Genomic DNA, 71,488 nt, shown 5'->3' with positions numbered 1-71,488 from the left:
TGTACGTTTTACTGCTATAAATACGTATAAATTGTACGTTTCTATGTGCATGAAAACGTATGTAAATATACGTGTGATAGAACCACATTTAACGTAAAAATATACACGTATTCTCATGAGATCACATTGAACACTCGAGTCATGGATTTCACAAGTAATTTACAATAAAATTATCTGACACATACTGTACAGCCATATATTTCTGTGAGGAACTAGTGATATTCTACCAGACACATTGTAATCTGGAAGATGTTGTTTTGTGCTTAACACTATAAATGCAGTCAATGTTTTCATGAAGGATGCAAATATGTTTTGACAAGAGAACATCATTATTTATTGTCACTTCCTGAAGAGAAGCCCTCCCCAGCATGATATCACTAACGTTAAAGTTATTAGAGTTGGAGACATTGAACTTAGTGGAGCTCATTAAATATATCATATGGATAGGCTATATATATATATATATATATATATATATATATATATATATATATACACACACACACGTTTCCATAAAGAAGCTAATTGTTCACTTTATAGACGTAGCTGTTGTGATTAGTAATTAATTGGTTATTCTTCATTAGTTGGCCATAGTTCCAAAGTAGTTCTCAATGACAATATTTTTCTTTAGTAATTATCAAATAACTAATAAGGAACTACCTATGTCCTAAATGAGCTATTACTTACTGCTTAGTTAATCTTGCTTCTATATTAGTTAATAGTATTAAGTTAAGTGTTAATGTAGTACTACCTATTACTTCCTGCGTAGCTACTTATTAACAACGGACCATTATTTTAAAGCGTTACCAAATAAAGACTTCAATCATAATTTTTCTTCTATATTTGCATACATGATTCAGAATAATCTGGTATTTGTGAATTAATGTTTCCTAACCAACATAAAATAATTCCTATTATTGAAAATAAAATAATTAAATTTAATTCTTTAAGCAACTAGTTCCCTTCCTATTATAAATGCCTATGGCTTTTAAATCAAAATGTCTATTAACTTGGTCACCCAATCTTGCTTTCATTCCACATTGCACAAGTTATTTCTTTTATTTTTTACATTTACACAAGCCCAATCTCTGAAACTCTGTAATGGATTAACTTTCATACTGTGTCCCAGGGATAACAAGATACAAATTTTAGATGTCTTCACATATTAGATATAAAGTTTTAAGCACGTACATCTTTTAAATTAATCTATTCAAACAAGTTATTAAATAATAAATGCATATCTTATTTTAATTCATTTATTATTATTTCTATATTCCACCATATCTGCCATCTCTATATTAGTCCATTTCTTGGAACATTTGTATTTATTTTTCTCTAAAACAACCTTCATACAGTTGACTTTATTGTTTTAGGGCTCCTGCATTCCTTTCTCAACACCAGCCACCCCCGTCTCTGTAACCTAATCACTCCCGAGGGATGGTCCAGGAGGGGAGAGCACCTCTTGCTCCACCCATGTAATACAACTTTAATGTGGAAACTTCCTCTCTTGCTCTCACTCCCACTGCACTGAGCTCACCAAATTTTCTCCCCTTTCACCCAGACATCCTAAATGCAAAAATCTATTATAGATCTTGGTTCAAACTTTATTGATGCTATTTTCCTAACCTCATTCACACTTTCTGCACTCTTTATTGAGCCAGAGTGCTTATTCTTGCATACTTTTTCCCTTTATCTAAGGGATAATCAGTCATTAATTGTCCTTTTATTATCAAGGCTCATCATACATTCATCCCTCTCAAGTGGATACTAGTTGCGTCCAACTCCACCCAGCCACCCTGAAGTGACGGTCCAAGAATGGTGCGCAACTTTTACCCACCCAACACAGAATTTATTTGTTCACACATTCATTCGTCCGGACACAGATACATCCACACAACAAAACACAGCTCTACCTAGAGCTCCTTAAGGGCCCACCTATTTCTGTCCTTCGAGAATTTCACTTATACATTCTCAAAGCGGTATCCGTGGGACTTTTCCTTGCGATTCCTTAATCTGCTTATCCGTTTATCACTGTCCTACCTGGCACAGCTATCCAATAAACACAGACCCACAGCATGCCATGTCTTTCTGCCTACACCATATTTGTCTTAAATCGAGGTTGCCTTCCAAGGCCTTCCTATTAATAACCCAAATATGTGCATGCAGTTATTTCTTCTGGAGTAAAACCCCTTTTTCAATTTAGATATAATATTATTTTTCTAAATTTGGAAGAGCAGATTGTAAGTGTCCTTACCACTCAGAACTGACCAGTCAACAACACACACTAATTATATAAGCAAAAATGCTTACCTTATTCTATGGTGGCCACCACTGTGTGTGTGTTGCTCATCAGTCAGCTCAAAAGCAGTCGTCCACTCTGCTCCTTTCCAGTCCCATCTGGGGTGCCAAATCTGTGGTGTATTTTGCCGGTTCTCCAAAGACTCGAAGCTTTTACAGTGTGTGCATTTGTCACTAAAATTGCTGTGCATTAAAACATCTTCATGTGGAAAATACACAAAATAATGGATTGTTCACCAAGAAATTAATTTTAATCACCCTCATGTTGTTCTAAACCCATGTTCAAAACACAAATCAAGGTATTTTTAAATGAAAGTCCAGATAAACAGATCATAAAGGCATTGTGAAATGAATGCATATTGTTTTATGCGGTTCAATCCAAGTTTTGTAAAAACATACAGTATGTGAGATTCAGTGTGCATCACTGTGCAGCTCAATAAACATCATCCCTCACTCAAAAAAATGGAAATGAACTCAGGATTAATGCTGTATCTCATCCACTGAACAGGCCTCTAGGGTTCATCGCATGCTGAACAAAAAATCAGACATTTTTAATGCTCACATGAAATATTAAGATAGTTTGAGTATTCTAGCATGATGTTTGGTGTCTTTCTCTTCATGCATATGCTTATGCAAGCTTTTACAAATGAGGAATCGCTTCTGTTCTGCCGTCCTGATACATTCTGTTCTCATTCGGCTCTATTTGTACGTTTCCACATGTTTTTCAAGCACCGAGCAGGAATCACAAGCAGACACATGCACGTATGCTTGTTTTGTTTGGTTGGTGATTATCTAAATCTTTTCAGCCGTTAAAGACTCTGCATGGTTGCATTTAAACAAAAAGAAAATGCTGTCTCTGTATCACCTACAGATCATGAAGAACTGGCAGAACTGGAAGTGCATAACCAAGGCGTGTTGTGCAGCAATAAACAAAAGCCAGAAGACTTCGCTAGGCCACTTTCCACTCCGTTCTGTGTTTCCAGAAAACAACTGCAGCAGTTTATAACCACCATTTTGTGTCTCCCCAGACCCCAGAATGCACAAGGCACAATTGCAGTGAAATTTAATGTGGCCATAAGAGATAAATCATCTTTTACGCGTCCAAACGAGCAGGTAGCGATATTAAGAGCGTCTCTGCTGTTCTGCCGGTGATATAAATAATTTATGGTGCCCCCACTCGAAGCCGGGTGTTTATTTTGTCCCACGCAGAGTGTGTATTCCTCAGACGGCGTTTTAGAGGAGGCCCTGTCACTCGCTGTAATGAACCCCCCTGTGAGAGCGCAGGCGGCCGTGGTCATCGCTCTCTGACCGACACACACACACACACACAGTAAAGACGCTCCGCTACACAGACACATTTATAACAGGAAAAGAATGTTCATATTTCTCCTGGAAACCGGTGCTGAGGAAGCTCTTTGTTCAGATTCCTACATGCACATGGCATACGTAAACTCATGTACGTACATCCCTGCAAACCCACTGGGAAGTGTGGTCACTGCTCTCTGACCGGCAGGTGACCGGGCTGCCCTCGCTGCCTGCTCCTCTCTCCCGTTTCATCCATCACTGTTTCCAGCCAATTGTGGCGGTGATGGTGCGAGAAACTCTTTTTTGTGTTACTATCTTCACAGACCCATTTATTTCTATTTTAGCACCCCTTTGTTTTATTTTACAACATATTTTTGTGTTATCTATCACTCACGGCACCCCCATTGTCTTTTCAACCTTAACTGTGCTTTCATTCAAAAAAATACACCTTTTTGTGCTATGATACATCCCTCTTTCTAGCTCACTACTGTACATTTTTGTGTATCACATTTAAACCAACTATATACAAATTCTATTTACATGACTCTTAACCCATATGGATCTTTTTTGATTTTTTACAGATGGAGACATCCAGTATGGTTTTCCGTAAAGGGAGACCAGCGAGGCCCAGAGAGAGAGGCATGGGCTGAGTAAGGTAAGTAGAGACGTTTATTGCGACGTTTCAACAGCTTTCTGTGTCTTCTTCAGGCATGACTTGTGTAAAATAAATGTTTTCTTCTCTTAGCTCAATTTAATTTTTTTTGTTTTATTTCTAAACACCATGTATGTGGTGGAGCAAAAAATCAACTGTCATCCTCTTCTCACTCGGGAGCTGTGTGTGCAGCTTCTTATACCCCGAGCAGGGCCTAGGCTCCTCCCCTCTGTTTATTTTTGAATTTTAAAATTTTTCATAGCCTTTTCTTTGAATATATCAAGCACTTTTAAGTGCACTTTTTGAATTTAAGCACTCTTTCATCTTCCCTTACACTCTTATAAGTTTATTTTTTTTGTTTTAGTGTACACTTTTTTGTGACTTCAGCTTTTTGCTTCACATGACGTTAATTGATGGACTGGAGTCATGTGGATTACTTGTGGATTATTGTGATGGTCATGTGGATTAATATGTGTTGTTTGCCCCATAAAAGAAATTAATTAACAGTGATTACATAAAATACAGTGCAATCAGTTCGGACATTGCACAGTGCTCATTCAATAAATGCACAGCTAAACAGATGAGTTTTAAGTCTAGATTTAAATGTTACTAGTGTTTTAGCACATCTGATCTCTTCTGGAAGCTGATTCCAACTGCGGGCAGCATAGTAACTAAAGGAGGACTCCCCTTGTTTTGTGTGAACCCTTGGTATTTCTAACTGACTCGATCCTAACGATCTGAGTGCTCTGTTAGGCTTATATTCAGTGAGCATATCTGCAATATTTTTTTATATTAATAAATATTATATGGCCTAATGGTTAGAGAGGCGGACTTGCAATCGAAGGGTTGCGAGTTCGAATCATGGGCTGGCAGGAATTGTAGGTGGGGGGAGTGCATGTACAGTTCTCTCTCCACCTTCAATACCACGACTGAGGTGCCCTTGAGCAAGGCATCGAACCCCCAACTGCTCCCCGGCCGCTGCAGCATAAATGGCTGCCCACTCATGTTTTTTTAGATACGCCAATTTCCTCATAGACTCTTGTGTCACATGAGACAATGACATGGCATACAAATTTTCAAGTCGATCAGGCTAACGGTTGTTTAGTTATAGCCATTTCTATGTTTTTACCTCTTATAGCGCCACCAAGTGGCAGAGCTGTGCAATTCTTTTTTATTTGACCAAAGTTTTAGCTCATCAAAATGTGTACCAAGTTTGGTTAAGATATCTCATTTCGTTCACGAGTTCTGGCCTTTTGAATGAAATTGGTCCTCGACTTGTGAAGGTATTAGCGCCCCCTTGCAGCAGTGAGTAAAAATTTCAAATTGTTTTTGATAATTATTGATAATGACTGTCCATAGAACATTTCTGCACTGGTTTTGTTACGATTGGCTGGAAAACCTAGGACTAGTTTGCAAAAGTAGGTTTGGGCTATAGGTCGATTTTACGGGAAAACGGTGCGTCGTAGAGTAAAAAAAGGCGCAGAGCAATTTTGTTCCTATTAACCCAAGGATGCAAAATATATAAAGTTTTATCTTTGTCTACGTCAAGTGGTTTAGGAGCTATGGACAAAAATGTCTGAAAATTTTGTTTTTTGTGCTGTAGCGCCCCCATTAGGCCGATTGGGCCGGGTCTTTGCGCCTGAGTAGCGAGCCAGACTACTACAATCTGGCCAAGTTTCAGCTCTCTAGGCCTTACGGTTTGGGCTGCACGTTCAGTTCTAGGGAAGAATAATAATAATAATTAAAGCTGCAAGCAGCATTTACCGGGGTTCAAGCACATTAAAGCCTCTGAGGTGGTCTGAGCCAACCTAGATGCATGGATGACAGTTAAACACATCCAAAATGGAGAACATGCTAACAGACAGACACACACACTGAAACTAAATGATTAGACTAATATATGTATACTCTATAAGCATATGCACACACACACACACACACACAAAGACACACATATACATGCACAAACATTTTGTTGCAGATATAGGTATTTGAAATAAGTGATAGGTGACCATAAACTTATTGCAAGTCTTTTCTTTTTAAGAGTTTAGATGTCATTTTCAGGTTAAACTGTAATCATAATGTGGCAAAATTTTAAAAACTGATATATCTGTATGAACAAAATGGAAAACATTGACTCAATGAGATTTAAAATGTTATAACAGTTAATTTATTAATGTTTTGGCATGAATTCATGAATCCTTTCAACAGTACTGTTCAACTTTACTGAATGAGCCCATTAGTGGTCTTCCGCTGCCATCTACTGGTTATAAATTGCATTTACTCCAACAACACTGTGTTTTTAAACATAACTGTTATAGTGTTTTTTTTTTTTTTTGCCCAATCTCTCTTAAATTTTGCATGCTTGTTTAGAATGAAATTATGCATTATTTTACACAGTTTTGATAATTTGTGGGCTTTCTGATTGTATTAATAGGCCTTTGTGTGCACTATGAAAAGAACATATTATAAAATGACTGGTTTATAGTTGCCCAAATGCAATTGTTCAACATGTTTTTGATAATTATTGACCTTCAGAGTCTAGAGAATTGTACTTCAGTGGTTTTATTGATTTTCATCTTAAACTGTATCACAAGTATGCCAAAGTAACTTTTTTAAATAATCTTGAATATTTAATTAACAGCTTTATTGACAACATTGGTCCCAGAGGCAAAGTTGTTCAGAATGAGGAGATATATCATATGATATGAAGATTTGGTGTTTTTGAGTGAATATATGAGCATTTTCAAACAATTTGAGGCCATTTACCATAGAAATCTTGTGTTTTGATACCTTTTCTACTGTTATAGCGCCACCTATGGTCTGATCTCCATGAAACTTTGCATGCTTGTTAAGAGTATCCTGTTACATGATTTCACTGAGTTTCATAAAGTTTTGAGTTTTCGTTTAGGTTTTATAGGCTTTGGGGTATGTTTGGCCACACCCCTTTTTCTATATTACCACTTTACAGTTAACCAAAGGACAAAATTCAACATTTTTTTAATAATTATTGATCTACAGAGTCCACAGAATATTACTGCAGTGGTTTGGTTCCGATCGGACAAAAAACCTAGGACTAGTTCGCAAAAGTAGGTTTTTAACATATTTGTGAATAACAATTGAACGATTTGATTGACAGCAATGGTTCTTGAGGCAAAGTTGTGCATTATGAGGAGATCTATCAAATGATATGCATATTGTGTTGATATGTGAAACACCACGTGATTACAGAGCCATAAAACTCGTTAGCGCCAACTAGTGGCCGATTTCTTTCAAAATTCTTACAGACCTTAAGGTTCATGAGTCGAACGTACCCAGCGAGTTTCGTTCCGATCAACATCCGTTAACCCTTTCAAATAGGTGCTTAAAATTGTTTGGCCAATGGCGGCCATGTTTTTTGAGATATGCAAATGTCCTCATAGGTACTTGTGCCCCTTCAGACCAAGACACTGCATACCAATTTTCAAGTCGATCGAGCCAACGGTTGCCTAGTTATAGCCATTTATGTGTTTTTTTAAATCTTATTGCGCCCCCAAGTGGCAGAGATGCGCAATTTTTTTGATTTGACCAAAGATTGAGCTCATACATATGTGTACCAATTTTGGTGAAGATATCTCATTCCGTTCAAGAGTTATAGTCAAAATAGCATTTGGCTAACTTTAGCATAGACGCTTTTTGGTGTACTGTTTCGCGTAAGAATTGAAATTTAAACTTTTTTTTGATAATTATTGATATTGAGTGTCCAGGGAATATTTATGAAGTGGTTTGGTTCTGATTGGTTGAAAATCCTAGGACTAGTTCGCAAAAGTAGGTTTCGGATATAGCTCGATTTTGCGAGAAAACGGTGCGTCGTAGACCCCAAAAAGGCGCCATGCACTTTTGTTCGGGATAACCCAAGGATTGCAACAATGCCATATTTTTGAGTCTATGGCTAACGGTTTACACTTTACGGCCAAAAATGTCCCAAATTTTTGTTTTTTGTGCTGTAGCGCCCCCGTTAGGCCGATTGGGCCGGTTCTTTGTATCTGAGTAGCGAGCAAGACTACTACGATCTGACCAAGTTTCAGCTCTCTAGTCCTTACGGTTTGGGCTGCACGTTCAGTTTTAAGGCGGAAGAATAATAATAATAATTAAAGCTGCAAGCAGCATTTACCGGGGTTCAAGCATTTAAGGCATCTGAGGTGGTTAGAGCCAACCTGGACGTATGGATGACCGCTAAACACATCCAAAATGGAGAATAGGCTAACAGACAGACACACACACTGAAAGTAAATTATTAGACTAATATATTCATACTCTATAAGCATACGCATACACACAAAGACAAAGACACACATATACATGCACACACATTTTGTTGCAGATGTTGGGATTTGAAATAAGTGATAGGTGACAATAAATGTATTGCAAGTCTTCTCTTTTTAAGAGTTTAGATGTCATTTTCAGTTTAAACTGTAATCATAATGTGGCAAAATTGTAAAAACTGATATATCTGTATAAAGAAAATGGAAAACATCAATTCAATGAGATTTAAAATGTTATAACAGTTAATTTATTAATGTTTTGGCATGAATTCATGAAAACAGTACTGTTTAACTAGCTGAATGAGCCCATTAGTGGTCTTCCGCTGCCATCTAGTGGTTATAAATTGCATTTACTCAAACAACACTGTGTTTTAAAACATAACTGTTATAGTGTTGTAATTTTTTTTTGCCCAATCTCTCTTAAATTTTGCATGCTTGTTTAGAATTAAATCATGCATTATTTTACACAGTTTTAATAATTTGTGGGCTTTCTGTTTGTATAAATAGGCCTTTGTGTACACTATGCAAATAACATATTATAAAATTATTGGTTTATAGTTGCCCAAATGCAATTGTTCAACATGTTTTTGATAATTATTGACCTTCAGAGTCTAGAGAATTGTACTTCAGTGGTTTTATTGATTTTCAGCTTAAACCGTATCACAAGTGTGCCAAAGTAACTTTTTAAAATAATCTTGAATATTTAATTAACAGCTTTATTGACAACATTGGTCCCAGAGGCAAAGTTGTTCAGAATGAGGAGATTTATCATATGATATGAAGATTTAGTGTTTTTGAGTGAATATATGAACATTTTCAAACAATTTGAGGCCATTTACCATATAAATCTTGTGTTTCCATATAAATCTTGAGACCTTTTCTACTGTTATAGCGCCACCTATGGTCTGATCTCCATGAAACTTTGCATGCTTGTTAAGAGTCACCTGTTACATGATTTCACTGAGTTTCATAAAGTTTTGAGTTTTCCTTTAGGTTTTATAGGCTTTGGGGTATGTTTGGCCACACCCCTTTTTCTAAATTACCCCGTTACAGCTAACCAAAGGACAAAATTCTACATTTTTTTAATAATTATTGATCTACAGAGTCCACAGAATATTACTGCAGTGGTTTGGTTCCGATCGGACAAAAAACCTAGGACTAGTTCGCAAAAGTAGGTTTTTAACATATTTGTGAATAACGATTGAACGATTTGATTGACAGCAATGGTTCTTGAGGCAAAGTTGTGCATTATGAGGAGATCTATCAAATGATTTGCATATTGTGTTGATATGTGAAATACCATGTGATTACAGAGCCATAAAACTCGTTAGCGCCAACTAGTGGCCGATTTCTTTCAAAATTCTTACAGACCTTAAGGTTCATGAGTCGAACGTACCCAGCGAGTTTCGTTCCGATCAACATCCATTAACCCTTTCAAATAGGTGCTTAAAATTGTTTGGCCAATGGCGGCCATGTTTTTTGAGATATGCAAATGTCCTCATAGGTACTTGTGCCCCTTCAGACCAAGACACTGCATACCAATTTTCAAGTCGATCGAGCCAACGGTTGCCTAGTTATAGCCATTTATGTGTTTTTTAAATCTTATTGCGCCCCCAAGTGGCAGAGATACGCAATTTTTTTTATTTGACCAAAGATTGAGCTCATACATATGTATACCGAGTTTGGTGAAGATATCTCATTCCGTTCAAGAGTTATAGTTAAAATAGCATTTGGCTAACGTTAGCATAGACGTTTTTTGGTGTACTGTTTCGCGTAAGAATTGAAATTTCAACTTTTTTTTGATAATTATTGATATTGAGTGTCCAGGGAATATTTATGAAGTAATTTGGTTCTGATTGGTTGAAAATCCTAGGACTAGTTCGCAAAAGTAGGTTTTGGATATAGCTCGATTTTGCAAGAAAACGGTGCGTCGTAGACCCCAAAAAGGCGCCGTGCACTTTTGTTCGGGCTAACCCAAGGATTGCAACAATGCCATGTTTTTGAGTCTACGGCTAAGGGTTTACGATTTACGGCCAAAAAAGTCAAAAAATTTAGTTTTTTGCGCTGTAGCGCCCCCGTTAGGCCGATTGGGTCGAGACTCGGTATCTGACAAGAAGGCCAGACTACTACAATCTGACCAAATTTCAGCTTTCTAGGCCTTACGGTTTGGGCTGCACGAACAGTTTGAGTGGAGAATAATAATAATAATAATAATAATAATAATAATAATAATAATTAAAGCTGCAAGCAGCATTTTACCGGGGTTCAAGCATTTAAGGCATCTGAGGTGGTCAGAGCCAACCTGGATGTTTGGATGACATTTAAACACATCCAAAATGGAGAACAGGTTAACAGACAGACACACACACTGAAAGTAAATGATTAGACTAATATATGTATACTCTATAAGCATATGCACACACACACACACACAAAGACACACATATACATGCACAAACATTTTGTTGCAGATATAGGTATTTGAAATAAGTGATAGGTGACAAAATTATTGCAAGTCTTCTCTTTTTCAGAGTTTAGATGTCATTTTCAGGTTAAACTGTAATCATAATGTGGCAAAATTGTAAAAACTGATACATCTGTATAAACAAAATGGAAAACATCAATTCAGTGAGATTTAAAATGTTATAACAGTTAATTTATTAATGTTTTGGCATGAATTCATGAAAACAGTACTGTTTAACTAGCTGAATGAGCCCATTAGTGGTCTTCCGCTGCCATCTAGTGGTTATAAATTGCATTTACTCAAACAAAACTGTGTTTTAAAACATAACTGTTATAGTGTTGTAATTTTTTTTTTGCCCAATCTTTCTTAAATTTTGCATGCTTGTTTAGAATGAAATCATGCATTATTTTACACAGTTTTGATAATTTGTGGGCTTTCTGTTTGCATAAATAGGCCTTTGTGTACACTATGCAAATAACATATTATAAAATTATTGGTTTATAGTTGCCCAAATGCAATTGTTCAACATGTTTTTGATAATTATTGACCTTCAGAGTCTAGAGAATTGTACTTCAGTGGTTTTATTGATTTTCATCTTAAACCGTATCACAAGTATGCCAAAGTAACTTTTTAAAATAATCTTGAATATTTAATTAACAGCTTTATTGACAACATTGGTCCCAGAGGCAAAGTTGTTCAGAATGAGGAGATTTATCATATGATATGAAGATTTAGTGTTTTTGAATGAATATATGAACATTTTCAAACAATTTGAGGCCATTTACCATATAAATCTTGTGTTTTGAGACCTTTTCTACTGTTATAGCGCCACCTATGGTCTGATCTCCATGAAACTTTGCATGCTTGTTAAGAGTCACCTGATACATGATTTCACTGAGTTTCATAAAGTTTTGAGTTTTCCTTTAGGTTTTATAGGCTTTGGGGTATGTTTGGCCACACCCCTTTTTCTAAATTACCCCGTTGCAGCTAACCAAAGGACAAAATTCAACATGTTTTTAATAATTATTGATCTAGAGAGTCCACAGAATATTACTGCAGTGGTTTGGTTCCGATCGGACAAAAAACCTAGGACTAGTTCGCAAAAGTAGGTTTTTAACATATTTGTGAATAACAATTGAACGATTTGATTGACAGCAATGGTTCTTGAGGCAAAGTTGTGCATTATGAGGAGATCTATCAAATGATATGCATATTGTGTTGATATGTGAAACACCACGTGATTACAGAGCCATAAAACTCGTTAGCGCCAACTAATGGCCTTTTTCTTTCAAAATTCTTACAGACCTTAAGGTTCATGAGTCGAACGTACCCAGCGAGTTTCGTTCCGATCAACATCCGTTAACCCTTTCAAATAGGTGCTTAAAATTGTTTGGCCAATGGCGGCCATGTTTTTTTGAGATATGCAAATGTCCTCATAGGTACTTGTGCCCCTTCAGACCAAGACACTGCATACCAATTTTCAAGTCGATCGAGCCAACGGTTGCCTAGTTATAGCCATTTATGTGTTTTTTCGATCTTATAGCGCCCCCAAGTGGCAGAGATGCGCAATTTTTTTTGTTTGACCAAAGATTGAGCTCATACATATGTGTACCAAGTTTGGTGAAGATATCTCATTCCGTTCAAGAGTTATAGATAAAATAGCATTTGGCTAACGTTAGCATAGACGCTTTTTGGTGTACTGTTTCGCGTAAGAATTGAAATTTCAACTTTTTTTTGATAATTATTGATATTGAGTGTCCAGGGAATATTTCTGAAGTGGTTTGATTCCGATTGGTTAAAAATCCTAAGACTAGTTCGCAAAAGTAGGTTTCGGATATAGCTCGATTTTGCGAGAAAACGGTGCGTCGTAGAGCAAAAAATGCAGTTGTACACTTTTGTTCGGGCTAACCCAAGGATTGCAACGATGCCTTGTTTTTGAGTCTACGGCTAACGGTTTACGATCTGCGGCCAAAAATGTCCAAAATTTTAGTTTTTTGCGCTGTAGCGCCCCCGTTAGGCCGATTGGGCTAAGACTTTGATAAGTTCTCCCCAAAATGAGCTCTACGATCTGTCCAAATTTCAGCTCTCTAGGCCTTACGGTTTGGGCTGCACGTTCAGTTCTAGGGCGGAATAATAATAATAATAATAAAAATCCTAACAATTACAAGAGGGTTTCAGCACTGCGTGCTTGAACCCCTAATAATAATTAAAGCTGCAAGCAGCATTTACGGGGTTCAAGCACTTAAGGCATCTTAGGTGGTCAGAGCCAACCTGGATGTATATGGATGGCCGTTAAACACATCCAAAATGGAGAATAGGCTAACAGACAGACACACACACTGAAATTAAATGATTAAACTCGTTTTTAAGATTTTAGATGTCATTTTCAGGTTCCACTGTAATCATAATGTGGCAAAATTTTAAAAACTGATATGTCTGAATGAACAAAATGGAAAACTTTAACTCAATGAGATTTGAAATGTTGTAAGAGTGTTTTTTTTTTTTATTGTTTAGGCATTAATTCATACATCCTTTCAACTGTACTGTTTAAGTTAGCTGAATGAGCCCATTAGTGGTTTTCCGCTGCCATCTAGTGGTTATAAATGGCAATTTCTCATACATCAATGTGTTAATCCTTTATAACTCTTAGTGTTTTTTTGCCCAATATCTCTTAAATATGGCATGCTCGTTTAGAATGAAATTAGGCATTATTTTACACAGTTTTGATAATTTGTGGGCTTTCTGTTTGTATTAATAGGCCTTTGTGTACACTATGCAAATAACATATTATAAAATTACTGGTTTATAGTTGTCCAAATGCAATTGTTCAACATGTTTTTGATAATTATTGACCTTCAGAGTCTAGAGAATTGTAATTCAGTGGTTTTATTGATTTTCAGCTTATACCTTATCACTAGTTTGTCAAAGTAACTTTTTCAAATAATATTGAATATTTAATTAACAGCTTTATTGACAACATTGGTCCCAGAGGCAAAGTTGTTCAGAATGAGGAGCTCTATCATATGATTTGAAGATCTAGTGTTTTTGAGTGAATATATGAGCATTTTCAAACAATTTGTGGCCATTTACCATATAAATCTTATGTTTTGAGACCTTTTCTACTGTTATAGCGCCACCTATGGTCTGATCTCCATAAAACTTTGCATGCTTATTAAGAGTCACCTGTTACATGATTTCACGAAGTTTCATAAAGTTTTGAGTTTTCGTTTAGGTTTTATAGGCTTTGGGGTATGTTTGGCCACACCCCTTTTTCTAAATTACCCCTTTACAGCTAACCAAAGGACAAAATTCAACATTTTTTTGATAATTATTGATCTAGAGAGTCCACAGAATATTACTGCAGTGGTTTGGTTCCGATCGGGCAAAAAATCTAGGACTAGTTCGCAAAAGTAGGTTTTTAACATATTTGTGAATAACAATTGAACGATTTGATTGACAGCAATGGTTCTTGAGGCAAAGTTGTGCATTATGAGGAGATCTATCAAATGATTTGCATATTGTGTTGATACGTGAAACACCACGTGATTACAGAGCCATAAAACTCGTTAGCGCCAACTAGTGGCCGATTTCTTTCAAAATTCTTACAGACCTTAATGTTCATGAGTCGAACGTACCCAGCGAGTTTCGTTCCGATCAACATCCGTTAACCCTTTCAAATAGGTGCTTAAAATTGTTTGGCCAATGGCGGCCATGTTTTTTGAGATATGCAAATGTCCTCCTAGGTACTTGTGCCCCTTCAGACCAAGACACTGCATACCAATTTTCAAGTCGATCGAACCAACGGTTGCCTAGTTATAGCCATTTATGTGTTTTTTCTATCTTATAGCGCCCCCAAGTGGCAGAGATGCGCAATTTTTTTGATTTTACCCAAAATTGAGCTCGTACATATGTGTACCAAGTTTGGTGAAGTTATCTCATTCCGTTCAAGAGTTATAGTTAAAATAGCATTTGGCCAAAGTTACTATAGATGGTTTTTGGCGTACTGTTTCGCGTAAAAATTAAAATTTCAACTTTTTTTTGATAATTATTGATATTGAGTGTCCAGGGAATATTTATGAAGTGGTTTGGTTCTGATTGGTTGAAAATCCTAGGACTAGTTCGCAAAAGTAGGTTTCGGATATAGCTTGATTTTGCGAGAAAACGGTGCGTCGTAGACTCCAAAAAGGCGCCATGCACTTTTGTTCGGGCTAACCCAAGGATTGCTACGATGCCATGTTTTTGAGTTTATGGCTAACGGTTTACGATTCACGGCCAAAAATGTCCAAAATTTTTGTTTTTTGCGCTGTAGCGCCCCCGTTTGGCCGATTGGGCTGAGACTTTGATAAGTTCTCCCCAAAATGAGCTCTACGATCTGTCCAAATTTCAGCTCTCTAGGACTTACGGTTTGGGCTGCACGTTCAGTTCTAGGGCGGAAGAATAATAATAATAATTAAAGCTGCAAGCAGCATTTTACCGGGGTTCAAGCACATTAAGGCCTCTGAGGTGGTCAGAGCCAACCTGGATGTTTGGATGACAGTTAAACACATCCAAAATGGAGAACAGGCTAACAGACACACACACTGAAAGCAAATGATTAGACTAATATATGTATACTCTATAAGCATATGCACACACACACACACACACACACACACACACACACAAAGACACACAAAGATACACATATACATGCACAAACATTTTGTTGCATATATAGGTATTTGAAATTAGTGATAGGTGACAATAAACTTATTGCAAGTCTTCTCTTTTTTAGAGTTTAAATGTCATTTTCAGATTAAACTGTAATCATAATGTGGCAAAATTGTTAAAACTGATACATCTGTATGAACAAAATGGAAAACATCAATTCAATGAGATTTAAAATGTTATAACAGTTAATTTATTAATGTTTTGGCATGAATAAATAAAAACAGTACTAGCTGAATGAGCCCATTAGTGGTCTTCCAGTGCCATCTAGTGGTTATAAATTGCATTTACTCAAACAACACTGTGTTTTTAAACATAACTGTTAAAGTGTTGTTGTTGGTTTTTTTTGCCCTATCTCTCTTAAATTTTGCATGCTTGTTTAGAATGAAATTATGCATTACTTTACACAGTTTTGATAATTTGTGGGATTTCTGTTTGTATTAATAGGCCTTTGTGCCTCTGGGATGGTCTCTGCCAACCAGGATGTATGGATGACATTTAAACACATCCGAAAGACAGACACACACACACTGAAACTAGTTTAAATGATTAAACTAGTTTTTAAGAGTTTAGATGTCATTCAGGTTTCACTGTAATTACAATGTGGCAAAATTGTAAAAAATGATGTGTCTGTATGAACAAAATGGAAAACATTGATTCAATAAGATTTAACATGTTATAACAGTTAATTTATTAATGTTTTGGCATGAATTCATGAATCCTTTCTACAGTACTGTTCATTTTAACTGAATGAGCCCATTAGTGGTCTTCCGCTGCCATCTAGTGGTTATAAATTGCATTTACTAAAACAACACTATGTTTCTAAACATAACTGTTATAGTGTTGTTATTTTTTTTTTTTTTTGCCCAATCTCTCTTAAATTTTCCATGCTTGTTTAGAATGAAATCATGCATTATTTTACACAGTTTTGATCATTTCTGGGATTTCTGTTTGTATTAATAGGCCTTTGTGTACACTATGCAAATAACATATTATAAAATGACTGGTTTACAGTTGTCTAAATGCAATTGTTCAACATGTTTTTGATAATTATTGACCTTCAGAGTCTAGAGAATTGTACTTCAATGGTTTTATTGATTTTTATCTTATACCCTATCACTAGTTTGCCAAAGTATCTTTTTAAAATAATCTTGAATATTTAATTAACAACTTTATTGACAACATTGGTCCCAGAGGCAAAGTTGTTCAGAATGAGGAGATCTGTCATATGATATGAAGATCTAGTGTTTTTGAGTGAATATATGAGCATTTTCAAACAATTTGAGGCCATTTACCATATAAATCTTGTGTTTTGAGACCTTTTCTACTGTTATAGCGCCACCTATGGTCCGATCTCCATGAAACGTTGCATGCTTGTTAAGAGTCACCTGTTACATGTTCTCACCTAGTTTCATAAAGTTTTGAGTTTTCGTTTAGGTTTTATAGGCTTTGGGGTATGTTTGGCCACACCCCTTTTTCTAAATTATCCCTTTACAGCTAACCAAAGGACAAAATTCAACATTTTTTTAATAATTATTGATCTAGAGAGTCCACAGAATATTACTGCAGTGGTTTGGTTCCGATCGGGCAAAAAACCTAGGACTAGTTCGCAAAAGTAGGTTTTTAACATATTTGTGAATAACAATTGAACGATTTGATTGACAGCAATGGTTCTTGAGGCAAAGTTGTGCATTATGAGGATATCTATCAAATGATATGCATATTGCGTTGATATGTGAAACACCACGTGATTACAGAGCCATAAAACTCGTTAGCGCCAACTAGTGGCCGATTTCTTTCAAAATTCTTACAGACCTTAAGGTTCATGAGTCGAACGTACCCAGCGAGTTTCGTTCCGAACAACCTCCGTTAACCCTTTCAAATGGGTGCTTAAAATTGTTTGGCCAATGGCGGACATGTTTTTTTGAGATATGCAAATGTCCTCATAGGTACTTGTGCCCCTTCAGACCAAGACACTGCATACCAATTTTCAAGTCGATCGAGCCAACGGTTGCCTAGTTATAGCCATTTATGTGTTTTTTCTATCTTATTGCGCCCCCAAGTGGCAGAGATGCGCAATTTTTTTTGTTTGACCAAAGATTGAGCTCATACATATGTGTACCAAGTTTGGTGAAGATATCTCATTCCGTTCAAGAGTTATAGATAAAATAGCATTTGGCTAACGTTAGCATAGACGCTTTTTGGTGTACTGTTTCGCGTAAGAATTGAAATTTCAACTTTTTTTTGATAATTATTGATATTGAGTGTCCAGGGAATATTTCTGAAGTGGTTTGATTCCGATTGGTTAAAAATCCTAAGACTAGTTCGCAAAAGTAGGTTTCGGATATAGCTCGATTTTGCGAGAAAACGGTGCGTCGTAGAGCAAAAAATGTAGCTGTACACTTTTGTTCGGGCTAACCCAAGGATTGCAACGATGCCTTGTTTTTGAGTCTACGGCTAACGGTTTACGATTCACGGCCAAAAATGTCCAAAATTTTAGTTTTTTGCGCTGTAGCGCCCCCGTATGGCCGATTGGGCTGAGACTTTGATAAGTTCTCCCCAAAATGAGCTCTACGATCTGTCCAAATTTCAGCTCTCTAGGCCTTACGGTTTGGGCTGCACGTTCAGTTCTAGGGCGGAAGAATAATAATAATAATAAAAATCCTAACAATTACAATAGGGTTTCAGCACTGCGTGCTTGAACCCCTAATAATAATTAAAGCTGCAAGCAGCATTTACGGGGTTCAAGCACTTAAGGGATCTTAGGTGGTCAGAGCCAACCTGGACATATATGGATGGCCGTTAAACACATCCAAAATGGAGAATAGGCTAACAGACAGACACACACACTGAAATTAAATGATTAAACTCGTTTTTAAGATTTTAGATGTCATTTTCAGGTTTCACTGTAATCATAATGTGGTAAAATTTTAAAAACTGATATGTCTGAATGAACAAAATGGAAAACTTTAACTCAATGAGATTTGAAATGTTGTAAGAGTGTTTTTTGTATTGTTTAGGCATTACATCCTTTCAACTGTACAGTTTAAGTTAGCTGAATGAGCCCATTAGTGGTCTTCCGCTGCCATCTAGTGGTTATAAATGGCAATTTCTCATACATCAATGTGTTAATCCTTTTAACTCTTAGTGTTTTTTGCCCAATATCTCTTAAATATGGCATGCTCGTTTAGAATGAAATTATGCATTATTTTACACAGTTTTGATAATTTGTGGGCTTTCTGTTTGTATTAATAGGCCTTTGTGTACACTATGCAAATAACATATTATAAAATTACTGGTTTATAGTTGTCCAAATGCAATTGTTCAACATGTTTTTGATAATTATTGACCTTCTGAGTCTAGAGAATTGTACTTCAGTGGTTTTATTAATTTTCAGCTTAAAGCCTTGGAATACATTGCCAAAGTAACTTTTTCAAATAATCTTGAATATTTAATTAACAGATTTATTGACAAAATTGGTCCCAGAGGCAAAGTTTTTCAGAATGAGGAGATCTATCATATGATATGAAGATTTTGTGTTTTTGAGTGAATATATGTGCATTTTCAAACAGTTTGAGGCCATTTACCATCTAAATCTTGTGTTATGAGACCTTTTCTACTGTTATAGCGCCACCTATGGATCAATCTCCATGAAACTTTGCAGCCTTGTTGAAAGTCACCTGTTACATGATTTCACCTAGTTTCATAAAGTTTTGAGTTTTCGTTTAGGTTTTATAGGCTTTGGGGTATGTTTGGCCACACCCCTTTTTCTATATTACCCCTTTACAGCTAACCAAAGGACAAAATTCAAAATTTTTTTGATAATTATTGATCTAGAGAGTCCACAGAATATTACTGCAGTGGTTTGGTTCTGATCGGGCAAAAAATCTAGGACTAGTTCGCAAAAGTAAGTTTTTAACATATTTGTGAATAACAATTGAACGATTTGATTGACAGCAATGGTTCTTGAGGCAAAGTTGTGCATTATGAGGAGATCTATCAAATGATATGCATATTGTGTTGATATGTGAAACACCACGTGATTACAGAGCCATACAACTCGTTAGCGCCAACTAGTGGCCGATTTCTTTCAAAATTCTTACAGACCTTAAGGTTCATGAGTCGAACGTACCCAGCGAGTTTCGTTCCGATCAACATCCGTTAACCCTTTCAAATAGGTGCTTAAAATTGTTTGGCCAATGGCGGCCATGTTTTTTGAGATATGCAAATGTCCTCATAGGTACTTGTGCCCCTTCAGACCAAGACACTGCATACCAATTTTCAAGTCGATCGAGCCAACGGTTGCCTAGTTATAGCCATTTATGTGTTTTTTCTATCTTATTGCGCCCCCAAGTGGCAGAGATGCGCAATTTTTTTTATTTTACCCAAAATTGAGCTCGTACATATGTGTACCAAGTTTGGTGAAGTTATCTCATTCCGTTCAAGAGTTATAGTTAAAATAGCATTTGGCTAACGTTAGCATAGACGCTTTTTGGCATACTGTTTCGCGTAAAAATTGAAATTTCAACTTTTTTTTGATAATTATTGATATTGAGTGTCCAGGGAATATTTCTGAAGTGGTTTGGTTCCGATTGGTTGAAAATCCTAGGACTAGTTCGCAAAAGTAGGTTTCGGACATAGCTCGATTTTACGAGAAAACGGTGCGTCGTAGAGCAAAAAATGCAGTTGTGCACTTTTGTTCGGACTAACCCAAGGATTGCAACGATGCCTTGTTTTTGAGTCTACGGCTAACGGTTTACGATCTGCGGCCTAAAATGTCCAAAATTTTTGTTTTTTGCGCTGTAGCGCCCCCGTTAGGCCGATTGGGCTGAGACTTTGATAAGTTCTCCCCAAATTGAGCTCTACGATCTGTCCAAATTTCAGCTCTCTAGGCCTTACGGTTTGGGCTGCACGTTCAGTTCTAGGGCGGAAGAATAATAATAATAATAAAAATCCTAACAATTACAAGAGGGTTTCAGCACTGCGTGCTTGAACCCCTAATAATAATAAAAATCCTAACAATTACAATAGGGTTTCAGCACTGCGTGCTTGAACCCCTAATTAAAGCTGCAAGCAGCATTTACGGGGTTCAAGCACATTAAGGCCTCTGCGGTGGTCTGAGCCAACCTGGATGTACGGATGACAGTTAAACACATCCAAAACGGAGAATAGGCTGACAGACAGACACGCACTGAAATTAAATGATTAAACTAGTTTTTAAGAGTTTGGATGTCATTTTCAGGTTTCACTGTAATCATAATGTGGCAAAATTTTAAAAACTGATAAGTCTGTATAAACAAAATGGAAAACTTTAACTCAGTGAGATTTAAAATGTTGTAACAGTGTTTTTTTTATTTATTGTTTAGGCATGAATTCATAAATCTTCTCAAAAGTACTGTTTCAATTTGCTGAATGAGCCCATTAGTGGTCTTCCGCTGCCATCTAGTGGTTATAAATTGCATTTACTCAAACAACACTGTTTTTAAACATAACTGTTATAGTGTAATGTTTTTTGCCCAATCTCTCTTAAATTTTGAATGCTTGTTTAGAATGAAATTAGGCATTATTTTACACAGTTTGGATAATTTGTGGGCTTTCTGTTTGTATTAATAGGCCTTTGTGTACACTGTGAAAATAACATATTATAAAATTACTGGTTTATAGTTGTCCAAATGCAATTGTTCAACATGTTTTTTTATAATTATTGACCTTCAGAGTGTAGAGAATTGTACTTCAGTGGTTTTATTGATTTTCAGCTTAAAGCCTTGGACTACTTTGCCAAAGTAACTTTTTTAAATAATCTTGAATATTTAATTAACAGCTTTATTGACAACATTGGTCCCAGAGGCAAAGTTGTTCAGAATGAGGAGATCTATCATATGATGTGAAGATCTAGTGTTTTTGAGTGAATATATGAGCATTTTCAAACAATTTGAGGCCATTTACCATATAAATCTTGTGTTTTGAGACCTTTTCTACTGTTATAGCGCCACCTATGGTCCGATCTCCATGAAACTTTGCATGCTTGTTAAGAGTCACCTGTTACATGTTTTCCCCGAGTTTCATAAAGTTTAGAGTTTTTGTTTAGGTTTTATAGGCTTTGGGGTATGTTTGGCCAAACCCCTTTTCTTAATTACCCCTTTAACGCTAACCAAAGTACAAAATTTAACATTTTTTTTGATGATTATTGATCTAGAGAGTCCACAGATTATTACTGCAGTGGTTTGGTTCCGATTGGACAAAAAACCTAGGACTACTTCGCAAAAGTAAGTTTTTAACATATTTGTGAATAACAATTGAACGATTTCATTGACATCTTCGCTCCTTGAGGCAAAGTTGTTCACAAAGAGGAGATCTATCATATGATATGAAGATCTAGTGTTTGTGTGAATGTATGAACATGTCCTACAAATTGTGATCATTTTCTATTGAAAATGTGTGTTTTTGAGGCTTTTTCAACTGTTATAGCGCCACCTATAGTCTGATCTCCATGAAACTTTGCATGCTTGTTAAGAGTCACCTGATACATGATTCAACGAAGTTTCATAAAGTTTTGAGTTTTCGTTTAGGTTTTATAGGCTTTGGGGTATGTTTGGCCACACCCATTTTACTAAATTACCCCTTTACAGCTAACCAAAGGGCAAAATTCAACATTTTTTTAATAATTATTGATCTAGAGAGTCCACAGAATATTACTGCAGTGGTTTGGTTCCGATCGGACAAAAAACCTAGGACTAGTTCGTAAAAGTAGGTTTTTAACATATTTGTGAATAACATTTGAACGATTTGATTGACAGCAATGGTTCTTGAGGCAAAGTTGTGCATTATGAGGAGATCTATCAAATGATATGCATATTGTGTTGATAAGTGAAACACCACGTGATTACAGAGCCAATAAACTCGTTAGCGCCAACTAGTGGCCGATTTCTTTCAAAATTCTTACAGACCTTAAGGTTCATGAGTCGAACGCACCCAGCGAGTTTCGTTCCGATCAACATCCGTTAACCCTTTCAAATAGGTGCTTAAAATTGTTTGGCCAATGGCGGCCATGTTTTTTGAGATATGCAAATGTCCTCATAGGTACTTGTGCCCCTTCAGACAAAGACACTGCATACCAATTTTTAGGTCGATCGAGCCAACGGTAGCCTAGTTATAGCCATTTATGTGTTTTTTCTTTTTATAGCGCCCCCAAGTGGCAGAGGTGTGCAATTTTTTTTATTTGACCAAAGTTTTAGGTCTTACAAATGTGTAGCAAGTTTGGTTAAGATATCTTATTTCTTTCACGAGTTATAGCCTGTTGCGTAAAATTGGTCCTCGACTTTCGAACATTTTGGCATCCCATTACGACAGCGAGTCGAAATTTCAACTTTTTTTTGATAATTATTGATATTCCCTGGCCAGAGAACATTTCTGCAGTGGTTTGGTTCAGATTGGGCGAAAAACCTAGGACTAGTTCGCAAAAGTAGGTTTTGGACATAGGTCAAATTTGCGAAAAAACGAGGCCTCCTAGACCCCAAATCAGAGTGACCGTTTTTAATTTCGCATGACCCACGGATTCCAGAAATGTTAAATTTTTGGCTCTATGATAAGCGGTTTAGGAGTTATTAGCACTAACGCATTTTTGATCACTGTAGCGCCCCCTTTAGGCCGATTGGGGCGAGCCTTTGGATCTGACAAGAAGGCCGGACTTCTACCATCTGACCAAGTTTCAGCTCTCTAGGCCTTACGGTTTGGGCTGCACGATCAGTTTGAGTGGAGAATAATAATAATAATAATAATAATATTAAAGCTGCAAGCAGCATTTACGGGGTTCAAGCACATTAAGGCCTCTGAGGTGGTCAGAGCCAACCTGGATGTTTGGATGACATTTAAACACATCCAAAATGTAGAACAGGCTGGCAGACAGACACAAACACTGAAATTAAATGATTAGACTTATATATTAATTCTATATAAACATGTGCACACACACACACACACAAAGACAAAGACACACATTTACATGCACACACATTTTGTTGCAGATATAGGTATTTGACATAAGTGATAGGTGACAAACTTATTGCAAGTCTTCTCTTTTTTTAGAGTTTAGATGTCATTTTCAGGTTAAACTGTATTCATAATGTGGCAAAATTGTAAAAACTGATATGTCTGTATGAACAAAATGGAAAACATTGACTCAATGAGATTTAAAATGTTATAACAGTTCATTTTTTAATGTGTTGGCATGAATTCATGAATCCTTTCAACAGTACTGTTCAACTTTACTGAATGAGCCCATTAGTGGTCTTCCGCTGCCATCTAGTGGTTATAAATTGCATTTACTCAAACAACACTGTGTTTTAAACATAACTGTTATAAGTGTTGTAATTTTTTTTTGCCCAATCTCTCTTAAATTTTGCATGCTTGTTTAGATTGAAATCATGCATTATTTTACACAGTTTTGATAATTTGTGGGCTTTCTGTTTGCATTAATAGGCCTTTGTGTACACTATGCAAATAACATATAATAAAATTACTGGTTTATAGTTGTCTAAATGCAATTGTTCAACATGTTTTTGATAATTATTGACCTTCAGAGTCTAGAGAATTGTACTTCAGTGGTTTTATTGATTTTCATCTTAAACCCTTTCACTAGTATGCCAAAGTAACTTTTTAAAATAATCTTGAATATATAATTAACAGCTTTATTGACAACATTGGTCCCAAAGGCAAAGTTGTTTCAGAATGAGGAGATCTATCATATGATATGAATATCTAGTGTTTTTGAGTGAATATATGAGCATTTTCAAACAATTTGAGGCCATTTACCATCTAAATCTTGTGTTTTGAGACCTGTTGTACTGTTATAGCGCCACCTATGCTTCAATCTCCATGAAACTTTGCATGCTTGTTAAGAGTCACCTGTTACATGTTCTCACCGAGTTTCATAAAGTTTTGAGTTTTCGTTTAGGTTTTATAGGCTTTGGAGTATGTTTGGCCACACCCCTTTTTCTAAATCATCCCTTTACCGCTAACCAAAGGACAAAATTCAACATTTTTTTAATAATTATTGATCTAGAGAGTCCACAGAATATTACTGCAGTGGTTTGGTTCCGATCGGACAAAAAACCTAGGACTAGTTCGCAAAAGTAGGTTTTTAACATATTTGTGAATAACAATTGAACGATTTGATTGACAGCAATGGTTCTTGAGGCAAAGTTGTGCATTATGAGGAGATCTATCAAATGATATGCATATTGTGTTGATATGTGAAACACCACGTGATTACAGAGCCATAAAACTCGTTAGCGCCAACTAGTGGCCGATTTCTTTCAAAATTCTTACAGACCTTAACGTTCATGAGTCGAACGTACCCAGCGAGTTTCGTTCCGATCAACATCCGTTAACCCTTTCAAATAGGTGCTTAAAATTGTTTGGCCAATGGCGGCCATGTTTTTTGAGATATGCAAATGTCCTCATAGGTACTTGTGCCCCTTCAGACCAAGACATTGCATACCAATTTTCAAGTCGATCGAGCCAACGGTTGCCTAGTTATAGCCATTTATGTGTTTTTTCTATCTTATAGCGCCCCCAAGTGGCAGAGATGCGCAATTTTTTTAATTTGACCAAAGATTGAGCTCATACATATGTATACCGAGTTTGGTGAAGATATCTCATTCCGTTCAAGAGTTATAGTTAAAATAGCATTTGGCTAACGTTAGCATAGACGCTTTTTGTTGTACTGTTTCGCGTATGAATTGAAATTTCTACTTTTTTTTGATAATTATTGATATTGAGTGTCCAGGGAATATTTATGAAGTGATTTGGTTCTGATTGGTTGAAAATCCTAGGACTAGTTCGCAAAAGTAGGTTTCGGATATAGCTCGATTTTGCGAGAAAACGGTGCGTCGTAGAGCAAAAATAGGCGCCGTGCACTTTTGTTCGGGCTAACCCAAGGATTGCAACAATGCCATGTTTTTGAGTCTACGGCTAACGGTATACGATTTACAGCCAAAAATGTCCAAAATTTTAGTTTTTTGCGCTGTAGCGCCCCCGTTAGGCCGATTGGGTCGAGACTCAGTATCTGACAAGAAGGCCGGACTACTACAATCTGACCAAATTTCAGCTTTCTAGCCCTTACGGTTTAGGCTGCACGATCAGTTTGAGTGGAGAATAATAATAATAATAATAATAATAATAATAATAATAATAAAAATCCTAACAATTACAATAGGGTTTCAGCACTGCGTGCTTGAACCCCTAAAAAATCCTAACAGATACAATAGGGTTTCAGCACTGCGTGCTTGAACCCCTAATAATAATAATTAAAGCTGCAAGCAGCATTTTACCGGGGTTCAAGCACATTAAGGCGTATGAGGTGGTTTCGGCCAACCTGGATGTATGGATGACAGTTAAACACATCCAAAATGGAGAACAGGCTGGCAGACAGACACAAACACTGAAATTAAATGATTAGACTAATATATTAATTCTCTAAAAGCATGTGCACACACACACACACACACACACACACAAAGACAAAGACACACATTTACATGCACACACATTTTGTTGCAGATATAGGTATTTGAAATAAATGATAGGTGACAATAAACTTATTACAAGTCTTCTCTTTTTAAGAGTTTAGATGTCATTTTCAGGTTAAACTGTAATCATAATGTGGCAAAATTGGAAAAACTGATATATCTGTATGAACAAAATGGAAAACATTGACTCAGTGAGAATTAAAATGTTATAACAGTTAATTTATTAATGTTTTGGCAAGAATTCATGAAAACAGTGCTGTTCAAATTAGCTGAATGAGCCCATTAGTGGTCTTCCGCTGCCATCTAGTGGTTATAAATTGCATTTACTCAAACAACCCTGGTTTTAAACATAACTGTTATAGTGTTGTAATTTTTTTTTGCCCAATCTCTCTTAAATTTTGCATGCTTGTTTAGAATGAAATTATGCATTATTTTACACAGTTTTGATAATTTGTGGGCTTTCTGTTTGTATTAATAGGCCTTTGTGTACACTATGCAAATAACATATCATACAATTATTGGTTTATAGTTGCCCAAATGCAATTGTTCAACATGTTTTTGATAATTATTGACCTTCAGAGTCTAGAGAATTGTACTTCAGTGGTTTTATTGATTTTCATCTTAAACCCTATCACAAGTATGCCAAAGTAACTTTTTTAAATAGTCTTGAATATTTAATTAACAGCTTTATTGACAACATTGGTCCCAGAGGCAAAGTTGTTCAGAATGAGGAGATCTATCATATGATATGAAGATTTAGTGTTTTTGAGTGAATATATGAGCATTTTCAAACAATTTGAGGCCATTTACCATAGAAATCTTGTGTTTTGAGACCTTTTCTACTGTTATAGCGCCACCTATGGTCTGATCTCCATGAAACTTTGCATGCTTGTTAAGAGTCACCTGTTACATGATTTCACTGAGTTTCATAAAGTTTTGAGTTTTCGTTTAGGTTTTATAGGCTTTGGGGTATGTTTGGCCACACCCCTTTTTCTATATTACCCCTTTACAGCTAACCAAAGAACAAAATTCAACATTTTTTTAATAATTATTGATCTAGAGAGTCCACAGAATATTACTGCAGTGGTTTGGTTCCGATCGGACAAAAAACCTAGGACTAGTTCGCAAAAGTAGGTTTTTAACATATTTGTGAATAACAATTGAACGATTTGATTGACAGCAATGGTTCTTGAGGCAAAGTTGTGCATTATGAGGAGATCTATCAAATGATATGCATATTGTGTTGATATGTGAAACACCACGTGATTACAGAGCCATAAAACTCGTTAGCGCCAACTGGTGGCCGATTTCTTTCAAAATTCTTACAGACCTTAAGGTTCATGAGTCGAACGTACCCAGCGAGTTTTGTTCCGATCAACATCCGTTAACCCTTTCAAATAGGTGCTTAAAATTGTTTGGCCAATGGCAGCCATGTTTTTTGAGATATGCAAATGTCCTCATAGGTACTTGTGCCCCTTCAGACCAAGACACTGCATACCAATTTTCAAGTCGATCGAGTCAACGGTTGCCTAGTTATAGCCATTTATGTGTTTTTTCTTTTTATAGCGCCCCCAAGTGGCAGATGTGTGCAATTTTTTTTATTTGACCAAAGATTGAGCTTATACTTATGTATACCGAGTTTGGTTAAGATATCTCATTTCATTCATGAGTTATAGCCTGTTGCGTAAAATTGGTCCTCGACTTTCGAACATTTTGGCATCCCATTACGACAGCGAGTCGAAATTTCAACTTTTTTTTGATAATTATTGATATTCACTGGACAGAGAACATTTCTGCAGTGGTTTGGTTCCGATTGGGTGAAAAACCTAGGACTAGTTCGCAAAAGTAGGTTTTGGACATACTTCAAGTTTGCGAAAAAACGAGGCCTCCTAGACCCCAAATCAGAGTGACCGTTTTTAATTTCGATTGACCCAAGGATTCCAGAAATGTTAAATTTTTGAGTCTACGACAAGCGGTTTAGGAGCTATTAGCAAAAACGCATTTTTGATCGCTGTAGCGCCCCCCACTGGCCGAATGGGCCGGATCTTTGTATCTGAGTAGCGAGCAAGACTACTACCTTTTGACCAAGTTTCAGCTCTCTAGGCCTTACGGTTTGGGCTGCCCGTTCAGTTTTAAGGCGGAAGAATAATAATAATAATAATAATTAAAGCTGCAAGCAGCATTTACGGGGTTCAAGCACATTAAGGCCTCTGAGGTGGTCTGAGCCAACCTGGATGTACGGATGACAGTTAAACCAACCAAAACGGAGAATAGGCTGACAGACAGACACACGCACTGAAATTAAATGATTAAACTAGTTTTAAGAGTTTGGATGTCATTTTCAGGTTTCACTGTAATCATAATGTGGCAAAATTTTAAAAACTGGTAAGTCTGTATGAACAAAATGGAAAACTTTAACTCAGTGAGATTTAAAATGTTGTAACAGTGTTTTTTTTTTTTTTTATTGTTTAGGCATGAATTCATAAATCTTCTCAAAAGTACTGTTTCAATTTGCTGAATGAGCCCATTAGTGGTCTTCCGCTGCCATCTAGTGGTTGCATTTACTCAAACAACACTGTTTTTAAACATAACTGTTATAGTGTAAAGTTTTTTGCCCAATCTCTCTTAAATTTTGCATGCTTGTTTAGAATGAAATTAGGCTTTATTTTACACAGTTTTGATAGTTTGTGGGCTTTCTGTTTGTATAAATAGGCCTTTGTGTACACTGTGAAAAGAACATATTATACAATCACTGGTTTATAGTTGTCCAAATGCAATTTTTCAACATGTTTTTGATTATTATTGACCTTCAGAGTCTAGAGAATTGTACTTCAGTGGTTTTATTGATTTTCAGCTTAAAGCCTTGGACTACTTTGCCAAAGTAACTTTTTTAAATAATCTTCAATATTTAATTAACAGCTTTATTGACAACATTGGTCCCAAAAGTTGTTCAGAATGAGGAGATCTATCATATGATATGAAGATCTAGTGTTTATGTGAATATATGAGCATTTTCAGACAATTTGAGGCCATTTACCATATCAATCTTATGTTTTGAGACCTTTTCTACTGTCATAGCGCCACCTGTGGTCCGATCTCCATGAAAATCTGCATGCTTGTTAAGAGTCACCTGTTACATGTTTTCACCAAGTTTCATAAAGTTTTGAGTTTACGTTTAGGTTTTATATGCTTTTGGGTATTTTGGTCACGCCCCTTTTATAATTTAGCCAGTTAAAGCTAACCAAAGGACAAAATTCAACATTTTTTTGATAATTATTGATCTAGAGAGTCCAGAGAAAATTACTGCAGTGGTTTGGTTTCGATCGGGTAAAAAATCTGGGACTAGTTCGCAAAAGTAAGTTTTTAACATATTTGTGAATAACAATTGAACGATTTGATTGACATCTTCGCTCCTTGAGGCAAAGTTGTTCACAAAGAGGAGATCTATCATATGATATGAAGATCTAGTGTTTGTGTGAATGTATGAACATGTCCTACAAATTGTGATCATTTTCTATTGAAAATGTTTGTTTTTGAGGCTTTTTCAACTGTTATAGCGCCACCTATGATCCGATCTCCATGAAACTTTGCATGCTTGTTAAGAGTCACCTGATACATGATTCCACGAAGTTTCATAAAGTTTTGAGTTTTCGTTTAGGTTTTATAGGCTTTGGGGTATGTTTGGCCACACCCCTTTTACTAAATTACCCCTTTACAGCTAACCAAAGGACAAAATTCAACATTTTTTTGATAATTATTGATCTAGAGAGTCCACAGAATATTACTGCAGTGGTTTGGTTCCGATCGGACAAAAAACCTAGGACTAGTTCGTAAAAGTAGGTTTTTAACATATTTGTGAATAACATTTGAACAATTTGATTGACAGCAATGGTTCTTGAGGCAAAGTTGTGCATTATGAGGAGATCTATCAAATGATATGCATATTGTGTTGATAAGTGAAACACCACGTGATTACAGAGCCAATAAACTCGTTAGCGCCAACTAGTGGCCGATTTCTTTCAAAATTCTTACAGACCTTAAGGTTCATGAGTCGAACGCACCCAGCGAGTTTCGTTCCGATCAACATCCGTTAACCCTTTCAAATAGGTGCTTAAAATTCTTTTGCCAATGGCGGCCATGTTTTTTGAGATATGCAAATGTCCTCATAGGTACTTGTGCCCCTTCAGACCAAGACACTGCATACCAATTTTCAAGTCGATCGAGCCAACGGTTGCCTAGTTATATCCATTTATGTGTTTTTTCTATCTTATTGCGCCCCCAAGTGGCAGAGATGCGCAATTTTTTTGATTTGACCAAAGATTGAGCTCATACATATGTGTACCAAGTTTGGTGAAGATATCTCATTCCGTTCAAGAGTTATAGTCAAAATAGCATTTGGCTAACGTTAGCATAGACGCTTCTTGGCGTACTGTTTCGCGTAAGAATCAAAATTTCAACTTTTTTTTGATAATTATTGATATTGAGTGTCCAGGGAATATTTCTGAAGTGGTTTGGTTCCGATTGGTTGAAAATCCTAGGACTAGTTCGCAAAAGTAGGTTTCGGACATAGCTCGATTTTGCGAGAAAACGGTGCGTCGTAGAGCAAAAAATGCAGCTGTGCACTTTTGTTCGGACTAACCCAAGGATTGCAACGATGCCTTGTTTTTGAGTCTACGGCTAACGGTTTACGATCTGCGGCCAAAAATGTCCAAAATTTTTGGTTTTTGCGCTGTAGCGCCCCCGTTAGGCCGATTGGGCTGAGACTTTGATAAGTTCTCCCCAAAATGAGCTCTACGATCTGTCCAAATTTCAGCTCTCTAGGCCTTACGGTTTGGGCTGCACGTTCAGTTCTAGGGCAGAAGAATAATAATAATAATAAAAATCCTAACAATTACAAGAGGGTTTCAGCACTGCGTGCTTGAACCCCTAATTAAAGCTGCAAGCAGCATTTACCGGGGTTCAAGCACATTAAGGCCTCTGAGGTGGTCTGAGCCAACCTGGATGAATGGATGACAGTTAAACACATCCAAAATGGAGAACAGGCTAACAGACAGACACACACACTGAAAGTAAATGATTAGACTAATATATGTATACTCTATAAGCATATGCACACACACACACACACAGAAAGACACACATATACATGCACAAACATTTTGTTGCAGATATAGGTATTTGAAATAAGTGATAGGTGACAATAAACTTATTGCAAGTCTTCTCTTTTTAAGAGTTTAGATGTCATTTTCAGGTTAAACTGTAATCACAATGTGGCAAAATAGTAAAAACTGATATATCTGTAAGAACAAAATGGAAAACATTGACTCAATGAGATTTAAAATGTTATAACAGTTACATTTTTAATGTTTTGGGATGAATTCATGAATCCTTTCAACAGTACTGTTCAACTTAACTGAATGAGCCCATTAGTGGTCTTCCACTGCCATCTAGAGGTTATAAATTGCATTTACTCAAGCAACACTGTTTTTAAACATAACTGTTATAGTGTTTTTTTTTTTTTTTTGCCCAATCTCTCTTAAATTTTGCATGCTTGTTTAGAATGAAATTATGCATTGTTTTACACAGTTTTGATAATGTGTGGGCTTTCTGTTTGTATTAATAGGCCTTTGTGTACACTATGAAAAGAACATATTATAAAATTACTGGTTTATAGTTGTCCAAATGCAATTGTTCAACATGTTTTTGATAATTATTGACCTTCAGAGTCTACAGAATTGTACTTCAGTGGTTTTATTGATTTTCATCTTAAACCGTATCACAAGTATGCCAAAGTAACTTTTTAAAATAATCTTGAATATTTAATTAACAGCTTTATTGACAACATTGGTCCCAGAGGCAAAGTTGTTCAGAATGAGGAGATCTATCATATGATATGAAGATTTAGTGTTTTTGAGTGAATATATGAGCATTTTCAAACAATTTGGGGCCATTTACCATATAAATCTTGTGTTTTGAGACCTTTTCTACAGTTATAGCGCCACCTATGGTCTGATCTCCATGAAACTTTGCATGCTTGTTAAGAGTCACCTGATACATGATTTCACTGAGTTTCATACAGTTTTGAGTTTTCCTTTAGGTTTTATAGGCTTTGGGGTATGTTTGGCCACACCCCTTTTTCTAAATTACCCGGTTACAGCTAACCAAAGGACAAAATTCAACATTTTTTTAATAATTATTGATCTAGAGAGTCCACAGAATATTACTGCAGTGGTTTGGTTCCGATCGGGCAAAAAACCTAGGACTAGTTCGCAAAAGTAGGTTTTTAACATATTTGTGAATAACAATTGAACGATTTGATTGACAGCAATGGTTCTTGAGGCAAAGTTGTGCATTACGAGGAGATCTATCAAATGATATGCATATTGTGTTGATATGTGAAACACCACGTGATTACAGAGCCATAAAACTCGTTAGCGCCAACTAGTGGCCGATTTCTTTCAAAATTCTTACAGACCTTAAGGTTCATGAGTCGAACGTACCCAGCGAGTTTCGTTCCGATCAACATCCGTTAACCCTTTCAAATAGGTGCTTAAATTTGTTTGGCCAATGACGGCCATGTTTTTTGAGATATGCAAATGTCCTCATAAGTACTTGTGCCCCTTCAGACCAAGACACTGCATACCGATTTTCAAGTTGATCGAGCCAACGGTTGCCTAGTTATAGCAATTTATGTGTTTTTTCTATCTTATAGCGCCCCCAAGTGGCAGAGATGCGCAATTTTTTTGATTTGACCAAAGATTGAGCTCATACATATGTGTACCGAGTTTGGTGAAGATATCTCATTCCGTTCAAGAGTTATAGTCAAAATAGTATTTGGCTAACGTTAGCATAGACGCTTTTTGGCGTACTGTTTCGCGTAAGAATTGAAATTTCAACTTTTTTTTAATAATTATTGATATTGAGTGTCCAGGGAATATTTATGAAGTGGTTTGGTTCTGATTGGTTGAAAATCCTAGGACTAGTTCGCAAAAGTAGGTTTCGGGTATAGCTCGATTTTGCGAGAAAACGGTGCGTCGTAGACCCCAAAAAGGCGCCGTGCACTTTTGTTCGGGCTAACCCAAGGATTGCAACAATGCCATGTTTTTGAGTCTACGGCTAATGGTATACGATTTACGGCCAAAAATGTCCAAAATTTTTGCTTTTTGCGCTGTAGCGCCCCCGTTAGGCCGATTGGGCTGAGACTTTGATAAGTTCTCCCCAAATTGAGCTCTACGATCTGTCCAAATTTCAGCTCTCTAGGCCTTACGGTTTGGGCTGCACGTTCAGTTTTAGGGCAGAAGAATAATAATAATAATTAAAGCTGCAAGCAGCATTTTACCGGGGTTCAAGCATTTAAGGCATCTGAGGTGGTCAGAGCCAACCTGGATGTTTGGATGACATTTAAACACATCCAAAATGGAGAACAGGCTAACAGACAGACACACACACTGACAGCAAATGATTAGACTAATATATGTATACTCTATAAGCATATGCACACACACACACACACACACACACACACAAAGACACACATATACATGGACACACATTTTGTTGCAGATATAGGTATTTGAAATAAGTGATAGGTGACAATAAACTTATTGCAAGTCTTCTCTTTTTTAGAGTTTAGATGTCATTTTCAGGTTAAACTGTAATCATAATGTGGCAAAATTGTAAAAACTGATACATCTGTATGAACAAAATGGAAAACATTGATTCAGTAAGATTTAAAATGTTATAACAGTTAATTTATTAATGTTTTGGCAAGAATTCATGAAAACAGTGCTATTCAACTTAGCTGAATGAGCCCATTAGTGGTCTTCCGCTGCCATCTAGTGGTTATAAATTGCATTTACTCAAACAACCCTGGTTTTAAACATAACTGTTATAGTGTTGTTATTTTTTTTTTTGTTGCCCAATCTCTCTTAAATTTTGCATGCTTGTTTAGAATGAAATTATGCATTATTTTACACAGTTTTGATAATTTGTGGGCTTTCTGTTTGTATTAATAGGCCTTTGTGTACACTATGCAAATAACATATTATAAAATTAATGGTTTATAGTTGTCAAAATGCAATTGTTCAACATGTTTTTGATAATTATTGACCTTCAGAGTCTAGAGAATTGTACTTCTGTGGTTTTATTGATTTTCATCTTAAACCGTATCACAAGGATGCCAAAGTAACTTTTTAAAATAATCTTGAATATTTAATTAACAGCTTTATTGACAACATTGGTCCCAGAGGCAAAGTTGTTCAGAATGAGGAGATTTATCATATGATATGAAGATATAGTGTTTTTGAGTGAATATATGAACATTTTCAAACAATTTGAAGCCATTTACCATATAAATCTTGTGTTTTGAGACCTTTTCTACTGTTATAGCGCCACCTATGGTCTGATCTCCATGAAACTTTGCATGTTTGTTAAGATTCACCTGTTACATGATTTCACTGAGTTTCATAAAGTTTTGAGTTTTCGTTTAGGTTTTATAGGCTTTGGGGTATGTTTGGTCACACCCCTTTTTCTATATTACCCCTTTACAGCTAACCAAAGGACAAAATTCAACATTTTTTTAATAATTATTGATCTAGAGAGTCCACAGAACATTACTGCAGTGGTTTGGTTCCGATCGGACAAAAAACCTAGGACTAGTTCGCAAAAGTAGGTTTTTAACATATTTGTGAATAACAATTGAACGATTTGATTGACAGCAATGGTTCTTGAGGCAAAGTTGTGCATTATGAGGAGATCTATCAAATGATATGCATATTGTGTTGATATGTGAAACACCACGTGATTGCAGAGCTATAAAACTCGTTAGCGCCAACTAGTGGCCGATTTCTTTCAAAATTCTTACAGACCTTAAGGTTCATGAGTCGAACGTACCCAGCGAGTTTGGTTCCGATCAACATCTGTTAACCCTTTCAAATAGGTGCTTAAAATTGTTTGGCCAATGGCGGCCTTGTTTTTTTGAGATATGCAAATGTCCTCATAGGTACTTGTGCCCCTTCAGACCAAGACATTGCATACCAATTTTCAAGTCGATCGAGCCAACGGTTGCCTAGTTATAGCCATTTATGTGTTTTTTCTATCTTATAGCGCCCCCAAGTGGCAGAGATGCGCAATTTTTTTTATTTGACCAAAGATTGAGCTCATACATATGTATACCGAGTTTGGAGAAGTTATCTCATTCCGTTCAAGAGTTATAGTTAAAATAGCATTTGGCCAACGTTACTATAGATGGTTTTTGGCGTACTGTTTCGCGTAAAAATTGAAATTTCAACTTTTTTTTGATAATTATTGATATTGAGTGTCCAGGGAATATTTATGAAGTGGTTTGGTTCTGATTGGTTGAAAATCCTAGGACTAGTTCGCAAAAGTAGGTTTCGGATATAGCTCGATTTTGCGAGAAAACGGTGGGTCGTAGACCCCAAAAAGGCGCCGTACACTTTTGTTCGGGCTAACCCAAGGATTGCTACGATGCCATGTTTTTGAGTTTATGGCTAACGGTTTACGATTCACGGCCAAAAATGTCCAAAATTTTTGTTTTTTGCGCTGTAGCGCCCCCGTTTGGCCGATTGGGCTGAGACTTTGATAAGTTCTCCCCAAAATGAGCTCTACGATCTGTCCAAATTTCAGCTCTCTAGACCTTACGGTTTGGGCTGCACGTTCAGTTCTAGGGCGGAAGAATAATAATAATAATTAAAGCTGCAAGCAGCATTTTACGGGGTTCAAGCATTTAAGGCCTCTGAGGTGGTCTTGGCTAACCTGGATGCATGGATGACAGTTAAAGACATCCAAAATGAAGAATAGGCTGGCAGACAGACACAAACACTGAAATTAAATGATTAAACTAGTTTTTAACAGTTTAGATGTCATTTTCAGGTTAAACTGTAATCACAATGTGGCAAAATTGTAAAAACTGATATATCTGTATGAACAAAATGGAAAACATTGACTCAATGAGATTTAAAATGTTATAACAGTTAATTTTTTTTATGTTTTGGCATGAATTAATGAATCCTTTCAACAGTACTGTTCAACTTTGCTGAATGAGCCCATTAGTGGTCTCCCGCTGCCATCTAGTGGTTCTAAATTGCATTTACTCAAGCAACACTGTGTTTTTAAATATAACTGTTATAGTGTTGTTATTTTTTTTGACCAATCTCTCTTAAATTTTGCATGCTTGTTTAGAATGAAATTATGCATTATTTTACACAGTTTTGATAATTTGTGGGCTTTCTGTTTGTATTAATAGGCCTTAGTGTACACTATGCAAATAACATATTATAAAATTACTGGTTTATAGTTGTCCAAATGCAACTGTTCAACATGTTTTTGATAATTATTGACCTTCAGAGTCTAGAGAATTGTACTTCAGTGGTTTTATTGATTTTCAGCTTATACCCTATCACTAGTTTGCCAAAGTAACTTTTTGAAATAATCTTGAATATTTAATTAACAGCTTTATTGACAACATTGGTCCCAGAGGCAAAGTTGTTCAGAATGAGGAGATCTATCATATGATATGAAGATCTAGTGTTTTTGAGTGAATATATGAGCATTTTCAAACAATTTGAGGCCATTTACCATATAAATCTTGTGTTTTGAGACCTTTTCTACTGTTATAGCGCCACCTATGGTGCGATCTCCATGAAACTTTGCATGCTTGTTAAGAGTTACCTGATACATGTTCTCACCACGTTTCATAAAGTTTTGAGTTTTCGTTTAGGTTTTATAGTCTTTGGGGTATGTTTGGCCACACCCCTTTTCTTAATTACCCATTTAACGCTAACCAAAGTACAAAATTGAACATTTTTTTGATAATTATTGATCTAGACAGTCCACAGAATATTACTGCAGTGGTTTGGTTCCGATCGGACAAAAAACCTAGGACTAGTTCGCAAAAGTAGTTTTTTAACATATTTGTGAATAACAATTGAACGATTTGATTGACAGCAATGGTTCTTGAGGCAAAGTTGTGCATTATGAGGAGATCTATCAAATGATATGCATATTGTGTTGATATGTGAAACACCACGTGATTACAGAGCCATAAAACTCGTTAGCGCCAACTAGTGGCCGATTTCTTTCAAAATTCTTACAGACCTTAAGGTTCATGAGTCGAACGTACCCAGCGAGTTTCGTTCCGAACAACATCCGTTAACCCTTTCAAATAGGTGCTTAAAATTGTTTGGCCAATGGCAGCCATGTTTTTTGAGATATGCAAATGTCCTCATAGGTACTTGTGCCCCTTCAGACCAAGACACTGCATACCAATTTTCAAGTCGATCGAGCCAACGGTTGCCTAGTTATAGCCATTTATGTGTTTTTTAAATCTTATTGCGCCCCCAAGTGGCAGAGATGCGCAATTTTTTTTTATTTGACCAAAGATTGAGCTCATACATATGTGTACCAAGTTTGGTCAAGATATCTCATTCCGTTCAAGAGTTATAGTCAAAATAACATTTGGCTAACGTTAGCATAGACGCTTTTTGGCGTACTGTTTCGCGTAAGAATCGAAATTTCAACTTTTTTTTGATAATTATTTATATTGAGTGTCCAGGGAATATTTCTGCAGTGGTTTCGTTCCGATTGGTTGAAAATCCTAGGACTAGTTCGCAAAAGTAGGTTTCGGATATAGCTCGATTTTGCGAGAAAACGGTGCGTCGTAGAGCAAAAAATGCAGCTGTGCACTTTTGTTCGGGCTAACCCAAGGATTGCAACGATGCCTTGTTTTTGAGTCTACGGCTAACGGTTTACGACCTGCGGCCAAAAATGTCAAAAATTTTAGTTTTTTGCGCTGTAGCGCCCCCGTTAGGCCGATTGGGCCGGTTCTTTGTATCTGAGTAGCGAGCAAGACTACTACCATCTGACCAAGTTTCAGCTCTCTAGGCCTTACGGTTTGGGCTGCACGTTCAGTTTTAAGGCGGAAAAATAATAATAATAATAAAAATCTTAACAATTACAATAGGGTTTCAGCACTGCGTGCTTGAACCCCTAATAATAATAAAAATCCTAACAATTACAATAGGGTTTCAGCACTGCGTGCTTGAACCCCTAATAATAATTAAAGCTGCAAGCAGCATTTTACCGGGGTTCAAGCACATTAAGGCCTCTGAGGTGGTCAGAGCCAACCTGGATGCATGGATGACAGTTAAACACATCCAAAATGGAGAACAGGCTAACAGACAGACACACACACTGAAAGTAAATGATTAGACTAATATATTAATACTCTATAAGCATATGCACACACACACACACACAAAGACACACATATACATGCACAAACATTTTGTTGCAGATATAGGTATTTGAAATAAGTGATAGGTGACAATAATCTTATTGCAAGTCTTCTCTTTTTAAGAGTTTAGATGTCATTTTCAGGTTAAACTGTAATCATAATGTGGCAAAATTTTAAAAACTGATATATCTGTATGAACAAAATGGAAAACATTGAATCAATATGATTTAAAATGTTATAACAGTTCATTTTTTAATGTTTTGGCATGAATTCCTGAATCCTTTCAACAGTACTGTTCAACTTTACTGAATGAGCCCATTAGTGGTCTTCCGCTGCCATCTAGTGGTTATAAATTGCATTTACTCAAACAACACTGTGTTTTTAAACATAACTGTTATAGTGTTGTTATTTTTTTTTTTGCCCAATCTCTCTTAAATTTTGCATGCTTGTTTAGAATGAAAGTATGCATTATTTTACACAGTTTTGATAATTTGTGGGCTTTCTGATTGTATTAATAGGCCTTTGTGTACACTATGAAAAGAACATATTATAAAATGACTGGTTTATAGTTGCCCAAATGCAATTGTTCAACATTTTTTTGATAATTATTGACCTTCAGAGTCTAGAGAATTGTACTTCAGTGGTTTTATTGATTTTCATCTTAAACTGTATCACAAGTATGCCAAAGTAACTTTTTTAAATAACCTTGAATATTTAATTAACAGCTTTATTGACAACATTGGTCCCAGAGGCAAAGTTGTTCAGAATGAGGAGATGTATCATATGATATGAAGATTTAGTGTTTTTGAGTGAATATATGAGCATTTTCAAACAATTTGAGGCCATTTACCATATAAATCTTGTGTTTTGAGACCTTTTCTACTGTTATAGCGCCACCTATGGTCTGATCTCCATGAAACTTTGCATGCTTGTTAAGAGTCACCTGTTACATGTTCTTACCGAGTTTCATAAAGTTTTGAGTTTTCGTTTAGGTTTTATAGGCTTTGGGGTTTGTTTGGCCACACCCCTTTTTCTAAATTATCCCTTTACAGCTAACCAAAGGACAAAATTCAACATTTTTTTAATAATTATTGATCTAGAGAGTCCACAGAATATTACTGCAGTGGTTTGGTTCCAATCGGACAAAAAACCTAGGACTAGTTCGCAAAAGTAGGTTTTTAACATATTTGTGAATAACAATTGAACGATTTGATTGACAGCAATGGTTCTTGAGGCAAAGTTGTGCATTATGAGGAGATCTATCAAATGATATGCATATTGTGTTGATATGTGAAACACCACGTGAATACAGAGCCATAAAACTCGTTAGCACCAACTAGTGGCCGATTTCTTTCAAAATTCTTACAGACCTTAAGGTTCATGAGTCGAACGTACCCAGCGAGTTTCGTTCCGATCAACATCCGTTAACCCTTTCAAATAGGTGCTTAAATTTGTTTGGCCAATGGCGGCCATGTTTTTTGAGATATGCAAATGTCCTCATAGGTACTTGTGCCCCTTCAGACCAAGACATTGCATACCAATTTTCAAGTCGATCAAGTTAACGGTTGCCTAGTTATAGCCATTTATGTGTTTTTTCTATCTTATTGCGCCCCCAAGGGGCAGAGATGCGCAGTTTTTTTTTATTTTACCCAAAATTGAGCTCGTACATATGTGTACCAAGTTTGGTGAAGTTATCTCATTCCGTTCAAGAGTTATAGTTAAAATAGCATTTGGCCAACGTTACTATAGACGCTTTTTGGCGTACTGTTTCGCGTAAAAATTGAAATTTCAACTTTTTTTTGATAATTATTGATATTGAGTGTCCAGGGAATATTTATGAAGTGGTTTGGTTCTGATTGGTTGAAAATCCTAGGACTAGTTCGCAAAAGTAGGTTTCGGATATAGCTCGATTTTGCAAGAAAACGGTGCGTCGTAGACCCCAAAAAGGTGCCGTACACTTTTGTTCGGGTTAACCCAAGGATTGCTATGATGCCATGTTTTTGAGTTTATGGCTAACGGTTTACGATTCACGGCCAAAAATGTCCAAAATTTTTGTTTTTTGCGCTATAGCGCCCCCGTTTGGCCGATTTGGCTGAGACTTTGATAAGTTCTCCCCAAAATGAGCTCTACGATCTGTCCAAATTTCAGCTCTCTAGGCCTTACGGTTTGGGCTGCACGTTCAGTTCTAGGGCGGAAGAATAATAATAATAATTAAAGCTGCAAGCAGCATTTTACCGGGGTTCAAGCATTTAAGGCATCTGAGGTGGTCAGAGCCAACCTGGATGTTTGGATGACAGTTAAACACATCCAAAATGGAGAACAGGTTAACAGACAGACACACACACTGAAAGTAAATGATTAGACTAATATATGTATACTCTATAAGCATATGCACACACACACACACACACACACACACACACACTTTGTTGCAGATATAGGTATTTGAAATAAGTGATAGGTGACAGTAAACTTAGTCTTCTCTTTTTTAGAGTTTAGATGTCATTTTCAGGTTAAACTTTAATCATAATGTGGCAAAATTGTTAAAACTGATACATCTGTATGAACAAAATGGAAAACATCAATTCAATGAGATTTAAAATGTTATAACAGTTAATTTATTAATGTTGTGGCATGAATTCATAAAAACAGTACTAGCTGAATGACCCCATTAGTGGTCTTCTGCTGCCATCTAGTGGTTATAAATTGCATTTACTCAAACAACACTGTGTTTTTAAACATAACTGTTATAGTGTTGTTATTTTTCTTTTGCCCAATCTCTCTTAAATGTTGCATGCTTGTTTAGAATGAAATTATGCATTATTTTACACAGTTTTGATAATTTGTGGGCTTTCTGATTGTATTAATAGGCCTTTGTGTGCACTATGAAAAGAACATATTATTGCAATTGTTCAACATGTTTTTGATAATTATTGACCTTCAGAGTCTAGAGAATTGTACTTCAGTGGTTTTATTGATTTTCATCTTAAACTGTATCACAAGTATGCCAAAGTAACTTTTTTAAATAATCTTGAATATTTAATTAACAGCTTTATTGACAACATTGGTCCCAGAGGCAAAGTTGTTCAGAATGAGGAGATCTATCATATGATATGAAGATTTAGTGTTTTTGAGTGAATATATGTGCATTTTCAAACAATTTGAGGCCATTTACCATATAAATCTTGTGTTTTGAGACCTTTTCTACTGTTATAGCGCCACCTATGGTCCGATCTTCATGAAACTTTGCATGCTTGTTAAGAGTCACCTATTACATATTTTCACCGAGTTTCATAAAGTTTTGAGTTTTCGTTTAGGTTTTATAGGCTTTGGGGTATGTTTGGCCACACCCCTTTTCTAAATTACCCCTTTAAAGCTAACCAAAGTACAAAATTCAACATTTTTTTGATAATTATTGATCTAAAGAGTCCACAGAATATTACTGCAGTGGTTTGGTTCCGATCGGACAAAAAACCTAGGACTAGTTCGCAAAAGTAGGTTTTTAACATATTTGTGAATAATTAATGAACGATTTGATTGACAGCAATGGTTCTTGAGGCAAAGTTGTGCATTATGAGGAGATCTATCAAATGATATGCATATTGTGTTGATATGTGAAACACCACGTGATTACAGAGCCATAAAACTCGTTAGCGCCAACTAGTGGCCGATTTCTTTCAAAATTCTTACAGACCTTAAGGTTCATGAGTCGAATGTACCCAGCGAGTTTCGTTCTGATCAACATCCGTTAACCCTTTCAAATAGGTGCTTAAAATTGTTATGCCAATGGCGGCCATGTTTTTTGAGATATGCAAATGTCCTCATAGGTACTTGTGTCCCTTCAGACCAAGACACTGCATACCAATTTTCAAGTCGATCAAGCCAATGGTTGCTTAGTTATAGCCATTTATGTGTTTTTTTCTTTTTATAGCGCCCCCAAGTGGCAGAGGTGTGCAATTTTTTTTATTTGACCAAAGTTTTAGCTCATACAAATGTTCAGCGAGTTTGGTTTAGATATCTCATTTCATTCATGAGTTATAGCCTGTTGCGTAAAATTGGTCCTCGACTTTCGAACATTTTGGCATCCCATTACGACAGTGAGTCGAAATTTCTACTTTTTTTTGATAATTATTGATATTCACTGGACAGAGAACATTTCTGCAGTGGTTTGGTTCAGATTGGGCGAAAAACCTAGGACTAGTTCGCAAAAGTAGGTTTTGGACATACGTCAAATTTGCGAAAAAACGAGGCCTCCTAGACCCAAAATCAGAGTGACCGTTTTTAATTTCGCATGACCCACGGATTCCAGAAATGTTAAATTTTTGGCTCTATCACAAGCGGTTTAGGAGCTATTAGCAAGAACGCATTTTTGATCGCTGTAGCGCCCCCCACTGGCCGATTGGGCCGGATCTTTGCGCCTGAGTAGCGAGCAAGACTACTACCTTTTGACCAAGTTTCAAGTCTCTAGGCCTTACGGTTTGGGCTGCCCGTTCAGTTTTAAGGCGGAAAAATAATAATAATAATAATAAAAATCCTAACAATTACAATAGGGTTTCAGCACTGCGTGCTTGAACCCCTAATAATAAAAATCCTAACAATTACAATAGGGTTTCAGCACTGCGTGCTTGAACCCCTAATAATTAAAGCTGCAAGCAGCATTTACGGGGTTCAAGCACTTAAGGGATCTTAGGTGGTCAGAGCCAACCTGGACATATATGGATGGCCGTTAAACACATCCAAAATGGAGAATAGGCTAACAGACAGACACACACACTGAAATTAAATGATTAAACTCGTTTTTAAGATTTTAGATGTCATTTTCAGGTTTCACTGTAATCATAATGTGGTAAAATTTTAAAAACTGATATGTCTGAATGAACAAAATGGAAAACTTTAACTCAATGAGATTTGAAATGTTGTAAGAGTGTTTTTTGTATTGTTTAGGCATTACATCCTTTCAACTGTACAGTTTAAGTTAGCTGAATGAGCCCATTAGTGGTTTTCCGCTGCCATCTAGTGGTTATAAATGGCAATTTCTCATATATCAATGTGTTAATCCTTTTAACTCTTAGTGTTTTTTGCCCAATATCTCTTAAATATGGCATGCTCGTTTAGAATGAAATTATGCATTATTTTACACAGTTTTGATAATTTGTGGGCTTTCTGTTTGTATTAATAGGCCTTTGTGTACACTATGCAAATAACATATTATAAAATTACTGGTTTATAGTTGTCCAAATGCAATTGTTCAACATGTTTTTGATAATTATTGACCTTCTGAGTCTAGAGAATTGTACTTCAGTGGTTTTATTGATTTTCAGCTTAAAGCCTTGGAATACTTTGCCAAAGTAACTTTTTCAAATAATCTTGAATATTTAATTAACAGATTTATTGACAAAATTGGTCCCAGAGGCAAAGTTTTTCAGAATGAGGAGATCTATCATATGATATGAAGATTTAGTGTTTTTGAGTGAATATATGTGCATTTTCAAACAGTTTGAGGCCATTTACCATCTAAATCTTGTGTTATGAGACCTTTTCTACTGTTATAGCGCCACCTATGGATCAATCTCCATGAAACTTTGCAGCCTTGTTGAGAGTCACCTGTTACATGATTTCACCTAGTTTCATAAAGTTTTGAGTTTTCGTTTAGGTTTTATAGGCTTTGGGGTATGTTTGGCCACACCCCTTTTTCTAAATTACCCCTTTACAGCTAACCAAAGGACAAAATTCAACATTTTTTTGATAATTATTGATCTAGAGAGTCCACAGAATATTACTGCAGTGGTTTGGTTCTGATCGGGCAAAAAATCTAGGACTAGTTCGCAAAAGTAAGTTTTTAACATATTTGTGAATAACAATTGAACGATTTGATTGACAGCAATGGTTCTTGAGGCAAAGTTGTGCATTATGAGGAGATCTATCAAATGATATGCATATTTTGTTGATATGTGAAACACCACGTGATTACAGAGCCATACAACTCGTTAGCGCCAACTAGTGGCCGATTTCTTTCAAAATTCTTACAGACCTTAAGGTTCATGAGTCGAACGTACCCAGCGAGTTTCGTTCCGATCAACATCCGTTAACCCTTTCAAATAGGTGCTTAAAATTGTTTGGCCAATGGCGGCCATGTTTTTTGAGATATGCAAATGTCCTCATAGGTACTTGTGCCCCTTCAGACCAAGACACTGCATACCAATTTTCAAGTCGATCGAGCCAACGGTTGCCTAGTTATAGCCATTTATGTGTTTTTTCTATCTTATTGCGCCCCCAAGTGGCAGAGATGCGCAATTTTTTTTATTTTACCCAAAATTGAGCTCGTACATATGTGTACCAAGTTTGGTGAAGTTATCTCATTGCGTTCAAGAGTTATAGTTAAAATAGCATTTGGCCAATGTTACTATAGACACTTTTTGGCATACTGTTTCGCGTAAAAATTGAAATTTCAACTTTTTTTTGATAATTATTGATATTGAGTGTCCAGGCAACATTTCTGAAGTTGTTTGGTTCTGATTGGTTGAAAATCCTAGGACTAGTTCGCAAAAGTAGGTTTCGGATATAGCTCGATTTTGCGAGAAAACGGTGCGTCGTAGACCCCAAAAAGGTGCCGTGCACTTTTGTTCGGGCTAACCCAAGGATTGCTATGATGCCATGTTTTTGAGTTTATGGCTAACGGTTTACGATTCACGGCCAAAAACGTCCAAAATTTTTGTTTTTTGCGCTATAGCGCCCCCGTCTGGCCGATTGGGCTGAGACTTTGATAAGTTCTCCCCAAAATGAGCTCTACGATCTGTCCAAATTTCAGCTCTCTAGGCCTTACGGTTTGGGCTGCACGTTCAGTTCTAGGGCGGAAGAATAATAATAATAATAATAATAATAATAAAAATCCTAACAATTACAATAGGGTTTCAGCACTGCGTGCTTGAACCCCTAATTAAAGCTGCAAGCAGCATTTACGGGGTTCAAGCACATTTAGGCCTCTGAGGTGGTCTGAGCCAACCTGGATGTACGGATGACAGTTAAACACATCCAAAACGGAGAATAGGCTGACAGACAGACACACGCACTGAAATTAAATGATTAAACTATTTTTTAATAGTTTGGATGTCATTTTCAGGTTTCACTGTAACCATAATGTGGCAAAGTTTTAAAAACTGATAAGTCTGTATGAACAAAATGGAAAACTTTAACTCAGTGAGATTTAAAATGTTGTAACAGTGTTTTCTTTTATTGTTTAGGCATGAATTCATAAATCTTTTCAAAAGTACTGTTTCAATTTGCTGAATGAGCCCATTAGTGGTCTTCCGCTGCCATCTAGTGGTTATAAATTGCATTTACTCAAACAACACTGTGTTTTTAAACATAACTGTTATAGTGTTGTTATTGTTTTTTGCCCAATCTCTCCTAAATTTTGCATTATTTTACACAGTTTTGATCATTTGTGGGCTTTCTGTTTGTATTAATAGGTCTTTGTGTACACTGTGAAAAGAACATATTAAACAATCACTGGTTTATAGTTGTCCAAATGCAATTGTTCAACATGTTTTTGATAATTATTGACCTTCAGAGTCTAGAGAATTGTACTTCAGTGGTTTTATTAATTTTCAGCTTAAAGCCTTGGACTACTTTGCCAAAGTAACTTTTTTAAATAATCTTGAATATTTAATTAACAGCTTTATTGACAACATTGGTCCCAGAAGTTGTTCAGAATGAGGAGATCTATCATATGATATGAAGATCTAGGGTTTATGTGAATATATGAGCATTTTCAGACAATTTGAGGCAATTTACCATATAAATCTTATGTTTTGAGACCTTTTTTACTGTTATAGCGCCACCTATGGTCCGATCTCCATGAAAATTTGCATGCTTGTTAAGAGTCACTTGTTACATGTTTTCACCAAGTTTCATAAAGTTTTGAGTTTTCGTTTAGGTTTTATATGCTTTTGGGTATTTTGGTCACGCCCCTTTTCTAACATAGCCAGTTATAGCTAACCAAAGGACAAAATTCAATATTTTTTTGATAATTATTGATCTAGAGTGTCCAGAGAAAATTACTGCAGTGGTTTGGTTTCGATCGGGTAAAAAACCTAGGACTAGTTCGCAAAAGTACGTTTTTAATATATTTGTGAATAACAATTGAACGATTTGATTGACATCTTCGCTCCTTGAGGCAAAGTTGTTTACAAAGAGGAGATCTATCATATGATATGAAGATCTAGTGTTTGTGTGAATGTATGAACATGTTCTACAAATTGTGATCATTTTCTATTGAAAATGTGTGTTTTTGAGGCTTTTCAACTGTTATAGCGCCACCTATGATCCGATCTCCATGAAACGTTGCATGTTTGTTAAGAGTCATGTGTTACATGTTTTCACCAAGGTTCATAAAGTTTTGAGTTTTCGTTTAGGTTTTATAGGCTTTGGGGTATGTTTGGCCACACCCCTTTTCTAAATTACCCATTTAAAGCTAACCAAAGTACAAAATTCAACATTTTTTTGATAATTATTGATCTAGAGAGTCCACAGAATATTACTGCAGTGGTTTGGTTCCGATCGGACAAAAAACCTAGGACTAGTTCGCAAAAGTAGGTTTTTAACATATTTGTGAATAACAATTGAACGATTTGATTGACAGCAATGGTCCTTGAGGCAAAGTTGTGCATTATGAGGAGATCTATCAAATGATATGCATATTTCGTTCATATGTGAAACACCACGTGATTACAGAGCCATAAAACTCGTTAGCGCCAACTAGTGGCCGATTTCTTTCAAAATTCTTATAGACCTTAAGGTTCATGAGTCGAACGTACCCAGCGAGTTTCGTTCCGATCAACATCCGTTAACCCTTTCAAATAGGTGCTTAAAATTGTTTGGCCAATGGCGGCCATGTTTTTTGAGATATGCAAATGTCCTCATAGGTACTTGTGCCCCTTCAGACCAAGACACTGCATACAAATTTTCAAGTCGATCGAGCCAACGGTTGCCTAGTTATAGCCATTTATGTGTTTTTTCTATCTTATTGCGCCCCCAAGTGGCAGAGATGCGCTTTTTTTTTTGTTTGACCAAAGATTGAACTCATACATATGTGTACCAAGTTTGGTGAAGATATCTCATTCCGTTCAAGAGTTATAGTCAAAATAGCATTTGGCTAACGTTAGCATAGACGCTTTTTGGTGTACTGTTTCGCGTAAGAATTGAAATTTCAACTTTTTTTTGATAATTATTGATATTGAGTGTCCAGGGAATATTTCTGAAGTGGTTTGATTCCGATTGGTTAAAAATCCTAGGACTAGTTCGCAAAAGTAGGTTTCGGATATAGCTCGATTTTGCGAGAAAACGGTGCGTCGTAGAGCAAAAAATGCAGCTGTGCACTTTTGTTCGGGCTAACCCAAGGACTGCAATGATGCCTTGTTTTTGAGTCTACGGCTAACGGTTTACGATCTGCGGCCAAAAATGTCCAAAATTTTAGTTTTTTGCGCTGTAGCGCCCCCGTTAGGCCGATTGGGCTGAGACTTTGATAAGTTCTCCCCAAAATGAGCTCTACGATCTGTCCAAATTTCAGCTCTCTAGGCCTTACGGTTTGGGCTGCACGTTCAGTTCTAGGGCGGAAGAATAATAATAATAATAAAAATCCTAACAATTACAAGAGGGTTTCAGCACTGCGTGCTTGAACCCCTAATAATAATTAAAGCTGCAAGCAGCATTTTACGGGGTTCAAGCATTTAAGGCCTCTGAGGTGGTCTTGGCTAACCTGGATGCATGGATGACAGTTAAAGACATCCAAAATGAAGAATAGGCTGGCAGACAGACACAAACACTGAAATTAAATGATTAAACTAGTTTTTAACAGTTTAGATGTCATTTTCAGGTTAAACTGTAATCACAATGTGGCAAAATTGTAAAAACTGATATATCTGTATGAACAAAATGGAAAACATTGACTCAATGAGATTTAAAATGTTATAACAGTTAATTTTGTTTATGTTTTGGCATGAATTAATGAATCCTTTCAACAGTACTGTTCAACTTTGCTGAATGAGCCCATTAGTGGTCTCCCGCTGCCATCTAGTGGTTCTAAATTGCATTTACTCAAGCAACACTGTGTTTTTAAATATAACTGTTATAGTGTTGTTATTTTTTTTGACCAATCTCTCTTAAATTTTGCATGCTTGTTTAGAATGAAATTATGCATTATTTTACACAGTTTTGATAATTTGTGGGCTTTCTGTTTGTATTAATAGGCCTTAGTGTACACTATGCAAATAACATATTATAAAATTACTGGTTTATAGTTGTCCAAATGCAACTGTTCAACATGTTTTTGATAATTATTGACCTTCAGAGTCTAGAGAATTGTACTTCAGTGGTTTTATTGATTTTCAGCTTATACCCTATCACTAGTTTGCCAAAGTAACTTTTTGAAATAATCTTGAATATTTAATTAACAGCTTTATTGACAACATTGGTCCCAGAGGCAAAGTTGTTCAGAATGAGGAGATCTATCATATGATATGAAGATCTAGTGTTTTTGAGTGAATATATGAGCATTTTCAAACAATTTGAGGCCATTTACCATATAAATCTTGTGTTTTGAGACCTTTTCTACTGTTATAGCGCCACCTATGGTGCGATCTCCATGAAACTTTGCATGCTTGTTAAGAGTTACCTGTTACATGTTCTCACCCCGTTTCATAAAGTTTTGAGTTTTCGTTTAGGTTTTATAGGCTTTGGGGTATGTTTGGCCACACCCCTTTTCTTAATTACCCATTTAACGCTAACCAAAGTACAAAATTGAACATTTTTTTGATAATTATTGATCTAGACAGTCCACAGAATATTACTGCAGTGGTTTGGTTCCGATCGGACAAAAAACCTAGGACTAGTTCGCAAAAGTAGTTTTTTAACATATTTGTGAATAACAATTGAACGATTTGATTGACAGCAATGGTTCTTGAGGCAAAGTTGTGCATTATGAGGAGATCTATCAAATGATATGCATATTGTGTTGATATGTGAAACACCACGTGATTACAGAGCCATAAAACTCGTTAGCGCCAACTAGTGGCCGATTTCTTTCAAAATTCTTACAGACCTTAAGGTTCATGAGTCGAACGTACCCAGCGAGTTTCGTTCCGAACAACATCCGTTAACCCTTTCAAATAGGTGCTTAAAATTGTTTGGCCAATGGCAGCCATGTTTTTTGAGATATGCAAATGTCCTCATAGGTACTTGTGCCCCTTCAGACCAAGACACTGCATACCAATTTTCAAGTCGATCGAGCCAACGGTTGCCTAGTTATAGCCATTTATGTGTTTTTTAAATCTTATTGCGCCCCCAAGTGGCAGAGATGCGCAATTTTTTTTATTTGACCAAAGATTTAGCTCATACATATGTGTACCAAGTTTGGTCAAGATATCTCATTCCGTTCAAGAGTTATAGTCAAAATAACATTTGGCTAACGTTAGCATAGACGCTTCTTGGTGTACTGTTTCGCGTAAGAATCGAAATTTCAACTTTTTTTTGATAATTATTTATATTGAGTGTCCAGGGAATATTTCTGCAGTGGTTTCGTTCCGATTGGTTGAAAATCCTAGGACTAGTTCGCAAAAGTAGGTTTCGGATATAGCTCGATTTTGCGAGAAAACGGTGCGTCGTAGAGCAAAAAATGCAGTTCTGCACTTTTGTTCGGGCTAACCCAAGGATTGCAACGATGCCTTGTTTTTGAGTCTACGGCTAACGGTTTACGACCTGCGGCCAAAAATGTCAAAAATTTTAGTTTTTTGCGCTGTAGCGCCCCCGTTAGGCCGATTGGGCCGGTTCTTTGTATCTGAGTAGCGAGCAAGACTACTACCATCTGACCAAGTTTCAGCTCTCTAGGCCTTACGGTTTGGGCTGCACGTTCAGTTTTAAGGCGGAAAAATAATAATAATAATAAAAATCTTAACAATTACAATAGGGTTTCAGCACTGCGTGCTTGAACCCCTAATAATAAAAATCCTAACAATTACAATAGGGTTTCAGCACTGCGTGCTTGAACCCCTAATTAAAGCTGCAAGCAGCATTTTACCGGGGTTCAAGCACATTAAGGCCTCTGAGGTGGTCTCGGCCAACCTGGATGCATGGATGACAGTTAAAGACATCCAAAATGGAGAACAGGCTAACAGACAGACACACACACTGAAAGTAAATGATTAGACTAATATATGAATTCTCTATAAGCATATGCACACACACACACACACACACACAAAGACAGACACACATATACATGCACACACATTTTGTTGCAGATATAGGTATTTGAAATAAGTGATAGGTGACAGTAAACTTATTGCAAGTCTTCTCTTTTTTAGAGTTTAGATGTCATTTTCAGGTTAAACTGTAATCATAATGTGGCAAAATTGTTAAAACCTATACATCTGTATGAACAAAATGGAAAACATTGACTCGAAGAGATTTAAAATGTTATAACAGTTAATTTATTAATGTTTTGGCATGAATTCATAAAAACAGTACTAGCTGAATGAGCCCATTAGTGGTCTTCCGCTGCCATCTAGTAGTTATAAATTGCATTTACTCAAAGAACACTGTGTTTTTAAACATAACTGTTAAAGTGTTGTTGTTGGGTTTTTTTTTTTTGCCCTATCTCTCTTAAATTTTGCATGCTTGTTTAGAATGAAATTATGCATTACTTTACACAGTTTTGATAATTTGTGGGATTTCTGTTTGTATTAATAGGCCTTTGTGCCTCTGGGGTGGTCTCGGCCAACCAGGATGCATGGATGACATTTAAACACATCCAAAAGACAGACACACACACACTGAAATTAAATGATTAAACTAGTTTTTAAGAGTTTAGATGTGATTCAGGTTTCACTGTAATCACAATGTGGCAAAATTGTAAAAAATGATGTGTCTGTATGAACAAAATGGAAAACATTGATTCAATAAGATGTAACATGTTATAACAGTTAATTTATTAATGTTTTGGCATGAATTCATGAATACTTTCTACAGTACTGTTCAACTTAACTGAATGAGCCCATTACTGGTCTTCCGCTGCCATCTAGTGGTTATAAATTGCATTTACTGAAACAACACTGTGTTTCTAAACATAACTATTATAGTGTTGTTATTATTTTTTATTTTTTTTGCCCAATCTCTCTTAAATTTTGCATGCTTGTTTAGAATGAAATCATGCATTATTATACACAGTTTTGATCATTTGTGGGATTTCTGTTTGTATTAATAGGCCTCTGTGTACACTATGCAAATAACATATTATAAAATCACTGGTTTATAGTTGTCCAAATGCAATTGTTCAACATGTTTTTGATAATTATTGACCTTCAGAGTCTAGAGAATTGTACTTCAGTGGTTTTATTGATTTTCAGCTTATACCTTATAACTAGTTTGCCAAAGTATCTTTTTAAAATAATCTTGAATATTTAATTAACAGCTTTATTGACAACGTTGGTCCCAGAGGCAAAGTTGTTCAGAATGAGGAGATCTATCATATGATATGAAGATCTAGTGTTTTTGAGTGAATATATGAGCATTTTCAAACAATTTGAGGCCATTTACCATATAAATCTTTTGTTTTGAGACCTTTTCTACTGTTATAGCGCCACCTATGGTCCGATCTCCATGAAACTTTGCAATCTTGTTAGGAGTCACCTGTTACATGATTTCACCGAGTTTCATAAAGTTTTGAGTTTTCCTTTAGGTTTTATAGGCTTTGAGGTATGTTTGGCCACACCCCTTTTTCTAAATTATCCTTTTACAGCTAACCAAAGGACAAAATTCAACATTTTTTTAATAATTATTGATCTAGAGAGTCCACAGAATATTACTGCAGTGGTTTGGTTCCGATCGGACAAAAAATCTAGGACTAGTTCGCAAAAGTAGGTTTTTAACATATTTGTGAATAACAATTGAACGATTTGATTGACAGCAATGGTTCTTGAGGCAAAGTTGTGCATTATGAGGAGATCTATCAAATGATATGCATATTGCGTTGATATGTGAAACACCACGTGATTACAGAGCCATAAAACTCGTTAGCGCCAACTAGTGGCCGATTTCTTTCAAAATTCTTACAGACCTTGAGGTTCATGAGTCGAACGTACCCAGCGAGTTTCGTTCCGAACAACCTCCGTTAACCCTTTCAAATAGGTGCTTAAAATTGTTTGGCCAATGGCGGCCATGTTTTTTTGAGATATGCAAATGTCCTCATAGGTACTTGTGCCCCTTCAGACCAAGACATTGCATACCAATTTTCAAGTCGATCGAGCCAACGGTTGCCTAGTTATAGCCATTTATGTGTTTTTTCTATCTTATAGCGCCCCCAAGTGGCAGAGATGCGCAATTTTTTTGATTTGACCAAAGATTGAGCTCATACATATGTGTACCGAGTTTGGTGAAGATATCTCATTCCGTTCAAGAGTTATAGTTAAAACAGCATTTGGCTAACGTTAGCATAGACGCTTTTTGGCGTACTGTTTCGCGTATGAATCGAAATTTCTACTTTTTTTTGATAATTATTGATATTGAGTGTCCAGGGAATATTTATGAAGTGGTTTGGTTCTGATTGGTTGAAAATCCTAGGACTAGTTCGCAAAAGTAGGTTTCGGATATAGCTCGATTTTGCGAGAAAACGGTGCGTCGTAGACCCCAAAAAGGTACCGTTCACTTTTGTTCGGGCTAACCCAAGGATTGCAACAATGCCATGTTTTTGAGTCTAAGGCTAACGGTATACGATTTACGGCCAAAATTGTCCAAAATTTTTGTTTTTTGCGCTGTAGCGCCCCCGTTTGGCCGATTGGGCTGAGACTTTGATACGTTCTCCCCAAAATGAGCTCTAAGATCTGTCCAAATTTCAGCTCTCTAGGCCTTACGGTTTGGGCTGCACGTTCAGTTCTAGGGCGGAAGAATAATAATAATAATAATAATTAAAGCTGCAAGCAGCATTAACGGGGTTCAAGCACATTAAGGCCTCTGAGGTGGTCTGAGCCAACCTGGATGCATGGATGACATTTAAACACATCCAAAATGGAGAACAGGTTAACAGACAGACACACACACTGAAAGTAAATGATTAGACTAATATATGTATACTCTATAAGCATATGCACACACACACACACAGAAAGACACACATATACATGCACAAACATTTTATTGCAGATATAGGTATTTGAAATAAGTGATAGGTGACAAACTTATTGCAAGTCTTCTCTTTTTAAGAGTTTAGATGTCATTTTCAGGTTAAACTGTAATCACAATGTGGCAAAATAGTAAAAACTGATATATCTGTAAGAACAAAATGGAAAACATTGACTCAATGAGATTTAAAATGTTATAACAGTTACATTTTTAATGTTTTGGGATGAATTCATGAATCTTTCAACAGTACTGTTCAACTTAACTGAATGAGCCCATTAGTGGTCTTCCACTGCCATCTAGAGGTTATAAATTGCATTTACTCAAGCAACACTGTTTTTAAACATAACTGTTATAGTGGTTTTTTTTTTTTTTTTTGCCCAATCTCTCTTAAATTTTGCATGCTTGTTTAGAATGAAATTATGCATTGTTTTACACAGTTTTGATAATGTGTGGGCTTTCTGTTTGTATTAATAGGCCTTTGTGTACACTATGAAAAGAACATATTATAAAATTACTGGTTTATAGTTGTCCAAATGCAATTGTTCAACATGTTTTTGATAATTATTGACCTTCAGAGTCTAGAGAATTGTACTTCAGTGGTTTTATTGATTTTCATCTTAAACCGTATCACAAGTATGCCAAAGTAACTTTTTAAAATAATCTTGAATATTTAATTAACAGCTTTATTGACAACATTGGTCCCAGAGGCAAAGTTGTTCAGAATGAGGAGATCTATCATATGATATGAAGATTTAGTGTTTTTGAGTGAATATATGAGCATTTTCAAACAATTTGGGGCCATTTACCATATAAATCTTGTGTTTTGAGACCTTTTCTACTGTTATAGCGCCACCTATGGTCTGATCTCCATAAAACTTTGCATGCTTGTTAAGAGTCACCTGATACATGATTTCACTGAGTTTCATACAGTTTTGAGTTTTCCTTTAGGTTTTATAGGCTTTGGGGTATGTTTGGCCACACCCCTTTTTCTAAATTACCCGGTTACAGCTAACCAAAGGACAAAATTCAACATTTTTTTAATAATTATTGATCTAGAGAGTCCACAGAATATTACTGCAGTGGTTTGGTTCCGATCGGGCAAAAAACCTAGGACTAGTTCGCAAAAGTAGGTTTTTAACATATTTGTGAATAACAATTGAACGATTTGATTGACAGCAATGGTTCTTGAGGCAAAGTTGTGCATTACGAGGAGATCTATCAAATGATATGCATATTGTGTTGATATGTGAAACACCACGTGATTACAGAGCCATAAAACTCGTTAGCGCCAACTAGTGGCCGATTTCTTTCAAAATTCTTACAGACCTTAAGGTTCATGAGTCGAACGTACCCAGCGAGTTTCGTTCCGATCAACATCCGTTAACCCTTTCAAATAGGTGCTTAAATTTGTTTGGCCAATGACGGCCATGTTTTTTGAGATATGCAAATGTCCTCATAAGTACTTGTGCCCCTTCAGACCAAGACACTGCATACCGATTTTCAAGTCGATCGAGCCAACGGTTGCCTAGTTATAGCAATTTATGTGTTTTTTCTATCTTATAGCGCCCCCAAGTGGCAGAGATGCGCAATTTTTTTTATTTGACCAAAGATTGAGCTCGTACATATGTGTACCGAGTTTGGTGAAGATATCTCATTCCGTTCAAGAGTTATAGTCAAAATAGCATTTGGCTAACGTTAGCATAGACGCTTTTTGGCGTACTGTTTCGCGTAAGAATTGAAATTTCAACTTTTTTTTGATAATTATTGATATTGAGTGTCCAGGGAATATTTCTGAAGTGGTTTGGTTCTGATTGGTTGAAAATCCTAGGACTAGTTCGCAAAAGTAGGTTTCGGATATAGCTCGATTTTGCGAGAAAACGGTGCGTCGTAGACCCCAAAAAGGCGCCGTACACTTTTGTTCGGGCTAACCCAAGGATTGCAACAATGCCATGTTTTTGAGTCTACGGCTTACGGTATACGATTTACGGCCAAAAATGTCCAAAATTTTTGCTTTTTGCGCTGTAGCGCCCCCGTTAGGCCGATTGGGCTGAGACTTTGATAAGTTCTCCCCAAATTGAGCTCTACGATCTGTCCAAATTTCAGCTCTCTAGGCCTTACGGTTTGGGCTGCACGTTCAGTTCTAGGGCAGAAGAATAATAATAATTAAAGCTGCAAGCAGCATTTTACCGGGGTTCAAGCACATTAAGGCCTCTGAGGTGGTCAGAGCCAACCTGGATGTTTGGATGACAGTTAAACACATCCAAAATGGAGAACAGGCTAACAGACAGACACACACACTGAAAGTAAATGATTAGACTAATATATGTATACTCTATAAGCATATGCACACACACACACACACATACACACAAAGATACACGTATACATGCACAAACATTTTGTTGCAGATATAGGTATTTGAAATAAGTGATAGGTGACAATAAACTTATTGCAAGTCTTCTCTTTTTTAGAGTTTAGATGTCATTTTCAGGTTAAACTGTAATCATAATGTGCCAAAATTGTTAAAACTGATACATCTGTATGAACAAAATGGAAAACATCAATTCGATGAGATTTAAAATGTTATAACAGTTAATTTATTAATGTTTTGGCATGAATTCATATAAACAGTACTAGCTGAATGAGCCCATTAGTGGTCTTCCGCTGCCATCTAGTGGTTATAAATTGCATTTACTCAAACAACACTGTGTTTTTAAACATAACTGTTAAAGTGTTGTTGTTGTTGTTTTTTTTGCCCCATCTCTCTTAAATTTTGCATGATTGTTTAGAATTAAATTATGCATTACCTTACACAGTTTTGATAATTTGTGGGATTTCTGTTTGTATTAATAGGCCTTTGTGCCTCTGGGGTGGTCTCGGGCAACCAGGATGTATGGATGACATTTAAACACATCCAAAAGACAGACACACACACACACTGAAATTAAATGATTAAACTAGTTTTTAAGAGTTTAGATGTCATTCAGGTTTCACTGTAATCATAATGTGGCAAAATTGTAAAAACGGATATATCCGTATGAACAAAATGGAAAACATTGACTCAATGAGATTTAAAATGTTATAACAGTTAATTTTTTAATGTTTTGGCATGAATTCATGAATTCTTTCAACAGTACTGTTCAACTTAGCTGAATGAGCCCATTAGTGGTCTTCCGCTGCCATCTAGTGGTTATAAATTGCATTTACTCAAGCAACACTGTGTTTTTAAACATAACTGTTATAGTGTTGTTATTATTTTTTTTTTTTGCCCAATCTCTCTTAAATTTTGCATGCTTGTTTAGAATGAATTTATGCATTATTTTACACAGTTTTGATAACTTGTGGACTTTCTGTTTGTATTAATAGGCCTTTGTGTACACTATGCAAATAACATATTATAAAATTACAGGTTTATAGTTGTCCAAATGCAATTGTTCAACATGTTTTTGATAATTATTGACCTTCAGAGTCTAGAGAATTGTACTTCAGTGGTTTTATTGATTTTCATCTTAAATCCTATCAGTAGTATGCCAAAGTAACTTTTTAAAATAATCTTGAATATTTAATTAACAGCTTTATTGACAACATTGGTCCCAGAGGCAAAGTTGTTCAGAATGAGGAGATTTATCAAATGATATGAAGATTTAGTGTTTTTGAGTGAATATATGAGCATTTTCAAACAATTTGTGGCCATTTAACATATAAATCTTGAGTTTTGAGTCTTTTCTACTGTTATAGCGCCACCTATGGTCTGATCTCCATAAAACTTTGCATGCTTGTTAAGAGTCACCTGTTACATGATTTTCCCGAGTTTCATAAAGTTTTGAGTTTTCGTTTAGGTTTTATAGGCTTTGGGGTATGTTTGGCCACACCCCTTTTTCTAAATTACCCCTTTACAGCTAACCAAAGGACAAAATTCAACATTTTTTTGATAATTATTGATCTAGAGAGTCCACAGAATATTACTGCAGTGGTTTGGTTCCGATCGGGCAAAAAACCTAGGACTAGTTCGCAAAAGTAGGTTTTTAACATATTTGTGAATAACAATTTAACGATTTGATTGACAGCAATGGTTCTTGAGGCAAAGTTGTGCATTATGAGGAGATCTATCAAATGATATGCATATTGTGTTGATATGTGAAACACCACGTGATTACAGAGCCATAAAACTCGTTAGCGCCAACTAGTGGCCGATTTCTTTCAAAATTCTTACAGACCTTAAGGTTCATGAGTCGAACGTACCCAGCGAGTTTCGTTCCGATCAACATCCGTTAACCCTTTCAAATAGGTGCTTAAAATTGTTTGGCCAATGGCGGCCATGTTTTTTTGAGATATGCAAATGTCCTCATAGGTACTTGTGCCCCTTCAGACCAAGACATTGCATACCGATTTTCAAGTCGATCGAGCCAACGGTTGCCTAGTTATAGCCATTTATGTGTTTTTTAAATCTTATTGCGCCCCCAAGTGGCAGAGATGCGCAATTTTTTTGATTTGACCAAAGATTGAGCTCATACATATGTGTACCTGGTTTGGTCAAGATATCTCATTCCGTTCAAGAGTTATAGTCAAAATAGCATTTGGCTAACGTTAGCATAGAGGCTTTTTGGTGTACTGTTTCGCGTAAGAATCGAAATTTCAACTTTTTTTTGATAATTATTGATATTGAGTGTCCAGGGAATATTTCTGAAGTGGTTTGGTTCCGATTGGTTGAAAATCCTAGGACTAGTTCGCAAAAGTAGGTTTCGGACAACGGTTTACGATCTGCGGCCAAAAATGTCCAAAAATTTTGTTTTTTGCGCTGTAGCGCCCCCGTTAGGCCGATTGGGCTGAGACTTTGATAAGTTCTCCCCAAAATGAGCTCTACGATCTGTCCAAATTTCAGCTCTCTAGGCCTTACGGTTTGGGCTGCACGTTCAGTTCTAGGGCAGAAGAATAATAATAATAATAAAAATCCTAACAATTACAAGAGGGTTTCAGCACTGCGTGCTTGAACCCCTAATTAAAGCTGCAAGCAGCATTTTACGGGGTTCAAGCATTTAAGGCCTCTGAGGTGGTTTCGGCTAACCTGGATGCATGGATGACAGTTAAACACATCCATAATGAAGAATAGGCTGGCAGACAGACACAAACACTGAAATTAAATTATTAAACTAGTTTTTAACAGTTTAGATGTCATTTTCAGGTTAAACTGTAATCACAATGTGGCAAAATTGTAAAAACTGATATATCTGTATGGACAAAAATTACTGGTTTATAGTTGTCCAAATGCAACTGTTCAACATGTTTTTGATAATTTTTGACCTTCAGATTCTAGAGAATTGTACTTCAGTGGTTTTATTGATTTTCAGCTTATACCCTATCACTAGTTTGCCAAAGTAACTTTTTGCAATAATCTTGAATATTTAATTAACAGCTTTATTGACAACATTGGTCCCAGAGGCAAAGTTTTTCAGAATGAGGAGATCTATCATATGATATGAAGATCTAGTGTTTTTGAGTGAAAATATGAGCATTTTCAATCAATTTGAGGCCATTTACCATATACATCTTGTGTTTTGAGACCTTTTCTACTGTTATAGCGCCACCCATGGTCCGATCTCCATGAAACTTTGCATGCTTGTTAAGAGTCACCTGTTACATGATTTCACCAATTTTCATAAAGTTTTGAGTTTTCGTTTAGGTTTTATATGCTTTTGGGTATTTTGGTCACGCCCCTTTTCTAATTTAGCCAGTTATAGCTAACCAAAGGACAAAATTCAACATTTTTTTGATAATTATTGATCTAGAGAGTCCAGAGAAAATTACTGCAGTGGTTTGGTTTCGATCGGGTAAAAAACCTGGGACTAGTTCGCAAAAGTACGTTTTTAACATATTTGTGAATAACAATTGAACGATTTGATTGACATCTTTGCTCCTTGAGGCAAAGTTGTTCACAAAGAGGAGATCTATCATATGATATGAAGATCTAGTGTTTGTGTGAATGTATGAACATGTTCTACAAATTGTGATCATTTTCTATTGAAAATGTGTGTTTTTGAGGCTTTTTCAACTGTTATAGCGCCACCTATGGTCCGATCTCCATGAAACATTGCATGCTTGTTAAGAGTCACCTGGTACATGTTTTCACCAAGTTTCATAAAGTTTTGAGTTTTCTTTTAGGCTTTATAGGCTTTGGGGTATGTTTGGCCACACCCCTTTTCTTAATTACCCCTTTAACGCTAACCAAAGTACAAAATGCAACATTTTTTTGATAATTATTGATCTAGAGAGTCCACAGATTATTACTGCAGTGGTTTGGTTTCGATGGGACAAAAAACCTAGGACTAGTTCGCAAAAGTAGGTTTTTAACATATTTGTGAATAATTAATGAACGATTTGATTGACAGCAATGGTTCTTGAGGCAAAGTTGTGCATTATGAGGAGATCTATCAAATGATATGCATATTGTGTTGATATGTGAAACACCATGTGATTACAGAGCCATAAAACTCGTTAGCGCCAACTAGTGTCCGATTTCTTTCAAAATTCTTACAGACCTTAAGGTTCATGAGTCGAACGTACCCAGCGAGTTTCGTTCCGATCAACCTCCGTTAACCCTTTCAAATATGTGCTTAAAATTGTTTGGCCAATGGCGGCCATGTTTTTTGAGATATGCAAATGTCCTCATAGGTACTTGTGCCCCTTCAGACCAAGACACTGCATACCAATTTTCAAGTCGATCGAGCCAACGGTTGCCTAGTTATAGCCATTTATGTGTTTTTTTCTTTTTATAGCGCCCCCAAGTGGCAGAGGTGTGCAATTTTTTTTTATTTGACCAAAGTTTTAGCTCCTACAAATGTTCAGCGAGTTTGGTTAAGATATCTAATTTCATTCATGAGTTATAGCCTGTTGCGTAAAATTGGTCCTCGACTTTCGAACATTTTGGCATCCCATTACGACAGTGAGTCGAAATTTCTACTTTTTTTTGATAATTATTGATATTCACTGGACAGAGAACATTTCTGCAGTGGTTTGGTTCAGATTGGGCGAAAAACCTAGGACTAGTTCGCAAAAGTAGGTTTTGGACATACGTCAAATTTGCGAAAAAACAAGGCCTCCTAGACCCAAAATCAGAGTGACCGTTTTTAATTTCGCATGACCCACGGATTCCAGAAATGTTAAATTTTTGGCTCTATCACAAGCGGTTTAGGAGCTATTAGCAAAAACGCATTTTTGATCGCTGTAGCGCCCCCCACTGGCCGATTGGGCCGGATCTTTGCGCCTGAGTAGCGAGCAAGACTACTACCTTTTGACCAAGTTTCAGCTCTCTAGGCCTTACGGTTTAGGCTGCCCGTTCAGTTTTAAGGCGGAAAAATAATAATAATAATTAAAGCTGCAAGCAGCATTTTACCGGGGTTCAAGCATTTAAGGCATCTGAGGTGGTCAGAGCCAACCTGGATGTTTGGATGACATTTAAACACATCCAAAATGGAGAACAGGTTAACAGACAGACACACACACTGAAAGTAAATGATTAGACTAATATATGTATACTCTATAAGCATATGCACACACACACACACACAAAGACACACATATACATGCACAAACATTTTGTTGCAGATATAGGTATTTGAAATAAGTGATAGGTGACATAAAATTATTGCAAGTCTTCTCTTTTTCAGAGTTTAGATGTCATTTTCAGGTTAAACTGTAATCATAATGTGGCAAAATTGTAAAAACTGATACATCTGTATAAACAAAATGGAAAACATCAATTCAATGAGATTTAAAATGTTATAACAGTTAATTTATTAATGTTTTGGCATGAATTCATGAAAACAGTGCTATTCAACTTAGCTGAATGAGCCCCATTAGTGGTCTTCCGCTGCCATCTAGTGGTTATAAATTGCATTTACTCAAACAACACTGTTTTAAAACATAACTGTTATAGTGTTGTAATTTTTTTTTGCCCAATCTCTCTTAAATTTTGCATGCTTGTTTAGAATGAAATCATGCATTATTTAACACATTTTTGATAATGTGTGGGCTTTCTGTTTGTATTAATAGGCCTTTGTGTACACTATGCAAATAACATATTATAAAATGACTGGTTTATAGTTGCCCAAATGCAATTGTTCAACATGTTTTTGATAATTATTGACCTTCAGAGTCTAGAGAATTGTACTTCAGTGGTTTTATTGATTTTCATCTTAAACAGTATCACAAGTATGCCAAAGTAACTTTTTAAAATAATCTTGAATATTTAATTAACAGCTTTATTGACAACATTGGTCCCAGAGGCAAAGTTGTTCAGAATGAGGAGGTCTATCATATGATATGAAGATTTAGTGTTTTTGAGTGAATATATGAGCATTTTCAAACAATTTGGGGCCCTTTACCATATAAATCTTGTGTTTTGAGACCTTTTCTACTGTTATAGCGCCACCTATGATCCGATCTCCATGACATTTTGCATGCTTGTTAAGAGTCACGTGTTAAATGTTTTCACCGAGTTTCATAAGGTTTTGAGTTTTCGTTTAGGTTTTATATGCTTTTGGGTATTTTGGTCACACCCCTTTTCTAATTTAGCCAGTTATAGCTAACCAAAGGACAAAATTCAACATTTTTTTGATAATTATTGATCTAGAGAGTCCAGAGAAAATTACTGCAGTGGTTTGGTTTCGATCGGGTAAAAAACCTGGGACTAGTTCGCAAAAGTAAGTTTATAACATATTTGTGAATAACAATTGAACGATTTGATTGACATCTTCGCTCCTTGAGGCAAAGTTGTTCACAAAGAAAAGATCTATCATATGATATGAAGATCTAGTGTTCGTGTGAATGTATGAACATGTCCTACAAATTGTGATCATTTTCTATTGAAAATGTGTGTTTTTGAGGTTTTTTCAACTGTTATAGCGCCACCTATGATCCGATCTCCATGACACTTTGCATGCTTGTTAAGAGTCACCTGTTACATGTTTTCACAGAGTTTCATAAAGTTTTGAGTTTTCGTTTAGGTTTTATAGGCTTTGGGGTATGTTTGGCCACACCCCTTTTCTAAATTACCAATTTAAAGCTAACCAAAGGACAAAATTCAACATTTTTTTGATAATTATTGATCTAGAGAGTCCACAGAATATTACTGCAGTGGTTTGGTTCCGATCAGGCATAAAACCTAGGACTAGTTCGTAAAAGTAGCTTTTTGACATATTTGTGAATTGCAATTGAACGATTTGATTTACAGTAATGGTTCTTGAGGCAAAGTTGTGCATTATGAGGAGATCTATCAAATGATATGCATATTGTGTTGATAAGTGAAACACCACGTGATTACAGAGCCAATAAACTCGTTAGCGCCAACTAGTGGTCGATTTCTTTCAAAATTCTTACAGACCTTAAGGTTCATGAGTCAAACGTACCCAGTGAGTTTCGTTCCGTTTAACATCCGTTAACCCTTTCAAATAGGTGCTTAAAATTGTTTGGCCAATGGTGGCCATGTTTTTTGAGATATGCAAATGTCCTCATAGGTACTTGTGCCCCTTCAGACAAAGACACTGCATACCAATTTTTAGGTCGATCGAGCCAACGGTAGCCTAGTTATAGCCATTTATGTGTTTTTTCTTTTTATAGCGCCCCCAAGTGGCAGAGGTGTGCAATTTTTTTTATTTCACCAAAGTTTTAGGTCCTACAAATGTGTAGCAAGTTTGGTTTAGATATCTTATTCCTTTCACGAGTTATAGCCTGTTGCGTAAAATTGGTCCTCGACTTTCGAACGTTTTGGCATCCCATTACGACAGCGAGTCGAAATTTCAACTTTTTTTTGATAATTATTGATATTCCCTGGCCAGAGAACATTTCTGCAGTGGTTTGGTTCAGATTGGGCGAAAAACCTAGGACTAGTTCGCAAAAGTAGGTTTTGGACATACGTCAAATTTGCGAAAAAACGAGGCCTCCTAGACCCAAAATCAGAGTGACCGTTTTTAATTTCGCATGACCCACGGATTCCGGAAATGTTAAATTTTTGGCTCTATGATAAGCGGTTTAGGAGTTATTAGCACTAACGCATTTTTGATCACTGTAGCGCCCCCTTTAGGCCGATTGGGGCGAGCCTTTGGATCTGACAAGAAGGCTGGACTTCTACCATCTGACCAAGTTTCAGCTCTCTAGGCCTTACGGTTTGGGCTGCACGATCAGTTTGAGTGGAGAATAATAATAATAATAATAAAAATCCTAACAGATACAATAGGGTTTCAGCACTTCGTGCTTGAACCCCTAAAAATCCTAACAAATACAATAGGGTTTCAGCACTGCGTGCTTGAACCCCTAAAAATCCTAACAATTACAATAGGGTTTCAGCACTGCGTGCTTGAACCCCTAATAAAAATCCTAACAATTACAATAGGGTTTCAGCACTGCGTGCTTGAACCCCTAATAATAATAATAATAAAAATCCTAACAATTACAATAGGGTTTCAGCACTGCGTGCTTGAACCCCTAATAATAATAATAATAAAAATCCTAACAATTACAATAGGGTTTCAGCACTGCGTGCTTGAACCCCTAATAATAAAAATCCTAACAAATACAATAGGGTTTCAGCACTGTGTGCTTGAACCCCTAATAATTAAAGCTGCAAGCAGCATTTTACCGGGGTTCAAGCATTTAAGGCCTCTGAGGTGGTCAGAGCCAACCTGGATGTTTGGATGACATTTAAACACATCCAAAATGGAGAACAGGTTAACAGACAGACACACACACTGAAAGTAAATGATTAGACTTATATGTGTATACTCTATAAGCATATGCACACACACACAGACAAAGACACACATATACATGCACAAACATTTTGTTGCAGATATAGGTATTTGAAATAAGTGATAGGTGACATAAAATTATTGCAAGTCTTCTCTTTTTCAGAGTTTAGATGTCATTTTCAGGTTAAACTGTAATCATAATGTGGCAAAATTGTAAAAACTGATACATCTTTATAAACAAAATGGAAAACATCAATTCAATGAGATTTAAAATGTTATAACAGTTAATTTATTAATGTTTTGGCATGAATTCATGAAAACAGTACTGTTTAACTAGCTGAATGAGCCCATTAGTGGTCTTCCGCTGCCATCTAGTGGTTATAAATTGCATTTACTCAATCAACACTGTGTTTTAAAACATAACTGTTATAGTGTTGTAATTTTTTTTTGCCCAATCTCTCTTAAATTTTGCATGCTTGTTTAGAATGAAATCATGCATTATTTTACACAGTTTTGATAATTTGTGGGCTTTCTGTTTGTATAAATAGGCCTTTGTGTACACTATGCAAATAACATATTATAAAATTATTGGTTTATAGTGGCCCAAATGCAATTGTTCAACATGTTTTTGATAATTATTGACCTTCTGAGTCTAGAGAATTGTACTTCAGTGGTTTTATAGATTTTCATCTTAAACCGTATCACAAGTATGCCAAAGTAACTTTTTTAAATAATCTTGAATATTTAATTAACAGCTTTATTGACAACATTGGTCCCAGAGGCAAAGTTGTTCAGAATGAGGAGATTTATCATATGATATGAAGATTTAGTGTTTTTGAGTGAATATATGAACATTTTCAAACAATTTGAGGCCATTTACCATATAAATCTTGTGTTTTGAGACTTTTTCTACTGTTATAGCGCCACCTATGGTCTGATCTCCATGAAACTTTGCATGCTTGTTAAGAGTCACCTGTTACATGATTTCACTGAGTTTCATAAAGTTTTGAGTTTTCCTTTAGGTTTTATAGGCTTTGGGGTATGTTTGGCCACACCCCTTTTTCTAAATTACCCCGTTACAGCTAACCAAAGGACAAAATTCAACATTTTTTAATAATTATTGATCTAGAGAGTCCACAGAATATTACTGCAGTGGTTTGGTTCCGATCGGGCAAAAAACCTAGGACTAGTTCGCAAAAGTAGGTTTTTAACATATTTGTGAATAACAATTGAACAATTTGATTGACAGCAATGGTTCTTGAGGCAAAGTTGTGCATTACGAGGAGATCTATCAAATGATATGCATATTGTGTTGATATGTGAAACACCACGTGATTACAGAGCCATAAAACTCGTTAGCGCCAACTAGTGGCCGATTTCTTTCAAAATTCTTACAGACCTTAAGGTTCATGAGTCGAACGTACCCAGCGAGTTTCGTTCCGATCAACATCCGTTAACCCTTTCAAATAGGTGCTTAAATTTGTTTGGCCAATGGCGGCCATGTTTTTTGAGATATGCAAATGTCCTCATAGGTACTTGTGCCCCTTCAGACCAAGACACTGCATACCGATTTTCAAGTCGATCGAGCCAACGGTTGCCTAGTTATAGCAATTTATGTGTTTTTTCTATCTTATAGCGCCCCCAAGTGGCAGAGATGCGCAATTTTTTTTATTTGACCAAAGATTGAGCTCATACATATGTATACCGAGTTTGGTGAAGATATCTCATTCCGTTCAAGAGTTATAGTCAAAATAGCATTTGGCTAACGTTAGCATAGATGCTTTTTGGTGTACTGTTTCGCGTAAGAATTGAAATTTCAACCTTTTTTTGATAATTATTGATATTGAGTGTCCAGGGAATATTTATGAAGTGGTTTGGTTTTGATTGGTTGAAAATCCTAGGACTAGTTCGCAAAAGTAGGTTTCGGATATAGCTCGATTTTGCGAGAAAACGGTGCGTCGTAGACCCCAAAAAGGCGCAATACACTTTTGTTCGGGCTAACCCAAGGATTGCAACAATGCCATGTTTTTGAGTCTACGGCTAACGGTATACGATTTACGGCCAAAAATGTCCAAAATTTTAGTTTTTTGCGCTGTAGCGCCCCCGTTAGGCCGATTGGGCTGAGACTTTGATACCTTCTCCCCAAATTGAGCTCTACGATCTGTCCAAATTTCAGCTCTCTAGGCCTTACGGTTTGGGCTGCACGTTCAGTTTTACGGCGGAAGAATAATAATAATAATAATAATTAAAGCTGCAAGCAGCATTTACGGGGTTCAAGCACTTAAGGGATCTTAGGTGGTCAGAGCCAACCTGGACATATATGGATGGCCGTTAAACACATCCAAAATGGAGAATAGGCTAACAGACAGACACACACACTGAAATTAAATGATTAAACTCGTTTTTAAGATTTTAGATGTCATTTTCAGGTTTCACTGTAATCATAATGTGGTAAAATTTTAAAAACTGATATGTCTGAATGAACAAAATGGAAAACTTTAACTCAATGAGATTTGAAATGTTGTAATAGTGTTTTTTGTATTGTTTAGGCATTACATCCTTTCAACTGTACAGTTTAAGTTAGCTGATTGAGCCCATTAGTGGTTTTCCGCTGCCATCTAGTGGTTATAAATGGCAATTTCTCATACATCAATGTGTTAATCCTTTTAACTCTTAGTGTTTTTTGCCCAATATCTCTTAAATATGGCATGCTCGTTTAGAATGAAATTATGCATTATTTTACACAGTTTTGATAATTTGTGGGCTTTCTGTTTGTATTAATAGGCCTTTGTGTACACTATGCAAATAACATATTATAAAATTACTGGTTTATAGTTGTCCAAATGCAATTGTTCAACATGTTTTTGATAATTATTGACCTTCTGAGTCTAGAGAATTGTACTTCAGTGGTTTTATTGATTTTCAGCTTAAAGCCTTGGAATACTTTGCCAAAGTAACTTTTTCAAATAATCTTGAATATTTAATTAACAGATTTATTGACAAAATTGGTCCCAGAGGCAACGTTTTTCAGAATGAGGAGATCTATCATATGATATGAAGATTTTGTGTTTTTGAGTGAATATATGTGCATTTTCAAACAGTTTGAGGCCATTTACCATCTAAATCTTGTGTTATGAGACCTTTTCTACTGTTATAGCGCCACCTATGGATCAATCTCCATGAAACTTTGCAGCCTTGTTGAGAGTCACCTGTTACATGATTTCACCTAGTTTCATAAAGTTTTGAGTTTTCGTTTAGGTTTTATAGGCTTTGGGGTATGTTTGGCCACACCCCTTTTTCTAAATTACCCCTTTACAGCTAACCAAAGGACAAAATTCAACATTTTTTTGATAATTATTGATCTAGAGAGTCCACAGAATATTACTGCAGTGGTTTGGTTCTGATCGGGCAAAAAATCTAGGACTAGTTCGCAAAAGTAAGTTTTTAACATATTTGTGAATAACAATTGAACGATTTGATTGACAGCAATGGTTCTTGAGGCAAAGTTGTGCATTATGAGGAGATCTATCAAATGATATGCATATTGTGTTGATATGTGAAACACCACGTGATTACAGAGCCATACAACTCGTTAGCGCCAACTAGTGGCTGATTTCTTTCAAAATTCTTACAGACCTTAAGGTTCATGAGTCGAACGTACCCAGCGAGTTTCGTTCCGATCAACATCCGTTAACCCTTTCAAATAGGTGCTTAAAATTGTTTGGCCAATGGCGGCCATGTTTTTTGAGATATGCAAATGTCCTCATAGGTACTTGTGCCCCTTCAGACCAAGACACTGCATACCAATTTTCAAGTCGATCGAGCCAACGGTTGCCTAGTTATAGCCATTTATGTGTTTTTTCTATCTTATTGCGCCCCCAAGTGGCAGAGATGCGCAATTTTTTTTATTTTACCCAAAATTGAGCTCGTACATATGTGTACCAAGTTTGGTGAAGTTATCTCATTCCGTTCAAGAGTTATAGTTAAAATAGCATTTGGCAAACGTTACTATAGACGCTTTTTGGCATACTGTTTCGCGTAAAAATTGAAATTTCAACTTTTTTTTGATAATTATTGATATTGAGTGTCCAGGGAATATTTCTGAAGTGGTTTGGTTCTGATTGGTTGAAAATCCTAGGACTAGTTCGCAAAAGTAGGTTTCGGATATAGCTCGATTTTGCGAGAAAACGGTGTGTCGTAGACCCCAAAAAGGCGCCGTGCACTTTTGTTCGGGCTAACCCAAGGATTGTTATGATGCCATGTTTTTGAGTTTATGGCTAACGGTTTACGATTCACGGCCAAAAACGTCCAAAATTTTTGTTTTTTGCGCTATAGCGCCCCCGTTTGGCCGATTGGGCTGAGACTTTGATAAGTTCTCCCCAAAATGAGCTCTACGATCTGTCCAAATTTCAGCTCTCTAGGCCTTACGGTTTGGGCTGCACGTTCAGTTCTAGGGCGGAAGAATAATAATAATAATAATAATAATAATAATTAAAGCTGCAAGCAGCATTTACCGGGGTTCAAGCACATTAAGGCCTCTGAGGTGGTCAGAGCCAACCTGGATGTTTGGATGACATTTAAACACATCCAAAATGGAGAACAGGCTAACAGACAGACACACACACTGACAGCAAATGATTAGACTAATATATGTATACTCTATAAGCATATGCACACACACACACACACAAAGACACACATATACATGGACACACATTTTGTTGCAGATATAGGTATTTGAAATAAGTGATAGGTGACAAACTTATTGCAAGTCTTCTCTTTTTTAGAGTTTAGATGTCATTTTCAGGTTAAACTGTAATCATAATGTGGCAAAATTGTAAAAACTGATACATCTGTATGAACAAAATGGAAAACATTGATTCAGTAAGATTTAAAATGTTATAACAGTTAATTTATTAATGTTTTGGCAAGAATTCATGAAAACAGTGCTGTTCAACTTAGCTGAATGAGCCCATTAGTGGTCTTCCGCTGCCATCTAGTGGTTATAAATTGCATTTACTCAAACAACCCTGGTTTTGAACATAACTGTTATAGTGTTGTTATTTTTTTTTGCCCAATCTCTCTTAAATTTTGCATGCTTGTTTAGAATGAAATTATGCATTATTTTACACAGTTTTGATAATTTGTGGGCTTTCTGTTTGTATTAATAGGCCTTTGTGTACACTATGCAAATAACATATTATAAAATTATTGGTTTATAGTTGCCCAAATGCAATTGTTCAACATGTTTTTGATAATTATTGACCTTCTGAGTCTAGAGAATTGTACTTCAGTGGTTTTATTGATTTTCATCTTAAACCGTATCACAAGTATGCCAAAGTAACTTTTTTAAATAATCTTGAATATTTAATTAACAGCTTTATTGACAACATTGGTCCCAGAGGCAAAGTTGTTCAGAATGAGGAGATTTATCATATGATATGAAGATCTAGTGTTTTTGAGTGAATATATGAACATTTTCAAACACTTTGAGGCCTTTTACCATATAAATCTTGTGTTTTGAGACCTTTTCTACTGTTATAGCGCCACCTATGGTCTGATCTCCATGAAACTTTGCATGCTTGTTAAGAGTCACCTGCTACATGATTTCACTGAGTTTCATAAAGTTTTGAGTTTTCGTTTAGGTTTTATAGGCTTTGGGGTATGTTTGGCCACACCCCTTTTTCTATATTACCCCTTTACAGCTAACCAAAGGACAAAATTCAACATTTTTTTAATAATTATTAATCTAGAGAGTCCACAGAATATTACTGCAGTGGTTTGGTTCCGATCGGACAAAAAACCAAGGACTAGTTCGCAAAAGTAGGTTTTTAACATATTTGTGAATAACAATTGAACGATTTGATTGACAGCAATGGTTCTTGAGGCAAAGTTGTGCATTATGAGGAGATCTATCAAATGATATGCATATTGTGTTGATATGTGAAACACCACGTGATTACAGAGCCATAAAACTCGTTAGCGCCAACTAGTGGCCGATTTCTTTCAAAATTCTTACAGACCTTAAGGTTCATGAGTCGAACGTACCCAGCGAGTTTCGTTCCGATCAACATCCGTTAACCCTTTCAAATAGGTGCTTAAATTTGTTTGGCCAATGGCGGCCATGTTTTTTTGAGATATGCAAATGTCCTCATAGGTACTTGTGCCCCTTCAGACCAAGACACTGCATACCGATTTTCAAGTCGATCGAGCCAACGGTTGCCCAGTTATAGCCATTTATGTGTTTTTTCTATCTTATAGCGCCCCCAAGTGGCAGAGATGCGCAATTTTTTAGATTTGACCAAAGATTGAGCTCTTACATATGCGTACCGAGTTTGGTGAAGATATCTCATTCCGTTCAAGAGTTATAGTTAAAATAGCATTTGGCTAACGTTAGCATAGACGCTTTTTGGTGTACTGTTTCGCGTAAGAATTGAAATTTCAACTTTTTTTTGATAATTATTGATATTGAGTGTCCAGGGAATATTTATGAAGTGGTTTGGTTCTGATTGGTTGAAAATCCTAGGACTAGTTCGCAAAAGTAGGTTTCGGATATAGCTCGATTTTGCGAGAAAACGGTGCGTCGTAGACCCCAAAAAGGCGCCGTGCACTTTTGTTCGGGCTAACCCAAGGATTGCAACAATGCCATGTTTTTGAGTCTATGGCTAACGGTTTACGATTTACGGCCAAAAATGTCAAAAATTTTAGTTTTTTGCGCTGTAGCGCCCCCGTTAGGCCGATTGGGCCGGTTCTTTGTATCTGAGTAGCGAGCAAGACTACTACGATCTGACCAAGTTTCAGCTCTCTAGGCCTTACGGTTTGGGCTGCACGTTCAGTTTTAAGGCGGAAGAATAATAATAATAATAATAATAATAATAATAAAAATCCTAACAAATACAATAGGGTTTCAGCACTGCGTGCTTGAACCCCTAATAATAATAAAAATCCTAACAATTACAATAGGGTTTCAGCACTGCGTGCTTGAACCCCTAATTAAAGCTGCAAGCAGCATTTTACCGGGGTTCAAGCATTTAAGGCATCTGAGGTGGTCAGAGCCAACCTG

General features: G+C 36.3%; 1 long non-coding RNA gene across 1 annotated transcript; it reads left to right on the top strand.

The window, feature by feature from the left end:
* Positions 1 to 17,596: 17,596 nt before the first annotated feature.
* Positions 17,597 to 43,768, top strand: LOC127976061 (uncharacterized). Its single transcript, XR_008157725.1, has 3 exons — positions 17,597 to 17,679; positions 27,723 to 27,843; positions 42,462 to 43,768. It is a non-coding gene; the product is annotated as an uncharacterized LOC127976061 (long non-coding RNA).
* Positions 43,769 to 71,488: the final 27,720 nt, after the last annotated feature.

The sequence above is a fragment of the Carassius gibelio genome, chromosome B17 (assembly GCF_023724105.1).
Source record: "Carassius gibelio isolate Cgi1373 ecotype wild population from Czech Republic chromosome B17, carGib1.2-hapl.c, whole genome shotgun sequence".
In the NCBI taxonomy this organism is placed as follows: Eukaryota; Metazoa; Chordata; class Actinopteri; order Cypriniformes; family Cyprinidae; genus Carassius; species Carassius gibelio.
This window is presented reverse-complemented; position numbering and strand designations above follow the sequence as displayed.